This window comes from Micropterus dolomieu, linkage group LG20 (assembly GCF_021292245.1).
Source record: "Micropterus dolomieu isolate WLL.071019.BEF.003 ecotype Adirondacks linkage group LG20, ASM2129224v1, whole genome shotgun sequence".
NCBI classification, from domain to species: Eukaryota; Metazoa; Chordata; class Actinopteri; order Centrarchiformes; family Centrarchidae; genus Micropterus; species Micropterus dolomieu.
The window spans coordinates 31,852,436-31,924,524 of NC_060169.1; the positions used below are offsets into that span (position 1 = coordinate 31,852,436).

The 72,089-nt window shown below is 39.9% G+C and overlaps 3 protein-coding genes and 1 pseudogene across 6 annotated transcripts in view; 3 read left to right on the top strand and 1 right to left on the bottom strand.

Annotated features, from left to right (window-relative positions):
• Nucleotides 1-2,655: 2,655 nt before the first annotated feature.
• On the top strand, nucleotides 2,656-29,725 carry LOC123959347 (solute carrier organic anion transporter family member 3A1-like). Its single transcript, XM_046033322.1, has 10 exons — nucleotides 2,656-3,185; nucleotides 7,018-7,477; nucleotides 20,504-20,602; nucleotides 20,829-21,098; nucleotides 21,282-21,446; nucleotides 21,661-21,859; nucleotides 22,542-22,677; nucleotides 23,434-23,606; nucleotides 24,716-24,780; nucleotides 25,078-29,725. Exons 1-10 carry the CDS (start codon nucleotides 3,027-3,029, stop codon nucleotides 25,452-25,454), a joined length of 2,103 nt encoding a protein of 700 aa, XP_045889278.1. The 5' UTR covers nucleotides 2,656-3,026; the 3' UTR covers nucleotides 25,455-29,725.
• A 9,115-nt stretch (nucleotides 29,726-38,840) lies between these two features.
• LOC123959553 (COUP transcription factor 2-like) lies at nucleotides 38,841-45,481 on the top strand. Its single transcript, XM_046033679.1, has 3 exons — nucleotides 38,841-39,694; nucleotides 40,919-41,443; nucleotides 43,663-45,481. Exons 1-3 carry the CDS (start codon nucleotides 39,205-39,207, stop codon nucleotides 43,935-43,937), a joined length of 1,290 nt encoding a protein of 429 aa, XP_045889635.1. The 5' UTR covers nucleotides 38,841-39,204; the 3' UTR covers nucleotides 43,938-45,481.
• Nucleotides 45,482-64,828: 19,347 nt separating this feature from the next.
• Nucleotides 64,829-66,577, top strand: LOC123958591 (annotated as a pseudogene).
• A 5,309-nt stretch (nucleotides 66,578-71,886) lies between these two features.
• The window catches only part of LOC123958476 (multiple C2 and transmembrane domain-containing protein 2-like), a 38,038-nt gene continuing 37,835 nt past the window's right edge, over nucleotides 71,887-72,089 (bottom strand). For all 4 annotated transcript variants that reach the window (XM_046031812.1, XM_046031814.1, XM_046031811.1 and 1 more), the window contains one exon: nucleotides 71,887-72,089. This exon is cut by the window's right edge and continues 820 nt beyond it. The gene's annotated coding sequence lies outside the window, so the exon portion shown is untranslated.

A 72,089-nucleotide genomic window follows, 5' to 3' on the forward strand; every position in this document is an offset into this window, starting at 1 on the left:
GTGGCACTCTGTCCTGCCACTCACTGTCATTTTCATTTCCTCTGCATGAAAAACTTCAGTGCGGATTAACTCACCGATACAAACCATACAAACACTTTGATATCTTTTTATTTTGTAATGCCCCATCCTTAAGGTGGCTGTATGGGGCAAACAATAATCCAACACTGACCCAACCCAACCACTGAAAAACACCTTTAAAACAAGGCTGAGCGGCAGCAAAATCAGCAGTCCCAATTTAAAAAGCCTCTCCATTCTGATGCTGGCACAGGAGCTTTTAAAGACCTCTTTCCTAGGCCAGGTGGACTTCATTCAGCAATCAGTTGAAGCACACCAAGGGCAGAACTAGAAGATCGAACAGGGGAACACATATAGCTGTATCAATTTAAATGAATGAGAATTGGTGGAAGGACTCAAAGTGAATATTTGCATTTTATACCAGGTAAAATGGGATTAAATAAATCAAAAAACAACCAGCAAAGTATTTACTTTTTTAGCATGAAACTCATATCAAACTCTCATCAAATCATAGTACAGCTGATGGAAGTATTACAGACGAGGGCCCTTTGGGGGTGCTGCTGGTCTGATTCAACCATCACATCCAGATATCCAGGAGGCAGTAACTTTACAAAGCACAGTGGCGTGTTACATGACATCCACTTGATTGGTAGCTCGATAGCCTACACTGCACTAGCAATACAAGTAATTTTGTAATTTTTATTTTTCACATTGCCAAAGATAAGGAAGCACAATCAATGCATACTGTTTGGGCTGGCATGATGTGGTAATAGTTACAGAGGCCACAATTTCAGTTCTTATGACAGCTATTAAGAACATTGTACAAATATTACCTTTAACAAGATGCACACCACTGTCTCATCGTTTAGTCACTCTAAGGAAGGGAATGACCACTGTAAGTGTCAAAATACTGAAGCGTAAAGTAAGTGAAAATCATAAAATAAATATGGTGTAGATTGTAATGGTCCCTGAGCATTTGTCCACAATGATACCACAGTACTTTACCTTGTTTTCATGTAGAACAGCTACAGCAGTACAATACAGTGGGCTGCTGATGTGTGTAATAGAGTTCTTGTGTGGCAAGTGTTCAATTTTTAACCATCCTGAAGCTAACTGAGTACACTTCAGTCAAGCATGAAGATATTATTATATTATTATATATTATTATTACATGCAATAACATAACGCCACATAACATATAACAAGATAATGCATGCTGCATAAATATACGGGGCAATGGCCATCATCTCTGGAAGTTAAAGACAGTGTTGATGATGAGTGGCAAAGGTTCAGTGTGACTTTGTTTCATTGCACCCCACTAAGAAATAAAATAAATCTTTCAAACGGATTTGCAATGGGATGAGAATTCTACATAAACATTACACAAACAAGACAGAGGTGAACATGGAGACAGATTTAAATATTGAGCCAGAAAATTAAGCTTTCACCTTCAGATTATTCCAGATATTTAGGAATGAGACATTTGAAAATTACATTTTAAAAACAATCCAAAATGTTGGAATTAAAAGAATACAGCAGCATTTGGTGTAACCACGGATTAATTACAAGCAGTAATAAAACCATAATAGGCACTTAGTGTTAATAAAGGGGAAATTCAATGGTATCACAATGGAACGGTAATAAAGCAGCCATCCATCCATCCACTGTTGCTCTTCCCAACCCTCTGCCTGACTTTTCTCTGTGTCGATCTTCTCGGTCATACTGAAAACATTCTACTGTCTGCTGCTTTTATGTTGCAGAAATGTTGCCAAAGCGTTTCAGCAAGACAGACTGAACAGCAAATCCAGTCTCTTCTGACTTCTTACTTCTGGATATCATGAGCATGGTGATGACTGAGCATCCTCACCAACATCTTTTAGCTTCAAAGCTTTGTTCTGTACATTTACACTATAAAGCTGCTTAACACACACACACCTCAGTCTACTACACCTCCAGCACTTGGCAGCTCCATTAGAGAAGCTGTGGAATTTCATGTCTCGCTGCACCTCACCAGACACTGATGAAGAATCGGAGAGGACAGTGGTGACCTTCTTCTATGACTAGGATATCTCATGGTGAATTACATTATAGTGAAAATAAAATAGACAAGTGTCAAAACACAGAATGATATGAATTTTGTGGCGTGGTGGCTCGAAACACACTAAAAGCTAGATCCAAACACATAATGCCTCCTTGGACTAGTGGACAAGTCCGACAAAGATGGTATCTGATGTAGGGACACTGTTAAATGTGAACCGATCTCACAAAGATATTGGTTTATTGTTGCAGTATTAATCTGCAAAGTAATGTACAGAACACAACATTTGTTCTTGACAAGGAGGCTAAAGATGTGCTGTGTCATGTTGATCCAGTTGATTTGTCACTGTGAGTGTGTGTGTTATAGGGATCTTTCAGAGAGTGCCCTGATGAAATGTTGCATTTTTTTTGTGGCTATGATTAAGCTGCAAAGGTAAAGTGATGATGTAGGGAAACACATTGAGGGAGAAGGGTTTAGAACAGAGAGAAACACAGAGAGATTACACCTCCCTCACTGTGATTTGGTCTAGGCCTATAGATGGGAGGAGGGGGAGGAGGAGCATCAATAACACCCGCCTGAAGGACGCAGAACTGCGGCTCGGAACCGGGCTGAGAAACCAAATCCAGTCGGTACCGGTCGTGAGTGGAGATGTCACATCCCGGATGTGGGAAAACAGAGTCTTGTAGTTCCACGTCGGATTTCAGAAGCCGTCATATATAGGCTACATGCGTAGCCTACGTATTAGCCGATACGCACTGGCTGGACAGGCAGTGAAGAGAGGTCGCTGACGGACTGTGCGTAACGCTGAGTGGACAGCAGTATTTCTCGCTGTATATTCTAGCCTAGACGGGCTCCTGACAAGAGATTCGCACTTCTTCTGCAGTGCACTTCGTCATTATAACCAGATGCCCTCCGCCGGACCGGACCCCTTCAGTTTCATGCCGTCCAACCCGACCGGAGCCTGAGCCGAAGGATGCAGGTTAAAAACCAGATCTGCACAGAGCGGAGCAGCACCGACGACCCGGAGCAGGATGACAACCAGAAGAAGACCTCGTGTTTTTCCAACATTAAGATTTTCCTGGTGTCGGAATGTGCGCTCATGTTGGCACAGGGCACAGTGGGCGCCTATCTGGTGAGTTTCTACAGAACAGACAGCACAGACACAAGGTTGGTCTGAAGGAACGTCGTATCTCAGTAGGCTTTATCTCAGGTAACATCGGGTTAACGCAGCGCCCTTCAAACCGGCACAGACAGACAGTGAGTAACGATACGGTTAATAATCATATTATTCTGATCACATCAGAATAATCACACCCTCCAGTAACCACGGGACGCGGTGCTTTCACTGATTGATGACTTGCTGCGTATTATCCATCAGGCCTATGCACCATCTGCATGACACAAAGCGCGTCACAGCGGCCGCAGACTCCACGTTGTTGTTGGTGAATTTTATATGCGTATATGGATGGTCTGTTGGAGAGCAGGTTACGAAACACTGGTCAGGAGCTCCATCCCACCTGCCGGTTCTTCTTCATAATGCATCAGTAATGCAGGGGGCCTTTGACACTGGAGGATATAGCCTAGGCCTAGGAGATGACGTGATCGCCACAACAGAAGCGACATAGCGTAAATTTCATTATCGGAAAAGCTTCCATTCACTTTTAACGAATTTACACTTCAATGTCACTTAAAAATAAGGTGTTATTTTATGCATTGATATCCTTTATATGGATGTCAAAGTGCTACGCTCTATTCAGTAGATGAACACATAACGGTAAAGGTAAAATGATTTTAGGAGCCAAAAGAAAATGCAACTTTTCTCTTAAATAGCAAAGATTTCAGGCACCATCACTGATGCAGAGGTGAAAGTGAAGTATCTTCCCTAACACCAAACGTATTCAAAAACTGTTTATGGTGTGTCTAAAGCCAACCACAGCAGTTTCTAATGTATTTGTGTGGTGATGTCTACCTACATTAGTCAGTGGCTCAACCACTTACTGTAAATCAGTATAAATATGATGCCACTTTAATCAGGTCTATTATTTGCCTAATTAAAGCCAATTCCCCTGATAGGTGTCAGCACAGTCTTGATACTATAAATAACTGCACATGCAGGTTGGGGGGAGAACAATTAACTGTCCAAGTCATCTTCATTCACAGTCATAATGTCAGTGGCTTGACTCTCATTACATGTGGCTTTTCTATTGGTGCAGCCTTGGCTTGCTGGTTCAGGTGAGAAAAACACCAAAAGGCCAACAATTATATGGAAATAATCTGTGTAAGGACCTGAGCTAATCTCCAGAATCTAACCTGTACGTTGTCACATAGAGATGTTGAAAAAGAGACCTTGTTCAGAAAAAGATGCTTGAACTTGCCTTAAAAAAAAGGTCTTCCACATGTGTGAAGACTGCAACTTGGCATAAAAACGAGTTGATTTTAATGGGTTTTGCACCAGTAACAAATATAAGTCCATTAGTATTTACCTTGAAGACTGCAGTGGAACGTCCTTTTAACCAGCATCCCAAACCATAAGTGCACGTTTAGCAAATTCCGCTGCAGACAAAAGCACTGTGGAAGCACTGCCTATCCTCTCCTGTATAAAATGTTGTTTTTCATCTTTCTTTGTTCTCTGTCTCTATAATTCAGCCACTTTCTTGGTTCACAGTGTGCCTTTATTTTCTCCTCTTTTTTTCAGTAGCACATTATTTTGTTTTACAAATAAATCACATTGAAACTTTTGAAGAAGACAAGCTATAATGACTGAAGATCTGTCAGTACAGCAGCACTTGCATAACTGCCTTCCATTGCTTAGTATACATTCATCAGACTGAAATGGGCAGGTTTTCTCTTTTCTCCATTTTCTAAACCTCTACAACAATTTGAACTGTCTGTAAACATTGAATTGGATTGGACTAAAATGTCTCAATACGGAATGTTAAACATGTACTATGTACATGTATGGCTCCATCAGTTCTCAGTGAATGAAGCCATACATAAATCTTCTGCGGCCACAAGAGTAAATCTTAACCCTGTTGTTTAGATTCTGTCACTTCTGAACTGTGTCCTCACAGCTTATAATGTCAGGGAACTGTGAATTACAACTTTGTAATAATTCTAGTAAACAGTGCACAAAGTTTTATGTAATTATTTTATTTAACCCATATTTAACCAGGTAAGACCCGTTGACATCAGTGATCTCTTTTACAAGGGAGACCTGGCCAAGACAGCAGCTTAAAAACGGTTACAGATGACAACCACAAGAAACATACAAGATTTTTACATGTCAATATTTAACTAATTTTAAATTCAGAATCAGCTTCATTTGCCAGGGATGTGTACACATATAAGGAATTTGACTCAGGATTGTACAGTGCTCACACTGTGCTTACTCAGACAATAATACAATAACACAATAATAAAATAGAGAAATAAAATAGAGAACACAAATATACACACTATTAACAAGCACGATATAGACAGATTGACAAATAGTGCAGTGACCAGAGTGCAAAGGATGCAGGAGTAAAATTATTACTATCATTATTATGTACATTTCGGAGGTGGATGAGATATACTGGTACATATACATCCATGTACTCATGTACGCAGTGTGATAGATCATAGTGCAAAGGATGCTGGAATAAATAAGCATTATGTGCAGTTGTTATGTACTTGAGGTAGCTGGATATGGTATATGGTATATACAATATGAAAATATAACTATATGAATAGTATAAAAAGCACTGAAATAGAGAATGATGAATAAATAATAAGTGGTAACCAGTGAACAGGTGGCTGATTAGAGACAGAGTTACTGGGTTATTGCACAGAAATTGTTCCTGACACTGAGTCAGAAATAAGCGGTTCATCAGAGTGATGACCTACACAAAGTAAAAAGTAACAACCGCACTTGCACGAGTGAAGAATTACAGATAGTTCATCCTCTTTTGGAGGACAAGAACATAAGATAGACAAACAAACTATTTGTTATCAACTGTTTTGATTCATTGTTTCAAGTATAAATGCTAAACATTGCTTAGTTCCAACCTCTCAATTGTTAGGATTTTAAGCTTTTGGTTGTTTTATGTGATAGTAAATTGAATATCCTCAGGGGGAATATTCAAGTTGTCATCTTTAGGATATTATGATTTTTCTCAACATTTTATACACTAAAAAATTCATCAATTAATGGGCAGATTAATCATTCATGAAAATGGTTGCTGGTTGCAGCCCTATTTGGTGATAAACAAGACAACCAGAAATTGTCTTATTTTGCAACAGAGTTTAGTGTGACAGGATAAATGGGATAAGGAATATAGAGAAAAGATGAATGGATATTATACATGATCCATCTCATTTCACTTGCATAGTCATGGCTACATTCTCCTTTTTATCTGGAATTGCTTCAAGAAGTCTCCAGGCTTATGCTGTTCCTTTTGCTGTGGATGAATTATTAATAAAAGTTTAAAATAACACCTGGCCAACCTTTTATCGTCAGTCCTGTTGATGATCCAGCATACATTTGATGGAGCCACTTCATACTTACACAGGTGCTACAATGTGTTTGTGTCAGTTTCATAATTAGAACAGCTGCATTAGGTTTATGCCTAAAGCCACACACATGCACCTTTTCCCAGGATGGCATCAGGCTAGCCTCAGGGTTGTTTTGGATAAAGGAGGAGGAGTGTGGTGATGAAGATGTTGGAAGCAGCTCAACTGCTGTGTGTCGTCAACAGGTTGCTGTTGTTGATTTCTTGTGGCAGATGGCTCTTTCATACCTGCTTTTACTGAATAACTGAAGAAATTAATCTCAGTGCCCTGCCTCATTATATTACACAATATTTTTTAAATGTATAAAATGTGTACTACTGACAGGTTGATACAGTCTTAAGTGGCTACTAGTTGTAAAAACACTGTATAAAACTTGCTTTCTCTTTCTCCCTAATTCTCTCTCTCTCTGTCAGGTAAGTGTTCTGACCACTCTGGAGAGACGCTTCAACCTCCAGAGTGCCGATGTGGGCGTCATTGCCAGCAGCTTCGAAATTGGCAACCTGGCCCTCATCCTGTTTGTCAGCTACTTTGGCGCCAAGGCCCACAGACCCCGCCTTATTGGCTGCGGCGGGATTGTCATGGCGTTGGGGGCATTACTGTCAGCCCTGCCAGAGTTCCTGACTCATCAGTACGAATACGAGGCCGGGGACTCGTGGCACGCTGAGGATGGCAGAGATGTCTGCTCTAACACCTCCAGGTCAGAAAACCGAGACTCTGGGTTTAAATGTGGCAACAGGGCCAACACCAACATGATGTACCTTCTGCTGATTGGAGCCCAGGTTCTGCTGGGCATTGGAGCCACACCTGTCCAGCCTCTGGGAGTGTCGTACATCGATGACCATGTTCACAGGAAGGACTCCTCGCTGTACATAGGTGAGTAGCACTGAGCACTGAGAACGAGTGAAACATATAAGCTGATAGTCAAGTCTGAATCACCAGCTCCTGCACATAACTCCCTGTAAATATAGAACTCACCCAGTGAGTGACAGGTGAGTGCCTTCTCAGGTGGCTAGCTGCTAGGTGGTTCAGCAACCAGGCTTCATTTGGCCCGCCTGAGCTCCACCTCTCATTTTTGGATTAGCCAGAGTCAGACACTGCCAAGATGGCGACAGCCAGAGCCGCTGGGATCTTCCCACATTGAGCTTCACTGAGCTTCTATGGCGTGGACATGAGAGTTGTATCAAATTTCTCTCTACTAACTCTTACCCAAAATGTCAAACTATTTCTTTAATCATGTGCATTTGAACAGCAAACACTTGGACTAGCTACAAAGTGACTACAAATCCTTGAACCTACCAGAAGGAATCAGCTAAAATCAAGAAAGTGATTAATAATGATAATTTCCACATATGCAATTAATTTAATGAAACCCCAAACCTGGCACTGGTAGTGGCCTGTTGTACATACCTTAGTGTTGTCCTTCCCATCTGGGTTCTTTGACAGGACAACGTGACGGTTGATGTACATATTTTTAGAAGGAACGGTCTCTTTAGTTTTATGCCTGAGCCACTCATATGGTTCTAATATACTGTTACTGAAATTAGATTTGGCATGTTATCAACGGCTGTTGATGGCACTGGGTGCAAATGCCAGTGCACTCGATGACGCCAGATGTCTGTTCTTCTACACCAGAAGATGGAGTCTATGGATGGAGTGAAAGAAATGATAGATGAAAATAATATTTACAACCACAACACTGGCTCTGGCTAAGCTAAAATTTACAGCTAATAATTAATGAAGCAGATGATTTAGAACCAGTCCCGCTGTAGCAATAAAAAGCATAAAAAACATTTCCTTGATTCCTGAACTAAACAACAACTAGCAACAGCTTGATTCTTCATGCTCTTGCATTTGGTTGTTGCAGTTAACTGGAAGTAATAAAAAACAAAGGCTTATGGCATAATAAAATCTGAACAATCATAATATCTATATCAGTATACGTAAATGGGGTGATTATGTTGGTGCAAGTGAAACATGACCTATGACATTAATCATTCACGTGTGCACTAAATGATCAGCTCTACTATCTATGAACACAGAGGCTCATTTTAGAATGATAAGATTACCATATCACAGTAAACAAAATCTTATTACTAATATAATCTCCTCTGAATCATATTTAGTCATGATTAGTTAGACAAATGGTTAATGACAGGTGCACATGCAGCAAAGTAGGTTAAAGAAAGCAGTTGTTGGGAGGTAAGGCGGGTTTTAGGCTTTAGTTAATGCGCAGTGCAATGTATAGATACAGAAGGCGTCACAATCAAATCACAACAAATGGAAATAGACACCAGAGTATACAAAAGATCATTAGAGAAATTGAATAAATCAAAAGTGTACAACAATAAAACAACTTCAGTTCCTATGTCAGTGTGCAGGAATGCCCAGAAGGTGAAAAAAATATAAAGTAAGAATTTCTTTTGAAAATAAGGCATCTAACATTTTAGACATATATACCTCTTAATGTAATAATATTGACACTGACTTCATGCCAGCAAGCATCTCTGCCTATGAATCTGAATCTGAATTCTAAATGCCTACCAGCTCTGAAGGTGTTGCAGTATCCTCGCAGGATCAGTGTGGATTATCATCTTAATCCCAAGTAGTATAATTGATAAATCTGTACTCTCTAAGCTAACTGCTGGTCTTACCACAGTCGACTTCTCATAGATCACCTGTCAACTAATTTATTTCCCGTTTAATTCTAAACAAACTGAACGTTGTTTAAAAGAGGAAGGGTGACTGAAATGATGCAAAGTAACCTCCTGCCCGGTCTCATCCGGATGATGAAGTGGCTATTGTGGTCAGTAGTTTTGGTACACTGGAACCAAATAATAGAAATCTACAACTTTCTGTTTAGCCTGTCCTCTCCTCTCCTCTAGCTCACATCAAGACCTACTGTATGTCATGCCGTGTCAGTGTGTGTGTGTTTGTGTGTGTGTGTGTCCTTTTGCCATTGTCATGTTTAGTCAGTCTAAGTCACAGACTGAGGTTTGTTGACCCTGTAGTTTGTTCATTGTTTTCTATCCAGATGAAGGGTGTCACTTAGTGTTGAAAAGTGTTTGGGGACATAGGGGGATCTGGTTGGACCTCTCACAGGAAAGTTTGATCTTTAAACACTTCTTTACCTGCATTCAGGTGAACGTTTCTGTACCGAATTTATGGTGGAAATGTGAATTGTTAATGTTAATGAAATTTTATTTATGAAACACAAAATTCAGTTGACAGGTGACATTTCAAAATACATAAATATAATATAATATAATGCAGTGCAGCTCTCAGGCATTCTGTGTTGCTTTCAGATCTGTTTCTCCTGTAGATCAACTTTTCTCATGTAATTTCATCCCTGCTGAGGCAACACATATGTAGACATGATTTAGTCTTCCCTCCTCTTTTGGCATGTTCAAAGGGAGAGAACAGAAAACTTGGCAACAAAGAAGTTTTTTTGGACAATGCACATTTGTTTCTGCCATATTTTAATTGCATTGCATGTTTTCTTAATGTGCAAATAAACCTTTCTATAGGCATTTTCATTTGATATTTATCTGCAAGCTATATTTCAATTGAAGTATAACAAATTATACTTTAAAAAAGTGGTGAGGACAAATCAGCCATTTCAAAAAGTGGTGGGGACATGTCCCCAGCGTCCCCAGTGTAAATGACACCTATGATCAAGATAAAAATAAGAATATATTTAATAGCTAGAATAAATAAACAGGGCCCCATGGTATCACTGCAATTAACATGTTTTGCTGACAGAAAATAAATACATTGTAACTTCAACTTCCAGTGCACACAATTGTATTTCTTGTTATTAAAAAATAGATAAATACTCTATGCAATTTTAGGACATGAGACAGGTCCAGAAACATGTTTCTGTGATACTGCACTATGCAGTATAGACTTAGTTTTGTCCTACCCAGATAATGAGTTTGGTCAGTGGATGGAAATATCCCTGACTATTAAACATGTTAGTTATGTGGAGGGGGATGCACAAGTCCATCAATACTTGTATGCTCTTCTTTTTTGAATGGTGTCATTCACTACTATGTTGCTGTATGTAGTAGCTAATGTATGCCATATCTTATCTATTACGCAATAATAAATGAGAACCTTAATACTACATTCCTTGATTTTGTTGTAGCACCCAAATTATCTTCCATCTCACAAGTGATGTTTTGAAACAGCTAATTTGTAGAAAAGGTGCAGATTTTTGGGTCACTGTTAGATGTGAGACGTTAGAAAAGCAGTCTAGTGAACAGAAGATTGTTTTCTAACAATTTAATATCCTATATTCCCTGTATTGTCATTGACAGGGGAATGGCAGGTCTGATCCTGCCTTCTCTCACATACGTGCCCTTGAGCAACGCACTTTATTCCACACTTCAGGAAATGTTCAGTGGCCAGCAGCAGAGGACTGCAGTTATACTTGCAGCAGAAACCAAGAGATCGACATAACACACATTACAGCTTGTCTGCCAAAGTTGCCTAGGCAACAGTACAGAGACAGGCACTGAGGCTACAGTATGTGCCATTCCTGCTCTCACCGCTCAGCGACCTGCTAGCAGCAGAACTCCATCTGGGGAGATGGAGAGAATGAAACAAAGGACAAATGAAAAAAACACCCCATTATTAATAAAATAAGGAATGTATATGTAAACATTTAATTGTTGTAATTGTTTTGAGAATAGGATTTCAGACAATAATTAAATCTGATATGTGTATTTCTTACAAAAGCTGTAACAGCAAGTAATACCATGTCACAGACTGATAGATGCTTGTCAGCATGTCAGACTGCCAAACTTTGCAAGTAACATGCAACTGTGGTGGGTTGGCTGCAGTTTATTTAGAAAGATTGCACTGACAGTGAGAAAATACACAGGTCAATCTAAAAATGTATCCTATATTGTGCTATTCACATTTTTGCTAATGCAAGAATAATGGTAATGGTATTGAATCAATAATTATCAGTTCATGTTATCGACCCAGAAATTGCATATCCCTGCATCTCTACTTATTGGGATTCGCACTCAATAACAAATTTTACAGCTGGATATGACATTCAGTTATTATATGGTAATGTATACTAGTAAAATCACCATCACATTAAACCTTACAGAGCTTATGTAGCAATAAGCCAAACTGTTGTTTATGTTATTCTGTAAAAGTTCTTGTGCTGAAGTTCCTCTTCTTGTGGATTCATCAGTTTGCCCTTATGGGATAAATAAAAGGCACTAAAGGAAAATAAAAATACAGTATTGTTGGCTATGATGTGGCTAGTTGCTCCTCTTTACAGGCTTCTCTTCTTGTCTTTGGCTAGTTGCGTTGTCCCTGCTTGCGTTTCAGTGCAGACCTGCAGGGTGAGAAGGCCTGCGGTTTGTTCTGAGCATGCTTTGATCTGTACAGTCTCTACCAGCAGTACTCAGAGTGGAGGAGGTGGGAGGCGGGGGCAAACAAGGCTAGCACAGCACCCAACAACCCACCCTACCCCTGCTTGGCTAGAGGCCAAGTCATGCCAGATGTCTGATGTTAGACACTACACTTTATATTTTTTTGCTATAATTTTAGAAGATTTTAAAGTGTTCTCTGCACTTTACTGAATGTAATGCGCTAATCCATCATTGCCCCGTTATAATGTGTGATATGTGTTAAACCATCAGCACAACAACATCAGCATACTAATATGCTCACAGTGATAATGCTAACATGCTGGTGTTTAGCACGTATATTGTTTAGCCTACCATGTTCACCATCTTAGTTTAGTATGTAAGCATGCTCATATTTGTGAACTAGCATCAACCAACAACAATGCAGGTATTCAGTCAGTTAGTACTGGACTAATTGAAAATTAAAGTAAGTGGATCTCCAAAGTTACTAAAATTCATCCCGAGGGGAACATGTAGGCCTGAACAAATTTTAATGGCAACCCATTGCCAACAGTTGTCACCCTCATAGAGATAAATCGATCCCCAAACTCTGGAGGATTCGTCATGCCAATTCATCAAATTGTGACTGACCGACGTTGCCAAATATTTACAATTTTAAAGTACTGTGGCATGATTTTCACAACAAAAGAGCATGACTAATTGTGATTTCAGTCAGACTTCTAAGAGTCAGAACTGCCTGTAAGCAAGAATCTGATTGTGTTTGTCTGTTCATGTTAGCCCTGTGACAGAGTGGATCTGACAGTCCAGACAGGCAACCAAGGACGTCTCTTAACAGCAATCCAGCAATTATTTGTTGCTCTTTTCCCATTCTTCATTTGTCAGTTAGTTTAGAAATTTCTATACATTGTGTTTTGGTCACAAATATTGACTCTGATTTATCATGGTCACTGTTCTATGTCTTAGTCTATAAGGAACAGTGTTCTTTGTAACATCCCCCAAGCTTCTTCCTTTGACACGCAAAAGAACGCAAGAGAAAAGAATAATGGATCTATTAACAATCTCGCATTTTTTGATAATCCAGGCATAGTGATTGCATTGGTTACCTCCAACAGTGTGACTGCTGCGTTGTCTGTTGTGGCTCAGTAATTGCATTTAGCCCGCTCTTTTATACAGCGCATATGTGTTGTGTGCTGCTTATCTGCTGCTTCCTTTTTAAGGCGGTGGCGTTGTTCGACAAGCTTGACGTGTGAAGACACAGTAACATTGTAAGAAAACCCCTGAATAATGGATCGTGACAGAGAAGCAGTTAGGAGTTGTTTAGCAAACATCTAACCAAGTGATTAAATATTAAAGCAGCAGCTCTCCACAGGCTCGCAAACAAACCTGATGATGGAAGGAGAGGCTGCTCTGTTGTGGCCACATCTTCACCCCATATGGATCAATACTTCCTGAAAAAGAGTTTAGTACACTGGGGAAACTCAAGACAAAACCAGGAAACACTTCCCAGTTGTCATGGCACAACTCCCCCAGCATGCACCTCTCCTGTAGTTACTGTTTTTCCACTTAGCTGGCCTTCAGATCATTGTGCCTTCTGGCAGATGAGAGGAGAACAAAAACAGATTCAAAATTTGGAGTAATGCAGCAGTGATACACTGCAGCACAAGCAATAAAGAGTGGGATCTGTGTGATGAAAAGTGTCCAGAGTCCAGACATCTAGGCTGGAGTCTCTTTGTGAGGCTTTAACCAGGCACAGCAGCGGTTTCTCCTTTGAGCAAAAATGCTAAAGTCAGCATGTTAACATAAGCACAATGACAATGTTACCTTGCAGATGTTCAGCAGATATTGTGTTTATGCTGTTAAACATCTTAGTTTAGCATGATAGCATGCACATAGTGTATGTGTGTGTGTGTGTGTGTGTGTGCGCGCGCGTGTGTGTCTGCATACAGTAGCCTATATATCCACATTAAAGTTACAGTATGTCTACGTCTATTTAATATTTCTTGACCCGTGTCTTATATTATCAGCTGTGATACATTCCTGATCGGATAAGAAGATGGTTTCCGACAGAAAGACTAACCCGCTCCTGTGCTCTGTTGACTACAGTATGATGTCCGAGCTGGATTGTAATTGGATTATTGATTGCTGTCTGCTGCTTGACTGATACCCTAGGGCGAAGGCAACTAACCCTCATATCTACTGTATTGCTCACAGACCCTCTAACAGAAAAGCTGCTATTCAATTAGAGTATTCATGCTCTGGGCTTTTTTTACAATAATGTAGCCCCAAATAGTTTCTGCTTTACGTCCTAATGAGGTTCAGTATGTGGTGCTGTGTAAATGTTTGTATCTCGCTAATGGAATATGTGAATCTTATTTTGAAATATAGTATGAGGTAAGGTCAATGTGAGCACCACTACAGTGTATGGAGTCAGTAAGGTACTCAGATGACTCCAGTTTCCATGCATTCCCATTTTTCTGCGTATCAGAAAAATTAAGTTTAAAATCAGTCTTTACAAAAAAACACTAATGTTTAGCAGCATGTCGCAAGGGATGGCCTGTCAGTCAGTCCACCTCTTTGGTCCCGATTGCCATGACAGAATCCTATTGTTTATGGCAATCCTGACTTTTCCTCTTGCACCACAATGAGCTTTACATTTGTGGTTTTGAGTCAAGAGTTCAACAACTGTTAGACTGCTTTGACATTTGGTGGACACATTCAAGTTCCCTTCGGGATAAACTGTTGATAACTTTGGTGATGTCTTTGGAGGTCATCTTCAGGTTTATTTTGTGCAATGCTTTATTTTAAGACCAACACCAACAGGAATGTTTAAGGTCTGTAGCAGAGTGCTAAATGGCAGCAACAATACAGCATAGTACGGTACAGGAGAGTAAGTAAGTACAGTAACCGATAGAACAGAACAGTGCAGTAAAGTAAAAGAGCCATCAGAGCCCGAGTGATCCAGCTCTGCAGCCGCTGGCTCAGCTTCTCTCTTCCTGCCTCATATCTTAGCTTCTATTCATTGCTGTAATGCGTGTAATGAAGCGCTGTGATGCTGCAAGTTGAGAGTCCACTGCAGCAAAATGTTTTTACTCCAGTAGAGTTATTACTCTTCCACTGTAGGACAGAAGAGGAAGGAATGGATGCTGACTTAGCACACACTGTCTGCTCAGACGGGCCCAGGTTGTTTTATATGTGCACCTTTCAGGGGTACCTTTGCCAAGTTACAAAGTGCCAGTGATTGAACTGTGCCATAATGTGAGTCTGAGTGAGAAATTATTCATGCGCTGGCAGTGTGACCAGGTATAGGATCCCCGTCTCATACAGTGTGACCTTGCCTCTGCTACATTCATTACAGCTGGGTGCAGGACACCGGTGATTACCTGCATGTTTGGCTGATTTTTATCACTTTTGTTTTTATTAGACCAAATGTAACAATTTTAACAATAAAAATGACCAGGTGACCACTGATAATTTATATTCTCATTTCAAATGAACACTATACAAACCAGTTTGGTACTGCTTGTTGTGGTAAAAGTGGGTAACTGAACTTCCCTTTATTACATTCCTGGTTTTAAATCTATGCGAGTCTTCAGTAGAGTAGAACTCTATAATAATTTGCAATCAGGGCTGTAGGTACCAACTGATGACACAGATGTCATGTCCTCAGTATTTCTCCAATGAATTTGAGGGTTTTAGCTCCCTGGGGAGAGATTACTGTACGTTCTATAATTTAAAACATATACATGGTTGTGTTTTATAGGCCGTATTTATAGACTCTTGTATATTTAAATCTAGTACTTTTAGGTCAATGAATAAATTAGGTAAGAAAAGATGAAACTTCATTGATCCCGAGGGGGAAAATTTTACAAATTAGAAAATAAGTAAATGAAGAATTGGCATGATTATCTTTCAGACAGCGAGAAGAAGGTTCCTTCATGCTTCATTTCAACAACTATAACATTAAACGCTTCTGAAATACATTACCTACCCTAACTTAAATGTCCCTGACAACATTTATAGTCTCATTTAGCCACTTGTTTGCAACTAAATGCTCCAAAATTCATAAGGTTTTTACTGACACATTTTATGTTGTAGCATACAACGTGAACATCTCTTAACCTCGTGCCACAGACCTTATTTCAGGCATCTAACCAAAAATCCATTCAAAAAACCCATTGACATCGAGACGAGGGAACCGGAAAATAATATTTATTATATTATTTATATTACTGTTATTTCTAATCTTATTAGATGTTTGTGTGTATCGTATGATGTGACCTGTCACAGTGGACTCCCCACAAAGCTGACCCACCATTTTAAACCGTGTTAAAAGTTCTCCCTGGCATTATTCACATCTCATTAACTCCATAAAAGACTATCCAATGAGTCAGCATAGTTTGATATCTAGCAAGCAGTTGGCTTGACATATTTTTTTACTTTAAAAGTAATACATTCAGTACATTTAATGTTTAACAGTAATACTAGTGTTATAGAAAAAAAAGTTGCAGACCTAATGCATGTATGTAGTAAAATCCTCTAAAAGCTCTAAGCTTAAGTGGAGTGTCTCTACCTGCCATTTCCAGTTGGCTGGGTCAGATAAGCTACCAGAGTTTTACAAGAATATCTAAGTAATCTATAAATCTCTTACATGTCCTAAAGTGTCTGTACTTTAATAAATAAACCTGTGAAATATATATTTCTCTTACAGTTAGTTTCAGTCATCTAGGTTCATGTGACACAAAGTTGTAAGTGTGAAAGTGTATATGGAAATATTTTATAGTGCAAAGCATCCCCTGGGCAAAGCACTTACTGCTACAACAGCCTACAGTGTGTTTTTGAGGTGGGTGAATTAATTCCCCATCATTAACCAACAGTTTTCTCTCCCCATTTTTCTTGTATTATGTTGGCTATGATGATTTTAGCTAAAAATCATTGTGGGAAAAAAAATGTACAGGTTTTAAAAAACTAAAATTAATCAAAATCTATTTAATTTGCAACAGCACAAACATTCAAATTCCACACATGCTAAAAATAAGATCACAACTGTTTGCAGAAACAATTCATTTTGAAACTGACTGATAGCACTATGTTTTAACTGATGGAGGTAGTTTAGAAACATATGGGAGTCAATTCCTTGAATAAGTTTTACAGACTAAACAAGACTGAGTTATTTAATGATGACCTTAATGTAATCATGTTTATTTTTTCCAAAATGCACACTGTAGTTTATACTGTTTTAGAAATATTCAGGCATTCTATTCCCAACTTTCTGCATGCGTGTTGCTGTTTTTCTACCTAAGTGGGAGCAAATAAGCTTTTTCAGGATCTCACACAAAGGCTAGTTTTAAAGTTGCGACCATTTCCCTGTGCCTTATTCTGCTGATTGCATGTTCCGAAGATATGTGCTGCTGCGCTGTAACTCAACTGAAGACACCACTGAAAGCATCTGCAGCTTTCGTCCCCATACGCTGAGGCAGAACTGGAATCATTGCAAAGTCAATAACTCCAGAAGGATTTACATTCTGCCTCTAATGAGCAATCAAAAAGGATTAAACCAATCCTTTGAAAATTAACCTCAGACGCATTGATTTTTATAATTAATGTATTTAGAAATGCGTGCACATCATAATTCCGAAATTGTTGCAGTGGTTTTCTGCTTTGTCAAACTACAATGCAGCAACTTTTATTTCAACAGTCCCCCCCCCAAATCAATCTTTCTTTCAGCAAAAATACATTTTACAAGATTCAGATACTGTATATTGTTGTTACTATGCAGTAGCCAAAGGTTGTACCATATGGTTAAAGCACCAGTACCTCCCTACATACATTCCTTTACTGCTATGAGCCTCTAAAGCCCTCTCCAAGGAATGGGCTTTAGATCTACTGTAGATCTACTGTTGAGTCCAAACAACAGACTGGCATCAGTCTTGAATGCTTCTCCTGATGGGAGTCTAGCAGCTGTTGCTATAGGATTATGAGCTCACTGTCTTTTCTCATGGTATAGCAAAGCTTTACAGTAATGCTCCGTCATCGTGCTTATTGCTGCTGTTCTCATCAGCTGTTTCACTTTGAAGGCCACTCCAGGCTCTTATCTTTTTGTTATGTATACTGGACACAGTAAAGCTGCGTGTTCCCACAGTGGTGTTTAGAGAATGTGGAGCTTTTATGTATTGTGGAAAGACTGGCTGGGATCCAACATTTTCCGCAGGTTCACTGCCGTTTTCATTTGTGTGTGTATATTTGCCAGCCTCCCTGCATCACATACATTATAGATTAGTTGTGTTGTCCTGTGTTTGATCCTAGTGGAAGGCAGAGTTGGAGATGGGAGGTTGTTCATTGGTTGGAGATGGCCCTGGTGTAACCCCAGACCTCCTCTATCACCTGAATTCAGCCCAGCTGGCATCAGTGACTGTGCTGAAATGAACATAATGCATCTAGCTGACAGAGAAAGTCAGACAAAGGCAGAGAGATAGGTCCGAGTGTACCACATTCATTTGTCACAGTTAGTGTATGTTAGTACAGCAAAGCTTAATGGGAATGAAATGTTTTTTTAAATAATAATACTTTTTTAAAGATTTGTATTTTTGCCCTGCTCTGTATGGTTTGTGTTTGTATCTACTACTGATATTCTGTGAGAACACCATTGTCCTGAACTCAGTACCAATGATTAAAGTACTCTGTTTTAAATTATATTACGTTCACGCTAAACAACAAAAAACACTGAGTCACACTCTTACCTTACACTTGCCAAGGTTTTTAATTGTGGTCTTTTTCAGATTTAGTCATATTAGGCTACTCAATTACGAGATGTACATACTATACCTTTTTAGCCATGCCAAGTAGCGGTGGGGCTTTGGTGGTAGTATCTCAACAACCATTGGATAAATATCCAAATTTAGTAAAGATCATTAATTTTCCCCCAGAGGATAAATTGCGATAACAATCACCATTATCATGTCAGTTTTTTTTATTTGTCTCATTCTTTGTTTTATGGCCAAATACCTGCAAAACGAGATCAATGTCATTCCCATCAGCTTCAGCTGTACTTTGTGTTAAGTGCTAATTGGCCGCTAGCGTGTCTCTGTTTTATTGAAAAACACCAGTGAAAACTAGACAATATGGTATCTGGTTTTGTACTAGTGATTTTTAGTCCTAATTGATGATGTGAAATCTTTACAAAACTGTAATTCACCTTTCCAACATTTACCTTTGAAAATGAATATAAACTGTGTACCCACTAAATTAGAATTTAAAAATACCCCAGAGTGCTTTAAACATGATCCTTAATAAAACATTTGTGCTGAAACAAGTTTTCAAATGGCGACCAGAAATCAAAAAGGCTGGCTGAAATAAGTTTTCTTTCTGCCATTCTGCTCTCAGATTTATCACAGGCAATAACCACAGCACTAATCATTACTTACATCACAGAAAAATTGACTGGCCATCTCGTTCTATCTGTAGGGAGCAGCCTCCTCTGCTCTGGGCTCTGCTCTTAGCAGTCAGGCTACTGGAGCTCACGCCTATTGTTCCACTTGCCACCAGCATGGATAACTGTGTTCCACTGCCACACACAGTCTGCCGCTGCTTACTGGAAACCTCTCAACCAAAGCAGCAGGCAGGGCAGCTGTGGTTCTAAGAGCAAATCAACCAGTGCTAATGCATCAGTGGTTCCCCACTGGTTAAACATTAAGAACCCATTTCCTGCTTGATTATTTATGACCCCCCTGGATAGACTAGATTTAGTCTTGGTTTAATTATGCTGTGCAACCTATGAGCTGCATATCACAGTGACAGTGAATAAATCTGTCATTGGGAGACACCTGAAGAAATTTAAAGTCCCTTGGCATTAATTCAATATTTAATCTCTCCTTGAATAGAATACAGTTTGCTCTCAGTATTACAGTTGGTTTAACAACAGGAGGGTTCTCTGCGGTAGGAAGCTCCATGTTACCACATAATTAATAAAAGGGGCAGCCACTTTACAGTCTTGATACAATGCTGCCCTCTGCTGAAAGATGAATTGAAATTCACTTACTGTATTCATTCTTTAGCTTATTTGTTTCTAGATTGTATTTGATTGACAGTGGGTGGATTTTTCATTTTGTTTTTTTAAATGATCTTATCACAGTATCGGCTAAGCTAACCTAAAATTAACTCAGTACTGTCAAAATGTGCTTATATTGGGTTCTTTGCTTTAGTATATTTATTATTTATATGTATTATTCACACCATTGATGTTTTCTGTATTACATTCCATGTCACTGCGTGAATATAAATGTATGTACATTTTTAATGCATATGTGATAACCTTAGTGAACAGATGTACATGTGTTTTGCAGCATCAACACATTATTTCAGTTATTTGCTTTTCATGTGTGATGGCTCCTCCATAATAAATGTAAAAAGGGGAAAAAAGGCAATCCAATAAAAATTTGGTCACAAAAAAACATACTACATTATTACTGGCTGGCTCTTTAATGCTGTCTATTCTCTCTTTCTCTCTGTCTTGCAGGTATTTTATTTTCAACGTTAGTGTTTGGCCCAGCCTGTGGCTTCATCTTAGGTTCTGTCTGTACCAAAGTCTATGTTGATGCTGTTTTCATTGACACCAGTGAGTTGGCATTTGCATTTCTTCAGATTCTGCCTTGAATATTGTTCATTTGTTCAATGCAATAGTTACATTTATATTTACCTTACTGCACAATAGAGGAATACCACAATACTATACTACACTATGCTATAATTATATAAAAATTATTAACAGGTGCAATTTACTTTTACTAAAATCCAATTCATGTGGCAACATCAATTCAACATCCACCCTACCTCCTGTCCAGGTAAGCTGGACATCACCCCAGATGACCCTCGCTGGATCGGGGCGTGGTGGGGCGGCTTCCTCCTCTGCAGTGCCTTACTCTTCGTGTCGTCCCTCTTCATGTTTGGCTTCCCCCAGGCGCTGGACGAGCAGGACATGGACAGTGGGGGGGAGAGTGAGCAGGCCATGCTGCCTTCTTCCCTGAACCTGGAGTACCAGGGCTCTAAACCCAACGGGGCCATTCACGGGTTTGATATAAATAGCGGACTCACAGTTTGTGAGCATCTGAGAGGTAAGGAGGAGCAAAAAAGAGTTGAAGAGAAAAAAGATTTGGTAAATGCTAAAGCTCAGAAATGATCATGATTTTCTTTTTCTCTGTCCTTCCTAACCCTTCTCTTTGTTCTTTTCTCTCTCTCTACCTGTTCTACCACTAATCATATCCTCTTTGTCTCCATTTTCTTCTCCATTGACCCAGTAATCCCCCGGGTAACCAGGCACCTTCTCTCTAATCCGGTGTTCAGCTGCATCACGCTGGCAGCCTGCATGGAGATCGCTGTGGTTGCTGGCTTTGCTGCCTTCCTGGGAAAATACCTGGAGCAGCAGTTCAACCTTACCACCTCCTCAGCTAATCAGCTGCTAGGTAGGTGTCCCATAATCTTGTCTGAGTGGAGGGCAAACCTTTTTTGTTCCCAAAGTGTTTTACCATTAAACCATCAGGGCAGGCTGTTAAAGTTATAACAAACCAAAATAAGTAAGAAGCATAATGACAACATTTGTGCAGTGCAAACCTCTACTAAGAAAAAGGCCCGTAGATTTTTGGGAAACATTGTGCATCCTTGTGTTTTCCTCCCCAGGTATGACGGCAATCCCCTGTGCCTGTCTGGGTATCTTCCTTGGCGGGCTGCTGGTGAAGAAGCTGAACCTGTCAGCCCTGGGCGCTGTCCGCATGGCCATGCTTGTCAACCTGGTGTCCACCGCCTGCTACGTCTCTTTTCTCTTCTTGGGCTGTGACACCGGACCTGTCGCCGGGGTTACAGTCGCCTACAGCAACGAGTAAGCAGAGAAACCTATTGATGAGGAGTCTTTTCAAGGATTTCAAGGACCAAAGTACTATACGGGTCTTGTTGATAGTTATGCATGGCTTACACTTCATACCTGCTAAATAGAAAAAATATGCAACAAAAAAAAGCAACTGCTCTCACGTGGTTAAAAAAGAAAATGCACAAACAATACAATGTATTGCAAGTGTGTTGTTTTGTTTGCATTAATATTTCATTCAGCATTCAAGTTAGCCAAAAAAGACCACTCTTGTCACTATGGAAGACAAGATGGTCAAGCAGGGAGGTTTTTGTTGCTGATTTATTGAGCTTCACCATAATTGTGCATTAACAGTAAAATATCAGCAATTCTTCATATCTTTAATATGATGTCTCAAATTACAGATAACAAGCCCACAGGGGAGAAAATTGCTTAAGTGCTGCACTCTATGGGTTGAAACTTTACATAATAATTTACTGATTACATTGTGCCATTAGCGTACAACGGTTAAATATTCTGCCCATAGAGTTCCATATGTAATCAATTGCTGATTTATTCTTTAAAAATGTATGTATAAATTAATGTCCATGCAGCATCAAAATTATACAAAAGTGAGACAATTGTTGTTGTGTTTATTTCCATTTGATGTGAACACCATACATATACTACCTAACATGACTTTTGACCTCCTCCATAGGACGTTGCTGTCCTGGCAGCGACCTGAGTCAGCGTGCATCAATAACTGTAACTGCTACACAGCATCAGTGAGCCCTGTCTGTGGTTCCAATGGAGTCACCTACCTCTCAGCCTGCTTTGCGGGCTGCACCAAACCAGTGAGTGAAGAAGTTAACAAGCACTGAAACAAGCTGTATCATGACTAACCTTGGACACTGGAGAAAACTAAATGACAGGGACAAAAAACATACTTAAACATACATACATAATTTTTTACTTGTTTGAATAAGAAGAGGCTTTACCGTCTCCAGTCTGTTTAGAACTCTTCTAATTCACATTAGCAAAAGAGTGCACACTACACCTGTTGTAGCGTCACTTCACTGGTTTCCAGTCCAGTTTACAATTCATTTTAAAATACTGCTCCTTACTTTCAGAGCCTTGCACAGACAAGCTCCTCTTTACATCTCTGACTTGATACAGCTTCATACTCCCATCCGTAACCTTAGGTCATCAGGTCAGAGGCTATTAGTGGTTCCCGACACTCATTTTAAGACCAAAGGCAATTGATCATTTCAAGCAGTGGCACCTTGGCTGTGAAATGCATTGCCTCCCTTTCTGTGTGTTTAAATTCTGTTGATTCTATAATAAAAAGCAACTGAAGACTATATGTTATTCAAACAGGCTTCTAGTTAGACAAGAGATTTATGGCTATCTAATTTATGTTTTTACTATTTTTTTCAGATTTTATTAAATTGTATCTCACCTTATTGTGAAGTTATTACCTGTGAAAGGTGCTATATAAATACATCTTACTGACTTACTTACTTACTTACATACAGTGCAGTCATGCTTTAGATCTACATATTCAAAGTGGGATAACAACATTTTGATGTCATTTCTCGTCTTTGTGTCAGAACCTGACCAGCTGTACGTGTATATCCAGCACCAGTGAAGATGCGGTGGCTTTACCAGGAAAGTGTCCCAGTCCAGGCTGTCAGCAGGCCTTTCTCACCTTTCTGTGTGTTATCTGCGTGTGCAGTATGATCGGAGCTATGGCCCAGACACCCTCTGTCATCATCCTTATCAGGTAAGGAGACCTGCTGCTATACGTAGACTGCCCACAAGAGGGAGCCCTTGACACTTATGGCTGATCAAAGGCAAAATGATGAAATCAGAGTCACTTCAGTCATCTGTGGTACAGAGAAAGATAATACTGACACACAGGGTAACATTATGTTGCGTACCCTGTCAAAGAACATTGTAGGGTACAGAACTGCAGGTGATCACATGAATATGAATACCACTCTACACAGATATAGTAAATGATGCCTATTTTTCTACATATTAAAGAATGCTTCAGGTTTATTACAACTTATTTTAATATTAGTGGCCACATTTAAATCTAGTACTTCTACATTGTTATTACAGATTGAAAAGCATTGCACTAACCAAGTTAACTGCTGTGATATGGGAACATGGCAACATTGCTAAAAAGAAGGCAGCAGGGAAAGGAACACGGGCAGTCAGAGGATTATTCAGATTTTTAGAAAAACATTTTGGGAAATACGCTTAATTGCTTCCTTGCCAAGAGTTAGATTTGAAGGTCAGTACTGTCATGTCTGTCCAATAAATACAAGCTCCAGTCAGCTGCTGGTTAGTTTAGCTTAGCATAAGACTGGAAACAGGTTGAAACAGCTAGCCTGGCTCTGTCCAAAAATAACTAAATCCACCTACCAGGACCTCTAAAACTTAACAATTAACACTTTATATTTTGTTTGTGAAATTTGAGCAAACAAAGAAGTGTAAAAACGACATGTTTACGTGGGAGTTATGTGCAAGAGTATTTGTTGGCAGGGCACCAAGTCTCGTCGTCACTCTAGCTTTGTATTAATTGTGCAGATATGAAAGTGATGTCTATAATAATGATGGTTTCATCCACTGTAACTCTCGTTGTGTCTGATTTCAACCTTGTTTGGTGCATTGTCGACATGTTCTCAGATAACAGCAACTACTTGTGGTGTGAACAATGTTAATCATAACTGAAAGAAATGTAGGCCAAAGCTGCAGAAATCAGACATAGGTTTTGATAAATCTGAATTATCCTTTAACCACAGGGTCTACCACTTGTTTGACCTCACTAGGAATGAAACTCAGTATTGAGCTCACCAGTACACACCACTTCTGTCTTTTTTTCAGAACTGTAAGTCCAGAGCTTAAATCCTATGCCCTTGGAGTCCTGTTCCTGCTCCTGAGACTGATAGGTAAGGAATTGAACATATTCACTTTTATACTTTACTGTCATGCAAGTGCGTAAGTTTCATTTCAATATTGGAGGGGACACAGGTCCTGGGGGTTAAGGTCATTTCCTGCATTCTGGTGAGTTGTTCTGGAGAAATTTATAGTAGAAGTGTCTTCATTTATGTAAAGGGAAACAGACAATTCAAGAGGCAGGTGACTCTTTATTGGTCTGTCTGTGTGTATATAAAGGAAACCTAAACTCAAAGTGGGATGCTTTTTGACCTGACCTGCTGTCTGTCCACATTCCCCTCCTGCTCCAGGCTTCATCCCTCCCCCTCTAATCTTCGGCATGGGTATCGACTCCACGTGTCTGTTCTGGAGCACTGTCTGCGGTGAGAAGGGAGCCTGTATGCTGTACGACAATGTGGCCTACAGGCATCTGTACGTCAGCATCGCCATTGTCCTCAAGTCTTCAGCCTTCATCCTGTACACCACCACGTGGCAGTGTTTGAGAAAGAACTACAAGAAATACATCAAGAACAGCGAGGGTTATCTCACACCCACCGAACTCTTTGCCTCTAATGTGACTCTAGACAATCTGGGCAAGGAGATCACCCAGAACCCTGCCAACAGGACAAAGTTCATATACAACCTGGAGGACCACGAGCTGTGTGACAACATGGAGTCTGTATTATAGTGGTGGTCTGCACTGGGACTATAGACTGGAGCTGAGGCTGTTAAATTCCAACTGATTTGATGTGCGATGTTCCGTTGGTGTCATATCAGTTTAGAAGAACGTTCTCAGTAAAGGTCTTATCTTCTTGGCAAACAAAACATCAGATATAATGAAAAAAACAAAGAGTTTCCCAAAAACTCTATATCCACATTGCACTCATTTTTGTACATTTCTTTCAGTTGTTTTGGGGCAGTTTTTCCTAAATTTGACAGCAGAATATAAATTGACAGCAAACACGGGGAAAGAAAGGAGGAATGACATGCAACAAATGTCCCTTGCCACCGCAGATAATGCATCATACCACTAATCCACCAGAATGCCCCTGAAAGGATCTTTTTTAGTTCAACATTTCAATTAAAATTGCATATTTAGATTTGTTACGAGACCAGAACTCATTGACAAGCAGAAATTTTTGTTATTCATAAGCTTTATTAGACAGTTTATTTTCCTTTAGAAGGAAGTACTTCTCAGGTCCGGATGTCAGATAGAAAGAATGACAGCATGGTTGTTCATCATTAGATGATGCATATATTGGCTCATGGTTGGAGCACTTTTCCAGACATACAGAACATACAGTCATAACTACTACGCAACCCTACAGACTTACAAACTGACTGATGTGTTCCCTCAAGTTTAATATAACAAACAGGGGAAACGATACATTGGAGAGAGATGCATTGACAACAGGGGCCCTAGTAGGCACATCACACAAGGAAAACCAACAAATCAGCAACAGCAAGAAATAAGAGTACAGCCCCTTGAATAGGTGTAATCCCTCTATTTGAGAATAATAGAAGGGTTAGACAAGACACACATGAGGTAATTCAGTGTCTGAACGTGTAACATTTCAGTTACACAAATCTCTCTAACCAGTGATTTGACCGAACCACCATTATAACTCTGCCAGGTAGACTCATGTCAATGGCAAATGGAGACAGAAATACAGTTTGACTTGGTGGTGTAATTCTACTCTTGGGGACGCCCCCTGCAGCAGTAATGCATGGAATACATAGCAACATGATAAATAACAAGCTGGGAACATCGCAAATAAAACTCTCCAGAGTACATGTATGTAGTAGTGCCAAAGCAGGCTGAGGCTGTGGGGGAGGAGGCCTTCACTAATAGAATCAGTAACAGCAGCAAAGCTCACAGGAGTGTACATGCTGAGAGTGTGAAGGCATTTAAGTAGAACGCCAAGTCAAGGCAGTGAGACATGATGATCGTGGTGGGCTAGCTGTCAGGAGACACAGCATAGCATGACGCACAGTGTCCAGCCAGAATTAGTTCATTTAAAAGCATGTTGGTAATGCATGCAGTAATTAAAAAAGAAATATTCAGTATGTCACTAAGATGCACAGACTCCGTGGTTTTGTGGCCATGATAATGGTTAAATACATATTTAACTCGAATGGCTTCCAAATTATATTTTAGACCACGGAAAAGCTTTATAATGCATACTGCATTGTGATGTTGACCACTTTTAGCAAACCTCAGCTGACTCATAATCACTCACACTGCAGTGATTGTCTAAACATAGTTTTTTTCAAATTGGTTTTTATTTTTTTAGGAATTCTATGGGATTCTGATTTTTGACATATCCAGTTGATATAGAGAATATATTCTTTTTTTCGGGCTTACTTTGTAAGTATTTAATATGTTTTGCATCAAAAATGTGGACCTTTATTGAGCTACTTATCTTTACCATAGATTTTATTTCCAAAATGTATAATCCCTTTGATGTTGGGTGTTAAAGGAGTAGTTGTACATTTTGTGAAATATGTGTATTCTCTTTCTTGTCGAGCCATCTAGCTTAGCTTAGCGTAAAGACTGGAAATAGGGGGAAACAGCTGCCATGGATCTGTCCAAAACAATCTGTTAAACAATCCACCTATCAACACCTGTAAAGCTCAGTTAATAACATGTTTTATTTCGTTTGTGTAATCCACACAAAAACCAAAGTGTAAAAAGCAACAGGTGGGGGGTTACTCCAGGAAGTCACTGTGCACCGCCAAGATATGGTCCTGTGCACGCCCCCCCCCCCCCAAAAAAAACAAGATATATAAGTTGTTAATATGTTACCTTTAGAGGTGCTCGTAAGTGGATTTTGTTACCGGATAGCTGTTTTTGTTTTCCATCTTTGTGCTAAATTAAGCTAACCAGCTGCTGATTGTAGCGTCATATATCCAAACATGAGCATATTGTCAATCTTCTTATCTAACGCTTGGCAAGAAAGCAAGTAAGTATATTTCCTAAAATGTTCTTTTAAGTTAGTTAAAGCCACTTAAAACCCTTCCATGACTCAGTTTCTTTTAATGCTGCCACTCATGTTTTATGAGTACTTTTTTGTGGTGGACATGGTTTTGGATCCACACTTAATGTATAATGATGATTTATTTAGTTTAGCACTTCAATGTATTAGATTTAAACTATACATTGATGGTGCTTCGGCATCATAAATAATAAAGAGAATATTATATCAAATGGGGAGAACAGACGAGTTGTTAGAGGATGTTGGAGATCTACTATGGACCTACATTCAACACAGAGCCATGCCAAACCGAGTTTAAGCACTGCGGTGTGACTTAAATTCTTAAAATGGTAGAATTTTTGGGACACTGATTAGGACGTGTTTGAAACTGTTTCCCTCCTTGATGGGAGGACTGGCTTCTGGCAGGACATTCAGGACAGCCAGACATTATGCTAAGATGTACGAACAATTAAAAAAGGAAGCTTCTATCAGAGAGGAGGGTGTTCACTAAGATTACCAGCTGGCCGGCATCTCCTCCTCAGCAACCCCCAATAGGCGGTGCTGTCTTTGATAACTGTAACGTCCCGTGTGTCATAGTGCTGACTCCTGTGTATATACTAGTGCCATACAAGTGCCAAAGTGACACCATAGAAGTGTTTTGTAATGTCCTGCAGAGAACTTTGTCTCAACACGCTGGAGCTCAGAGCAGATCCTCCAGCTGTATGTAGCCTTTCTGTGATATCCCTCCACTTACTTTCACCATATCATACAAAAGTGTCCCAAAAACATATTGCCTATAAAATATTGTATATGGGTCTAGAAAACAGTATTATTTAGGATGTAATAACTGTTAATATGTAGGACTTTTCTACTAGTGAAGGTATTGTCTAATTTAGATTAATCTCTCTTTCCATCAATGGCAAAGCTGATAACTGTTTGTTGCTTTGGTCCAAATAAAAACAATACTTTGCTTGAAATAAGTGGCACCAATGTTAAGCTATTGCCTGACATTGTACAGTAGATAAGGTTGACTGTAGAAAATGTCACTGATAGCAGTCCTGCACCTGTGCCTGGATATTAAGCTCTACTCTAAGACTTTCTGATGGGAGCCTATGTTGTGCCATATCAACCTGTGCACTGTAAAATTCAACACTCGCGAAGAAGAAGCCAACTTATTCTAGGTCTGTCTAACGTGCTGGCAAGTGTGACAGCGCTTGCTTGACCTTGTATTCACCTGCGGCGACAGGACTGTTTTGCCTTGTGATGAGAAAATAACTTTGGAGCATAAATGTTTTTTTACATCCTATTTTTCTCATTATTCTCTTTTGAAGACCTTGCCTTGTGGTAACAGCAGGTTGACTTTTATAGCGGATTTTTAGTGACAGACATATTGCCATATGAAGAGTTTACTGCCGAAATACAACATTTCTGGGCAAAATAGTCCTAATGTTTATCATTCAAGAGACATTTTGGCATCAGTGGAGATTTGTCCTGTAAATAGGCCCATAATTTGTTTTTGTTGCTGTTAAGTATTTGTTACAGATAGTCATGTTTTGTAAATGATGGATGTTATTTTGGAAGCAAACTCTTCGTATGCAGATAGTTAATCCTTTGGTTTGAGCCTTTAGGCAGCATGTTGCCTTTGATTAAAGTGAAACCATGTGCTAACCATGTTAGTGACGGTTTTAGAGTGATGCGTTATGTGCTTATGTTGTGGGTGGTATTCAATGTGTGAATTTCATGGCTCTTTGCAGGGGTACCTTTGAAAAGAAAAGGGCATTGAAATAAGAAAATATCACCTATATTTTCAAAGCATCACTAAAGATTTTTGGATATGCTCAATTGCTTCTTTGGGTTTGTTTTATTTTTCTTTAAATTATATGAATTTATATTTAAAAGCTTTATGTTCTGTATATTTCTTGGAAAGGATTACATGATTGTATGTTTATTGTAAATACATTAAATATACTATTTTTGTTTTTAATATGACCTTTTCTGCCTGACTATTATCAACAAACCTATGATGATTTCCTGGTTAATCAGATCTCATTGTCATTGTAAGATGTTTTTCACACCACTGAAATATCAGTTTTCATATTCAGTATGCCAGAATCACATCAACTCATCAATCAAATACCTCAATACCACAGCCAGAAATATTTTTCACCAAATGTCAAAATGATTAGTTCTGCAGAACAAGACTATGGCTGTTCAAAATCACATACTAACATACTGTTTACTACTTAATCAATCAGTATGTACTGCATATTGTCTACTAAATGAACCATTAAGTATGCTATTACCAGCATACTATCGTGTGACTGCATCACATGTTAATTATTGCACAGTCTGAAGAGACGTAATGCATTTTGGGGCAGTTGAGTATGTCCGGTAAGCTCACACAAAATCTACATACTAAGCAGTTGGAACACAGTACATACTCAATTTGATGTCATAATTAGTATAAATAGTATTTTAATATACAGTTCTGAATGCAGCCTAAGAGTCTGCAGCCATGCTAGCAGCTCTTTCAGGCTTTCAGCCAAACCCTAACATCTGCATGCTAACATGCTCACAGTGACATGCTGATGTTAAGCAGGTAGTTTTTACCATGTTCACCACCATAGTTTAGTGTGTTAGCATGGTAACATTTGCTAATTAGCGTTAAGCACAAAGTAGGCCTCAGCTGAGGCTGATGGTAATGTCATTAGTTTACAAAATAGTAGACAAATTCAAATGTGCACCAAATGATGGTACCAGATGGAAAGCTAAGGGTTTACCAAAATTATTGCAATTCATCCTGCATGAATGTTTGAGCATAATTTCATGACAATCCATTCAATATTTGTTGAGAAATTTGGCTGAAAACCTCAAATGTCAACTTCATCTGCACTAGGAAAAAAAAGGGATCGCCAAAAGTCAGTAGGATTCATCTTCTGGTAAATGTACAAATGTTCAAAATTAAATGGCTATCCCAAAAGATTGCATTACTTACATTAGATTAATGCATCCACTGCATTAGATGATGATATGAAGAATACAAGATCCTTAATTTTATTAGTTTAGACATTGTCATGCACAGACAATATGATGTGGTTTGCTGTATGACATTGAGCCAGGCTTGTGATAAAGGACTGTATTTGGTCTCTGCTTGATCAGATAGGGTGAAAGGTCACATTTCTTTTCCCGCCTAAACGCACTGACAGAAGAAGATAAATCCTGACATCAGTTTAATCGAAATGTGCTTGTGCTTTGCCATGATCTAATTTCCTGTCATCCAAGCCCTCTGGTTATCCCCAGGCCTCCCTGCCGCGCTACAACAGACAGTGGAGATAATAGCCGGGGTTATGGATTGACCGGTGGATCACCTTGTACTGCTGCTTCGAGGGAGCGATGTACGTGTTCGGGGCCAGGTTGCGGCGTTGCTTTTATGCGAGAGCTGGGGCTGGGACCTCTCCTGTTTCTCGAGTGCAGACGGGGTCTTGCCGGGGCCATGGTGCAGTGAAATGGAAAGCATGCCATTCCCTGTTCCGCTTGATGCCGAGTGACTGTGAGAGGTTGTGTCATGTTCCTTGGCTATTGACTCAATGACTTGGGACTTCACGACAAAAGCCTGAGCCCGTGCGGCCTCTCTGCGTGCTGACAGAGAAATGTGTCTTCCACTTGTCTTCACATTGACCCGAGGACTCTGCTGGACTGACGTGTCCACATCCCCAAAGTCTCACCTCCTGGACCCAGGAATAACCTTTCCACGACCTTGCCTGTCTTTCACGCTCTGTTAGCTGTGGGTCTGGCTGCTATCGAAACAATTCACTGAACTTGTGATGTTTTTTTTTTACCTTTATAGCTATGGATTACCTGTCTGTGGCAGCCAACCTATTCAGCTTCTGCTACATGGATGACATGGCTGAGGATTCATCCTTATGTGCCGCATATTATTCACTGTCACAGCGGGTTGAAAAGTCAAGGCATAGAGTAAGCACGGGCCATTAGCTAGTACTGAAATGACAACACAAAAAGCCAGACCTTCATGGCTGCCTCTGCCCTGAGGTTCATCTAGCAGACAATATCACCATATGCCCTTCATTTGTTGGAAAAATTTAGAAATCTGGGCTTTCCTCACTTCAAATAAATGATGATGTACTCCTCTTTACATTGTATGCAAAATGATTATTTTGCATATTTGACAAATGCCTTGTCTTGTGACGTGGCTCTGACAGCTGATTTATTGCAAGGTTCCCCGCATTGTTAAAAAAAACAATCTCTGACTCAGTGACAACGGCCCAATTATCCCTTTCATGCAGAAAAGGTCCATATACAGAAGAGGCTGTGAATTGCAATTCGAGTTGCTGGCTGTCCTTGCTCTCCTCTAATCTAATAATGTGATCCATCATTTCAGCAGTGGCGGCTCCCTACCCCAGGCATGGAAAAGTATCCCATAGAGGATTAGTAAGAAGTTGTTTGCATATCCATATATGCAGTCCTGTGAGGCTGTGTATAAAAAAAACATATTTATAATGATTTGTCACGTCATTCCAATACCTTTCCATTGTTCAGACCTTAAAAAAGACCTTCTTGATTACATTTTTCCAGAATAAACTGTTATTGGTTGTCAGTAACCTTCCAAACATGCACTTCTTGACATCCATAACCAGCATAGATGCCTTCAGGAACGTAAGAAGTACTGTTTCAGACAGAAAAGAAACTGTAAAGCTCAGTAGTGGTGCTTTGGTTGAGGGATGGTCCAGTTGCAGAATCATCCATTACCCTGATGAGCTCGCAGCCCCTGAGCTACGACAGCACAGCCACACGATGAGCAAGACAGGCGACTGCCACTATTTGTTCCGCTAAAGCATTCATCACACTAATTACCCATGGTGCCAAGCAGCTCCTGTAGCACAGTTAAGCTTTGGCTGCTCGTTTGGAGCTGAGGTGAGGTAGGGAAACCTCAGATGAGTCTTAACAGGTTGTCTCTGTTGTGGCTCTCCCGCACATAATTAACTCAGCACCCCAGCAACTTGACAAATTGGAATGATGAATCTGGCCTCTATGAATAGATACAAATACATGATCAATCAAAATACCGTACAGTGTTCTCAGTCTGAGGAAATGTGCTGCTGTGAAGGACAAAAGAAGGGCCTTTGCTTTGAATGACATTTGGTCCTGTGGTAGAAAACTGAGAAGGTTTGGGTTTGTTTTTGCCTTCGAAAATGTAGAACCAAGTTAATGCTAAGAGGATGGTCCAGAGATCAGTGGCTGTAAAATCTCACCATTTCATCACTTAAACACCAAAATAAAACCATTTATGCTGTCTCCAATTGTCCATGCATAATTTCTTATGCTTTAAAAGGACTACACATGCAACCTGCCTCCCATCCTCTTAGAAAACTACAACAGTTACCCAAAAGCAGACAGATGCAAAGGGACAGTCTCTCTGAATTAGAGTCTTTCATGCCACTTGACCTTGAAAAGCACCAAGACGGACTGTATGTTTTTGAGTTTCTGTGTCATTCAGACAAGCCTCCAACTGTCCATGTCCCTTCTGGCCTTCACACAGCCGTCTGAACCAATGTAACATCCAGTACATCACAACTTCCCAGCATCACCTCCCTGCAGTGGCCACAGATCAAGGACATGGAAACTTCCTTGAAACACCAGATCCTGCCCTCTTTACAGTCATGCTTTAACCGAACAAGAAAAAACACTTGACATAGCAGATGTTGAAACACACCATTAACCCTAAATACATAGATCATTGGAATCTCCATTCTTCAGTAGGTGGGTCAAAAATGACTCGTATTAGAAAATTAGTTTGTGTTAAAAAATACTTCAAATAACTTCATAATCTTGCTCTAAATAATTATTCCACACCAGCATTATTTAACACCAGCATTATTTAACGTTTGTAATGTTTACCTAATTTTATCTTCAAATTATCAATCAAATATCAGAGCTCTGAGTCTCTCTAAGTGACACGTCTTAGCTACAAAGCTAGCTAAACTAAGCTACTAAACCACTTAGTTATGGCAACAGTTTATCCAAGTCTGGAGTAATATACGTTGGCAAGTTAATATTAGCTAGCTGTAAAGCAAGGTAATTTGAATTTACTGTATATAAAAGTAAAAAGTAAAAAAGGTGTGTTTTCCTTCTTCTTTTTTTTAAAGCTGCTTTCCCCACGTTATAGTGGCAATTATACACACACACACAAACTGTCTTATTCCACTGTAAAGATTGTGTCTCCAGTCAAGGCTGAGCTGTATGCATTTTGATCATTTACTCAGCTATGTTAATCTTGGGCCAGATAATGAGTTCTAGTCTGTCAGGTCAAAGGCTAAGAAGGGCTCTGCACAAGTCCTAATGAGGATCCCTATACTCTGCCAGGTTGGCTCTGTTCACAACTGGAAAGATCATTGGTGGTGCGTTATCACTGTGCAATGATCTGTAGCACAATGTGTCTCTCAAGCATGACATTTTTCTCATGGTGAATGCCACAGCAGCCCTGAAGGAGTCAAAGGTCAGCGGTCTTGGGTTAATTAAAGGTGAGAGGTGGTCCAGCAGTCACAAGTGAAGCAGGGGCTGAAGTACACTAACCTAACTGATGAGTTATTGTTGCCCTCTGCTCAGGATTTGGCCATGCTTAGCAGCCTAAGAGATTCCAGCTTTGTTTGAATTGCTACCAAGGTTAACGTTCATTTAAAAACGTGATTCAAAACATGATCTTCGTAGCAGTATCTTTACCTTTACTTAATCATAGTTTAACTTTGAATATAAAACATAACATTTTTTAACATAAAACTACAACTTTCAGAATTACTTGTAGTCTTAAAGGCCCTAGTCAGCCAAAGTGGACGCAAACAGGTGTTTTCACTTACAATGAACAAAATGATAAACGCAGCACTTTTGTTTTTGACCCAATTCATCATGAGCTCAAAGATCGAAGACTTTCTCTATGTAAACAAAGGTCAATTTCTCTCAAATATTATTCACAAATCTGTCAAAATCTGTGTTAGTGAGCACTTCTCCTTTTCCGAGATAATCCATCCACCTCACAGGTGTGGCATATCAAGATGCTGATCAGACAGCATGGGTATTGCACAGGTGTGTCTTAGGCTGGCCACAATAAAAGGCCACTCAATTTTGTGTAGTTTCACTGTGTTGGGGATGTTCGGGGGGTCCAGAAACCAGTCAGTATCTGATGTGACAATCGAGTCGAGACCCCGAGGGGGACAACGAGCATGCAGATGAGACGATTCCTGACAGTTTGTGCAGAAATTCTTTGCAGCAGCTGTCCTGGTGGCTGGTCTCAGACGTTCTTGGAGGTGAAGATGCTGGGTGTGGAGGTCCTGGGCTGGTGTGGTTACACGTGGTCTGCACTTGTGAGGCCGGTTGGAAGTACTGCCAAATTCTCTGAAATGCCTTTGGAGACGGCTTATGGTAGAGAATTGAACATTCAATTCACAGGCAACAGCTCTGGCATTCCAAATGCACGCTCCTTCAAAACTTGCAACATCTGTGGCATTGTGCTGTGTGATGGAACTGCACATTTTCGAGTGGCCTTTTATTATGGCCAGCCTAAGGCACACCTGTGCAATACCCATGCTGTTTGATCAGCATCTTGATATGCAACACCTGCGATGTGGATGGATTATCTCGGCAAAGGAGAAGTGCTCACTAACAGGTTTTTACAGATTTGTGAACAATATTTGAGAGAAATATGCCTTTTGTGTACATAAAGAAAGTCTTCGATCTTTTAGTTCAGCTTATGATAAATGGGGGCAAAAACAAAAGTGTTGCGTTTATAATTTTGTTCATTGTATGCTGCCTGGTTAGGCCTCCCTCAGGACTGCGTGGGCATGTACCAATGGCAGCTGATTGACGTCTTCCTCACTCTCGTGTTAGTTTTAGAACATTTGCATGCCAGTAATGTAATGTAACCATACATTTATCATTCTTATTAGGTCATAGAGTTTGGTGACATAAAGTAATTTCCAGCATAGCTCCATCCAACATCCACCTGACTAGAGGTGTAGTCAGCTTGCGTGGGTGTCACATTTATATCCTCTTAGCCCATAATAATAATAATAATAATAATAATAATAATAATTATGTACTGCATGTAGTGTAAATCACAATTACTTAATCTGGGTTGTAAAGCATTTTGATGTGAATGTGGATTCCGGTGTTGCACCTGCATGCTGCAATTTAACATGGCCAATTATTATTTGATCTTATTTCATGAGCTTAACCTACATAGGTTATGTGGTTTCCCCTCCTTCTTTCAAGGTGGATGACAGCCCCCTGGTTCTGCTCAGCCTGTTGGTAGTGTAGTGCTCAGGTTGTGTGCTTGTGTGTTTGTCTTCCCTTTAGGTCCTGTTAGGCAAAGTGTGTGATTGTGCTACTGGCTGCACCTGGTCTCCCAGCATGCATTTAAGATCAGCCATCCCCGAGCTTTCTCTCTCTCTCACATGCGCTACACCTTTGTTCTGCTGGGTTTGGTTTGATTCTGGTTATTTGTTTTACACCACATGACACAATGCATTCACACATGCACTAACAAACACTACAATAAATAACCATTAGAGTAGTAAATGCTGTTGTTTGATTTTCCGGTACAACCATGTGTTTCCTTTACCTAGTTGTGGCCTACAGGTCAGGGTTGTGGCATTCCTGGATCTGCAGGCGCACTGAGGCTTTGCCAAACCACTAGAAGGACATTGCAGTGTACTTTTACAACCAATAATCTCATTAGCATAATGAGCTTACACCACGCCCATTAACTCTAAATTCCAAGAATAGTGGTGCATTTTCCTAGAAGACCATAAAATACACAATTCTAAAAGCACACTCTCTAATACTTTCATTCTGAAGTGTTTTTTTCTCCTGTATGTGTGTTTCCTCTTTAAGTTTCCTCCAGTGAATGAGCACAGAGGCTGTCATTGCCCCATCTCTCTCACCTTGAGCAGACCTGTGGTATTTTTACGGTATCTGTCCAAATATTAAACACTTGGTGGATTTAACAGATAACCATATGGTACCACTGGTTGGTTAGAGGGGATAAAGAGCTTAGCGAGGAGCTGTAATTCAACGATATATGCTTATGGAGCCACCTTGAAGCCTAAAAAAATGCTGCAGATCTCTGAGCAGCAAGCCAGCGCTGCCTCTCACTGTGCTGTAAACAGTCACATCCTGGTGGTCTTGCACACACAGCAGGTCTCTGCTGGCCATACTCTGCCACACTTTGTCTCCAGCTAGCTTTTAGCTCCTCATATGTGATAAGTCTTAAAGGGCACCAGATCGCCAAAATCAGGGGGGATTTATTATCTTTAAACTCCCAAATCTGTGATTAATGTTAACTGGACTTGTCATTGGATGAATTAAACTGTGGAGGAATGCATAATCGCCATCCAGTGTGGTAAACACTTTAGCCTTGACCTTCCACTGTTGATTGGTCTTGGACGTCAGCCATGTGTTTTGTTAGCAGGCAGAGCAGAGCTCGTTTTGTGTGTAAGCAGTCATTGGATGACTGCAAAGCTGGCCGTCTGGAAGAACATGACGGTACACTCAGCCTCAGGACTCATGGAGCATGAGTCAACAGTGAAATGGCCATGCAGACATTTTCATGTGCTGATGACTTTCTACCAAGAGTCTCCATGAACATCAAGATAATTTCATCACTGAATTAAAAAAAATGGACAGGAATTAGAGTCATTGACGCCGGTGCAGAAACACATCAGGAGCTAAAACTAAAACTGTATTTGGAGGGACAGGGACAAGAGGACAACACAGTGCATGCGATCTTATAAGTGCAAAGAAGTGTTTAATTTCTACAGATCTACAATCAGAGCAACTAGTAGCACAAATACACACATTAGATCTTAAACAGGAAAAATACAAAGTGTGCACTGAATCATTCCAGTATATCTCTGTGTCACTGTAGGAATGGCAGTGCCTTTAATTTTAGCTACTAATATATTTTAGTAGTGGTGGTAGATAAGATTAGCCTAATACATTTCATATTGATTTTAAACACATGACACCTGGCTGTGCAAAAATTGTTTTTCTTTGTATTTGACCTGACTTATTATTTTTAAAATATTCAATTAAAGCAAGGGAAATTTTGAACTATAGTAGGGTTAGAGATGAAAAGCAGTAACACAGTATCCTAGAAGTTTTAAGTAGATATAAAAACGTATTAACAAATATTATGGAAACCCCATAAAATTATTGACATATGAAAAACATGGAGAAAAGTCCATTCATGCAAACTTACAGTCAGGCTTCTGCCACAGAGGTATGAGGGGAGAATTTAATCAAACATACTTCCATGTATGTCTGATGAACACTTTAAATAACATGCAGGTTGAGGACAATTCATTACAAATGTAGTAGGCTACATGTATCTCCTCAAGCCAGTTTTCCTAAGTCTATGCTATAAGGTAATTTTCTGTGTAATTTACTGATGACACTAGGTGGCATCAAATTACTGCAGTTGGACCCGCTTCATGCACTCCTCATGTGTGACTAATAAAGTGTGAGCCGAAGTATGTCTTCTCCTTAAATGTAGGCTATATTTGACACAGACAATAGCCTGACAGAATCACTGTGCAATACACACACACACACACACACACACACACACACACACACACACACACACAAACAGAGAGAGAAGGCAAACGGAAACGATCAGGGGAAGATACGTGCGGTCTCCACACTCAGCAATGTGTATCAGTAGAAATCCAACTGGAGCCCCACGCTGCTGCTCCGGGAGCTTGTAAACCCCGCCCCAAACGCAGACGTCACCGAGTCACAGCCCGTGACGTGTGGACGCACCACTCTCCTCCTCCGTCCCGGAGCAAAGCATCATCAAAATCACCATCCATTACTCTCTCTCTCTCCCTCTCTCTCCCTCTCTCTCGCTCTCTCTCTCTCTCTCTTCTGTTGTCTTTAATGTAACTTCTGACTGATCGGGAGAACAGGGAGCGTCTGGAAAGCCTGGTCCGGTGACAACATCTCTGATGAAGGATCTGCTCGCATGGTATTCTGTTTAAAGCTGGACATACAGGACAGAAAGGATCAGATTGTATATTTTGGGATAACGTTGCTTTCCTCAGTGGATTTTGGCTCCGGGTTATGTGTCTTTATTTCCCCCTCCTGTGGATGTTAAAGTGCATATTCTCGGCCTGACTGACGCTTTCTTTTTGGATTTCCACCGCGCCGAAGCTGTTTGTGGGTGACAGACTGGGGGACATTCCTTACTTGTGAAGTGGAGCGTTAGAATTATTTTGCCGTTATCTTACCGGCTCTATTTGAGTCGTAACCTGTAGGCTATTTAATTTTGTAGTCAAACAATGCAGCGCTTTCCTTGAACGTGTATTGGTAATTCATGCAGAAAAATCGTGTGGGTTAATTAAAGCTTAAAAAGAGGAAAGTTGGGCGCGCAAAGTTTTGGAGACGGTCGATATGGCTATGGTGGCGTGGAGAAACGCCGAGGGGGTCGGGGACACTCAGGGGACCCTCTCCTCCTCGGTGTCCCAGGTTGCACCTCTGTCTCTGCCCGGGGAGCTGGCGGGACACATGAACCCGGCATCATCTCTGGAAATACCCCCAGCAGCACCCCAGGGCGCACCGCCGCCCAATCCATCCAGCACCACCACCGCGACAACCACCAACAATAACAACAACACGTCCTCTTCCTCCTCCTCCTCCTCCTCCATGGACAAACACCAGAGCCAGCAAATCGAGTGCATCGTGTGCGGGGATAAATCCAGCGGGAAGCACTACGGACAATTCACGTGTGAGGGATGTAAGAGCTTCTTTAAACGCAGCGTCAGGAGGAACCTGTCCTACACCTGCAGGGCCAACAGGAACTGTCCCGTAGACCAGCACCACCGCAACCAGTGCCAGTACTGTCGCCTCAAGAAATGCCTCAAAGTCGGGATGAGGAGGGAAGGTACGGGCTGGCGTCCTCCTGTTGTTGCTATCGGTATTATCACATCATATTATCCAGTACTACAAGGTTCAGGACACGGTTTAGTTTCACATAGGCAAATGCTCCCAAATTACCGACATTATTTTCTTTGAACACATGTCTGTCCAGTAAACTGCTATATATATTCAGTGCGTGCGACATTTGTATTGCTAATGTCTACAAAATTTCTTCATGGACACGGCCATTTGTGTTGCCTTTGTCTAGTCCGTGATATTGAAGAGATGTGTTTTTCCGCCTATTCATATATTCATATTGGACAATTTGTCTCGGATAGTCTCTATTCCTGTCTAGCCTGTGATCTCACAGAGATTAGTGTGTTCCAGCTAGCATCTCGTAGCATGTTTAGTTACTGTTGCTATTCGCCCGATTTATGTCCGTCGTGGCTATTGTGTGACTGAAGAAGCATGCAGCTGCTTTAAATGTCACATGTCCAAAGTCGAATGTCATTTTGCTACATTTTAGTCTAATGCCGATGCTTTTTTTTTCCCTTTAAATTGAAGCTTTCAAAAGAGTGACGTTTTTGGTAGATAATGTGTTTGCGCATGTGGAGTGTGAGTGTGTCTGCTCGAAGGCAATTCATCACGCATGCTGGTCTTACAGGCCCAACGTAACCTACTGTAGCCTACGATTACCTCTTCGGGAATAACTGCTATTTAAGAACAGTTCTATAGGCTAGAAAAATGTGAATGAAGTTGGATAGCCTACAGATTCCAACACCAAAACATAAAAACTGAGTAGGCTACAAATGAAGTTACTCGCCATAAATAGCTAGGTTAGAAGCAATGACTCAAGGGTACAAACGCGACAGTTTTGGCCTCGACTTTAAACAATTTGAAATAATATAAGACCCTTAAAAGACCCACAAAAAATCTCGTGCGCCATTATCTGCAGGTCGTGGCCTAGAAACAGATTCCCGAGCAATCGAGCTTATTTCCGTGAGCTGTCTAAAACAGTTAGGCCTTTTCGTGTCCATTTCTGAAGAACTAGTCCACCATATGCCACAATTAGCCTTAGAAATGAACTCTAATGTAAGTGTGTGTGTGTTTTAGATGTTCTATTGTTTTAAATGACATCTCTGTTACTTTACAAGACATCTCCTGCGTTTAACTGCTTTTCTTTAAATGTCATCTGGGCTGTATTAATCCCCTTGTAGCTCTATGTGACATTTCTGCTGTTTCGTTGCAGCTGTCCAGAGAGGCAGACTTCCTACCCAGTCTTATCACGGCCAGTTTGCACTGACAAACGGAGACCCTCTACAGTGCCATTCCTATCTATCGGGATACATCTCTCTCCTGCTGCGGGCCGAGCCCTACCCGACCTCCAGGTTCGGCTCTCAGTGCCTGCAGGGCAACAACATTATGGGGATAGAGAACATCTGTGAGCTAGCGGCTCGGATGCTCTTCAGCGCCGTGGAGTGGGCCCGCAACATCCCTTTCTTCCCGGACCTGCAGGTGACGGACCAGGTGGCCCTGCTCCGCCTCACCTGGAGCGAACTGTTCGTCCTGAACGCCGCCCAGTGCTCCATGCCCGTCCACGTCGCCCCGCTGCTGGCCGCCGCCGGCCTGCATGCGTCCCCGATGTCCGCGGACCGGGTGGTGGCCTTCATGGACCACATCCGGGTATTCCAGGACCAGGTGGAGAAGCTCAAGGTGCTGCACGTGGATTCAGCAGAGTACAGCTGCATCAAAGCCATCGTGCTGTTCACCACAGGTAAACTGTCTTTCGCTTGTCCAAACATGGACGCCGGGGTGGCTTTTTCGCAAATGCTTCTCTCCGTACACTGACGTGTGGACAGTGGTGTGATAGTGAAGAAAACGATCCAGTCAAACCACCACCAGGCATACGAACTAAATAAGGATATTTTAAATAAAACATCACTATGAAAATAAAACGTCAACTATGACCATTTTTTATTGTCAAGAAAAGCGTTTAAAAAGACCGTAACGGAAAAACAATAAATTATGCTTTAAATAATAAATATTTTCAGAAAACGACTGTTTAATGATGACGGTCTGAATATTGGTGGGAAATAAAAAGCTGGTTTAAACCCCAAAAAATCTTTTCACAGAAATGTGTCCCTTTCTAGGAAAACCACAAATGCGTTTCAGAACTTATGTAGGCATAACATATGTATTTAAGCCTACTTAAATGTGTATTTCCGCGAAATGCGCATATTTGGTGTTATGGGTCCGTAAAAAAAAATAGTAAAAAGCATTATTTGATGCAAAACGTATTTTCCTGCAAATTTCAATTTGACCAAAACTCTGACTTCCAAATCATTATGAAGCCATTTTAAAAGCCTAAAAAGAAAGAGACGAAAAAAAACATTTTCACAGAACATTTTTTCTAGGCTCCACCGTGCATGTAAATGACTTCATACAGTTTGCCAGCCCTTAAAGAAGTATTATGAAGTTTATTATTATAACATATAAGAGGCTGTGAGTGAGTTTGGTGGGTTTACAAACTGCATCAAACTCCTGCTGCCCCCAAATATGAAACACTGCATGAATCATGCAGTAGCCCTCGAAAAAAAACAAACAGGGCTGGATATCTAACGTTTAAGGCCATCTAATATTTTATAAAATTTTTGCTTCACATAAAAGACACATCAGTGAAGTACTTTACTGTTTTATCAGTTTATTTGAACAGAAAGCAGTTTAATTAACTGAAGTTAATTTGCAGGCTTTAAATTTTGCATCTATTTATTTATTAAATAATTAAATAGGAGAAATGTAAATTTTTTATATCAAATTCTTACCATTGCTTTAAACACAAATTACCAAAGATATAAATACAAATAGATATATTTATTTTTGTGATATCTTTAAATTGTTAGACCTTTGAATTTGGCTTACAACTAATTATTTCAAAAAGACCTTTACTGAAGTGAAATTGTGGATTGCAAAATGCATTAGTTATTTCAGAGCCTTTGAATAAGTGTCAGAATGATGCTTGACGGCTGTATCATGAACAGGACCAAAAGGATGAGTAGCAGCATAGTAAAAAAAAAAAAGGTCTCTTATGTAGGTCTATTTTAGTCCCCATGAGCACATCAGAGCACGTGTCTTTAAACTGGGACACGGAGACCGTTCTTTAACCCTGCTGCCATCCAGCCTGCAGCATTACAGTACAAACTGAGGGGTCTCCTAGAAATACTGCACATACAGTAGGTAAAGGTCTTATACAGTAAAGCACTTGACACTCTGAGTGTGCTCTGACACATTGATACTGTTTCTTTATTTCTTGTTCTGAACACCATTTTTTAGATTTGATGGTAAAATAGCACCATCTTTGATACCTGATGCCATGAGATTGATGAGATATCATTTTATCTCAACAACAGGGCAACTATAGTGATTATTTTTCCATCATGCAGAGGTTTGTCTGATTTATGTATTGCATTTTGACACCTTTGTGCTTATCCATTGTTGCCTGACCATGTCTCGCTGACATATATTAATTTATTGTTAAAAATTGGTGACGGTGGGTGTTATATGTACCTGCTTTATGTTACTATATCACCCAGACTTACTCAGATCAGCTTATTATAAATGATAAACTTTTTGAAGCCAGTCATAAATGCTTTAATGCCTTAATCAGTGATATAGGCTAGTAAGTAAATTATTTCAAGTTTAAAAAATACATTCAAATCTGCTATAATGCACTTTGGGTTCTTAGGCCTGATGTTTTTTTGCCTTGTGATGATCATAGTTGACTTACAACACTTCATCAACCACTGACCGGTCCTGTCCTCCCTACGTTGCTGTGTATTGTAGTCACTCTGTGTTAACCTAGTTAATGAAATAACTGCAACATTAAACTATCCCTCATTTAGCTGACCGTCCTTCCGATGCTTGGTTGACCCACTGGTCTTGACTGCTTTTTCTCCTGGTTCTTTTTTGTCTCGCTGTCGTTCTCTCTGTCTGTAGATGCTTGTGGTCTGTCGGACATGGCCCATGTCGAGGGTCTGCAGGAGAAATCCCAGTGTGCTTTAGAGGAGTATGTGAGGAGCCAGTATCCCAACCAGCCTAACAGGTTTGGGAAGCTGCTGCTCCGCTTGCCTTCCCTCCGCACCGTCTCTTCCTCTGTCATAGAGCAGCTTTTCTTCGTTCGTCTGGTGGGGAAAACTCCCATAGAAACTCTGATAAGGGACATGTTGCTGTCCGGAAGCAGCTTCAACTGGCCTTACATGCCGATTCAATAGAGGAAAAAGCTACAGTGATGCTACCAAGGTCAGCACAGGTCCCACACCTCAAATGGAGTCATTTCAGTGCGGCATAAAATCTGTTGTTTTGAACAAGAAAAAACACTGCCAGCATAATGAGATAATTACAGGCATATGCAATGTAAAAACAATTATGTCTTTTCATCATTTTTCTTAATGTCAACAACCATTTTCTTGATACCAGAGGAGCGAGCTGCCTTACTCTGCATGTGTCTAGAAAGGTTACTGAAATAAATTTACCATTTGGCCAATGCTCAATGATTTGATCCTACTGGCAGATTTTTTTACCTGTTCAAAGAGAAACAATGTTTCATGAGATGAAATGACTGGTCATGATGGACAATTTTTGCAGTGGGGCGACCACTCACAGATTTTTGGGATAAAAAACAATATTTATTGGACCCCGTGTGTATATTTATCGTGCTTGTAAATTATGTTTTGGCTCCTTTTTTAAATGTTTTACGTATTTTTGCCCCGGCCAGTGAGAAAACTGCAGGGATTGTCTTGTGTCGATATGTTTTTGTTTTTGTTTCATACCTTCCAGACATGGCACTTTGGTCTAAAGGAACATTTCAGTAAGATTTAACACAAAATTTGACCTATTTGCTCAATTGTGTACAGACAGAATGGTGAGATTAATGCTCTGTTTCAGTTACTTCAGATTCTTATTCTACTTGCATTATCGACATACAAAGAATGAGAAGAACAAGAGCAAAAAATGTTTGTAATGCACTTCATATGATCCGTGTATGTTGCGCCAAGTAAGGTATTACTCCTTTCATAGGTAAAATCATTACTTTCTATTACACTACATTAATATTACCTTAAATATGTTAGTTAATACAGATGTGATTTTTCCCTCTTGCCATAATTTAAAAACTTTTTTTCCATTTGAAAAATCAGAAACTTGTCAACATCATGTTTATTTCTTATCAAATTACTGAATTTTAGCACTCAGAGAAATTAAACTTTTCACATCTAAACTGAGAGATGACGACAAGGCTAATGGCAAAAACAGATAAGGGGAAGGAGGTTGAATGTTAGATAGCTGTACGTTAATCTGATATTTTTATATTTCGAATCAAAATTTTACTCTTTTGGTGGGTAACATGTTATGGGGAAAAGTAATGACATTAATGGAGTAATGATGAATGCATTATCAAACACTTCTAAATCATGTACGTTTCCAGGTTTTTACGCTGACCGTCTAAGAGAGATTTTAAGAGCACTGGGCCTGATGTATACTGTAAATACAGTTTCTCAATGGGATAAATTAACTGTACACAACCTCCCAGGTCAAGTAACAAATGTATTTCATTATAATTCATGCATATATGAGCCCAGGCCACATTAATGGCACAACAGGCCACTGCAGGGTATTGCTGAACTGAAAGCGTGTGTGTGTATGTATGTGTGTGTGTGTGTGTGTGTGTGTGTGTGTGTGTGTTTTGAGAGAGCATGTATTTGTGTTTACTTCTTTTTGACAACCTCTCTGATGTACTGTGAAAGCATATTGGTTAACATATTGGTACCGTATTAAATTATAACTCAAGATTTATAAATAAAGTGTATTTGTTTGTTTATTTTGCCATTTCAATTCTGTGTTGTTTATGACTGCCTCCACTTGCAAAAGAAGAAACAATGTGCGTGTGTGTGTGCCTGTGTGTGTGCTGTTTGTGTATGTGTGTGTGTGTGTGTGTGTGTGTGTGTGTGTGTGTGTGTGTGTGAGCGAGCACGAGTTGATGTACTGAAACTATGAAAGGAAGTGAAAGCAGAGCTGTCTGGTGTTCTCGAGCCAGTTTCTGACTATATACTATTGTTACTAATCAGATATTTTAACCACACTAATTGCTTCCCATTGACAGACCTTATGTGTGTGTCAAGATTTATTTGAATTTGCCTTATTTGAAGACCTGCTGCAGGGAAACATGTAGCTTTTCTCCCGCAGTTATGCTACGCTGGGCTTCATGAGACAGTTAACCAATGGAAACATATTTAAAGTGTTGACAAAACGCTCAACAACCAGCACACACACACTGTTGACCCTGCATGCCAGATGTGTTTATTTTAATTTTAAAGCAGATGCAGGTTTTGGATTTTGTGTGTGAATTTTACTCCTTAAACAATTATTGGACCAACTTAATTTTTTGTATATTAATCACCCTTGTAAAGACTGAAACAACAACCAAAACACAAAAATGGATTATTGTTCTACAGGGAATAGACCAGGGAGAAATACACAAATTGACCCCTAACTTAACACCTCTTTACAAACATGCTTTTTTGCTAATAAGGATTAATTCATAAAGGTAGTCTGAAAGTCTGCAAAAGACAAGAAAGCAGAATGGAATTATAATCGCATTTGTGTTGCCAGATTGAGGAGGACAGACAGGATTAAAGCACCTTCTTTGCTTCTTAGTGGACAGAGAGCTAATGAGAGGCCCCTGAGTGCTCTGTCACAACAGTTTACCCTGAGGAGGACGAAGCAGGGCGCTCGATGGCCCCTGGGTGTTCTGGCCAAAGGGCCAGCAAAAAACAATGGAGCACTTTCCCACACACACATACAGGTCCAACAGAAGAAAATGCCACGGAGTGTGAGGAGGAGATTCGTTGGAGGCTAAGATCTGCAAGCAAGAGAATTACCAGCACTCTTGCACAAATTGATTTCCATTTGCTTCCGTATTTACGTCCATTGTCTAAGATTGGTTCAAGTCACAAGCAATGTGCCTCTGCTGTTTGTGGGGAATACAGTCATTACAGCAGCACGGTTTGGACTTATAGCCAATCAGCTTTCAGGAATGAAAGCGTGTAGCCAATCAGATCACTCTTGAGTATTTTTTTTAAATATTTATATTCAGCATGTCATGTGAGGACTAACTATAACCTGGAGGCTCAGGCCCACAGGAAGCTTTAATATCACGATGTTTACAGATTTCAAGAAGGCTTAATAGAATACACTTAATAGCAAATAATATGCAGGCCTGGCTTATACAATTAAATATTTATCTGATAATGTTCCACCCAAATATTCTTCTTAAAGGTTTTTTGTGGGATGATGAAATGTACCTTGTTTATGATGCAAGTTAACCTTCTGAATCAATACAGTAGTCGCTAATATTGAATATAAAATCATTTGAACTTTTTTAGGATGTAGACGCTTCTGAAAAATACTGAGAACGATTGAACAGCATTGAACAAGAAATGATATAATGTCAAATGTAAAGCTATTGTTAGGCAACTGCCATTAGTTTTGTAAACACAGCCGCACGCTTCCCAGCTGTTCCGTGTTATTGTAGCCAGGGACTGAATAGGAGCCACGTACACAAGTCTGTGCAATATAGGCATATTTTAAGCTTTTTTTTCTACAGCAGAGTGGTAAAATAAATAAATCATTCAATGTAATTATGAGAATTACAACGGAATGTTAATAAATGAAATGGTTACTAGGACGTGGTCGTCCAACTCCAGTTTTATTTGTGATGTGAAATAACTGCTGACTGCAGCTTTTGAAGCCTTTCAATGACATGCTCTAAACCCATAATTATCACTCTCAAATCTATAATGATGTCGAACTGGTTCATAATCCCCGACAAATTTAATTTCAACCCCATTACGTTGCCTTGATATAGGCTACGTTTATAAATTACTTTACTGTATTTTAAAAATCCAGAAGATTTACAAAGAGGTTTGGGATCATTCTTGGGTTGAAATGAAATCGGGCAACATAAAGCGACTTCGTTTTCCGCCTGTTTCCAGTCCAGTCCATCCTTAGAGAGAGAAAAAGAAACAGAACAAAAACGTCACTTTCATCATCTCCTTCTTTAGCACACAAAGATATCGTTGCCTCTCGTAGAGCGGAGATACAGCTTTAAAGTTATGAAAAGAGGAAAAGGGGGAAAAATATCCCGAATATCGCCTGTTGTTGCTGTTTGACTTTTCTTTGAAACGCACTCGATAGACGATGGAAATCTACATTGTCAGTTCTTCTTTTTCTCTTGTTTTCCTGTTATTTTTAAAACACTGGTTTGTTTGAGTTAAATGGTTTAATGGGGGTTTTATGTCTGTTAATGAATCTAACTGGAAACGTACAAATACAAAGTGCTGGCAATTATTTCAGAGAATCTCCCGCTCCTAAATAAACTGTTAAATCCTTGTGATGAGAGTTGTGGCTTGAAATATAGGCCTAGTCTAATATTTGGTATCTCAGAGCCATCGGATAGTTTATATATTAATTTTGCGCCATTGACTGAATCACGTCTTGATTATTACATTTGTTTTCAAGAATTCAGCGGAAAACATAATAAATATCCAGTTCTGACAGCCATATTTGAAACAGCTCTGTTGTAATTGTTTGTCATCCAAAAAGCCTACATTTCTCATTTCCTCCCCTCTTTTTCTTTAATTTAAAGATATTTTGTTAGGCAATTTTTTTTCTAGATTTTTTCTAGGCCTATAAATAATTTTGACATGCTTTTCTCACATTTCTACTGTGAAAAGCAAGTCTTGGGTGAAAAAAGTTATCTTATTTTCAAAATGAAACAAGCTAGTTGCAATAAAAAGAACAAAATAATTGAGGTTAGATTAACAGATGGAAAACAAGAAATAAAAGGTGTATTTGAGCGTTTGGGCCGAAAGAAGAAAGCACAATATTACTTTACGGTAGGCCTATTTTACCGCCATAAATCCTTTGACATAGGCAACATAGCCTATTAATTTTAATGTGTCCTATCAAGTCTAATTTTATTGTACACGATCCTGGATCTCTTCACATGAACGCATTTATTTACTGACAGACTTACTTAAGGCTATTTGTTTCTTATTTTGCGCTTTTATGTGATGAATGTAAAGACTGTAAAACTGTGTCCTATTCGGGAAATAGGTGTACACAGTGGTACCTACTGTACAGGGGCTTAACTTAACGCCTTTAATCAGATGTACCGACTGAAGCTAAAACGACCAGAATCCTCTTTCTCAAAAATACATCAGGTCACAGAGAGGTTTCCACTCGTCTTACAGCCGCACACACGCATACAGAACAACCACATTAATCATCTATAAAAGTTTACATATGCAGTTGCTCTGGTGTCCCTGTGGGGCTTCATTGATTTGGAAGTGGTGTTATTTGTGAGATAACTAATTAAAATCACTTTCATTACTGAATTGAAGCTCCATCTGTCTGGAAGCTGGCAATACATGGACCTGCAGGCTAAAGCATCTGAGAACCAATTTCATATTTTGTGTGGAAAGCCTGTTTGAAGAGCATTAAATCTACATTCAACATGGGCAACAACATAATGTCAGATCAAAGATAAATCATCTTTAAGTCTTTACAGGCAATTAATAGTTCCACTTGACAATTACTAAATTCACTTTTGTCATTTAATTGTTGGAAATGCGTTGCACCGTGTCAATTACAATTATCCAGACTTCATCCATCATGTGTTTTCCAGTCCAGTCTGTGAACATCCTTCTATCCACCTCCATATCTATCTCTCTATCTATGGGCAAATCCAAGCTGCTGGGGAAAGAGAACAAGGTCTTTCCTTCTTCCTTTAGTTCTCTTCCTTGTCCCTGAATTGCCCTTTTAATCCTGTTCTGTGTCTGACTGACATCAAGCCACTCTGGCTCCCTGCTCTGATGTCTTCAAGCTGACGTTGTGAATCAAGAGGTTCCCCTAGCTCCTTGCAGTGACCTTTGACCCCGGGCTGCCCTTTCCCTGACACTGGCTCGGATAGAGGTGAGATGCTCAGGGGATGATGAGCTGGAGCATCAAACCACCAAACTCTGACACAGTCACTTGATTTAATGTCATTTCTCAAAACTTCCAAACAGTAGGACTGAAAATGTGATTATTAATTAAAGAACAATCATCTTTAAAGAAACACTGATCTGAAATGCTCACTGAAAAGATTGCGTTTTTGTTTTGTTTCAAATGTGTCATTTTCTCCTCACTTGAATAATGCACATTTACACTTAGAGAAGGCGAAGCTACGGCGAGTGCCACGCCTCAGCGAGCCCATCTGATGCTCATGGAAACAAATTCTTAAAAGCAGTGAATATGGGAGGAATCCTGTCTGCCGAGGTGCCCCCTCGCAAAACACTTCAGAGACCAAGAAGGGAAAAAAATATGCACCAATCAACTCAAGGACTGTACAAAGAGTGGTCTGCCGTTGCTAAGAGACAGATGCAGAATAACCTCCATGAGAAACCTGACCATGACCCTTCCTCCTCCTCTTTCCCCTCCCAAACAGTCTCTCCCTCTCGTACCCAATTACTACTGAACATTAAAGCCCACCTCTGTCACATTAAAGCTGAAAGGCAGGGAGGTGGAGGGGACAGGGTTTGTCCCAGAGTGGCAAGAGGCTGCACAGAAGATTTAGAATTATTCCTTAAAGCAAAAACAAATCAATTTTCATATTTTTTTCACATGACAGAATGAATCTTGTTTGGAGGGTTGATGTTGGTGCGTTTTATGCAAGCTGGTGGATGGGCGGAGTTTGGGATGGATGGAAAGCGGGCGGGGGGTGGGTAGAGGAAATCTGTCAGTGGAATGAGAAGATGAAGATTTGACAGAGAGGTGACAGAGAGTTCAGCTTATATGAGGCCTGTCGATTAGTGCATTTGTGGCTGACAGGTGGAATCCCAGGGGCTCGTCTGTCACCGCGTCTGCTGCCAGGCTGGGCTGCACCACCACAGGAGACACCCATGGGCGTGGATATGATACCGACACAGAGGCACCTCATTGGCCGGGCCCGACAGCCCGTCCTCCCAGTCAGAGCCGAGATTAAAGCTTTGTTGTGCACAGAAATTCATGTTAATCCCCCACTAATACATCACTATCAGTGATCTGTTTCAGCAACACAATCGAAACAAGCTTCCTGGAATGGGTAGTAATCTGACATGTGAAATAGTATTTTTTGTTTGTTTGTTTGTTAATGCATACTGTCGCATGTGTTTATGAAAAGCACAGTGCTGAGAGGGCCTCTGCTGTTGCTAAGATCTATTAAGATGCAAATCTTCCTTTTTGAAAAGTTTGGGGGGGGGTTGTTTTGTTTTTTACTGAAAAGGCAACTGGGGCAAAAGGAAAAATCATACTGGGATGATGAAAATCATGCCAACACTTAAATCACACATTATGGCAAAGTCAGATCAGACCGGAGACAAAAGTAGGCCACAGTAAATTATCTGTGGATGTAGTAAATATCAAAGTATAAAATTATATGTCAGTTTCTCATAATGTCCAAGATGCAGTCAGATTGTCAAATTGTAACATTTAAAGTGATCAATGTTGTTTCATACAGGAAGCTCGCTGATTAGAAACAAATTGACAGGAATATTAGTATCACTGGATGGCTTTGTTGCTGATACTTTCTTACAGTGGTGAAAAGTAACTAAGTGCATGTATTCAAGTACCATACTTCAGTACAAGGTAAGTTTCAGGTACTTGTATTTTAGTTCTATGTTATTTCACAGACACTTCAGAGGGAAATATTGTATTTTTACTCCACTACATTGTCCTGACAGCTATGGTCCTTAGTTGCTTTTCAAATAAAGATTTTACATAAAAATATATATAATAAGCTTCTTCTTTCTTGCAATACTCATCTCACTCAGATTTATCTTGGGACCCAATGGAAGGGACCTAAAAGGAACCACCGGACTAAACTGCCTAACTGTATACGCATATTAAAGCTGGATTCAGTGTTAAAATCATTTTAATTTTCTGCAGAATGGAGATTGCGACTGGGCTGAGAGGTTTGGGGTTGGAGAAATGATCTGTATTACAGCATGATACAATAGTCACTCAGCATATACCTGTGTGGTACCTGTATATTTAAGTTGTCACCCACGGACTAAAACCTAACTCTTACACTTAAACTTAACTTAAAACTGCCTTATCAAAAAATACATATACAGCCAGGTCATGTTACTTTGCACAGAAGTCTAATCTAAAGTGAGGTTGGTCTCATAGTGGCTACTATTTCTAATGGCACTATATTAAAAGCTCAAAAAGTCTCTACATTTCTGAGAGGACGTTGGCGACATGAGGTTTGCTAACTGCTACCCAGTGGCAGTAAATTTTGAAGTGATAAGACAATCGCTTCAAAATTACCTGTAGATCCTCAGTGTTACTGTTTATAACGTTCACCAAAGATCGTCACAGAGAAGTTGAAATTAAGAACAGCAACCCATTAAGTCTTCAACAAGTTATAGTGAACATTAAAAAAAAACTGAGACCCAGCTGGCTGTACAAGTTTTTAACCTTTGCTGGTGACAAAGTTATTTATAAGTATACCCAGCTAAAACCAACAGAGTCTAATACAACAGCCCTGCAATAAATCCTCTCTTCATGAACATTTGTATTACTGAGGGCTGTCTTTATTTTATATCTTTAATATCTTTCAGTATAACATTACAATTCAACAACAGCGTAAACGACATTCTCAAAAATGACCTATTGATTAAATAAATAAATGTTCTTTTTCTACTGCTTTACCCATCCATTGTGCTTTCTTGCAGCTTGAATGATTCTTCCTTTATGTCTCTTCTTTTTCTTCTTTTGTGTGCTTTAATTATAATATTATTTTAAACAGTCAAGAAAAACTAGGTGTTTTTATCTCAGGGGCCTGTGAAAACAGACAGAAGTCAATTGATGTTATGAAAAACTTAAACATTTTAGATGTCTGGGGGAATGTTGAACATGAAACTATGAAATTAACATCTTAGAGGGGACAGGGGACAATGACAGATGTAGACATTCGTTGGCAAATATATAAAGTAGCCCAAAGAGACGTGTCTGTGCACATAGAGGATTCCCAGTCTGGGTTTGCATTTGCCTCTAGCATAGCATTGTTCCTAACAAAGACAGAAGGACTTTTATTTCCTTCTTAGCACTTCTTAATCATTAGTGATCATTCATGGGTCAAAGGAATATTGTCTGTGTGCTGTGACCCTTGACCTCTTGAACTCCTGAATACTGGCTGTTTGTAATCTTGCTGATCCGGGATATTAGATGACAGTGGATCAGAGAATCATTGAAATTCCTCAAGCCTAACATGTTTTAACTCAAAAGTTGTCACTTCCCTTTCTTAAGGACTATAAGGCTATGGGTCTGAAATGTGTGGGGTGGGCGTTGGGGCTCTGGGTCCATACGGCCTCAAGCAGCAAGCTTAAAATGTGTTAGTGATAAAGAAAAAGGTAATATAGTGCTATATTCAGCTTTAACAGCCTAAAACCGCAGGAAAGAGATACAGCTTAAATCTTCTTAAATTTTACTAAGTTTGGAACAGTAAACTGCCGTAGCCTCGGCTGGTCGGACGCTTTATAAAAAACAAAAGAAGGAGCACTAATGAGTCCAAAGTTTTGATCATAAAGGATTCCAACGGTTCTGTTTTGAGTTTGAGTCAGTGGTTTAGATAGTCCTTCTGCTTTACATTTTTCCTGACAAGCAGTCAGCATCGTCAGGATATCAGCATATCACGACTCATTCCTCCATAAACAGGAAGACGGCTGCACCTATTCATTCTCATAGAGCGTGAATCTTTCAAAAAGGTCCATCACAGAGAATGAAGCCCTCATTTGGTTTAGTCAAACGTCCCAGTTTTTCTCATTATTTCAAGATCTCAAGACTCAGTTTGGTCTGGAAAATGTAGGCAAAACATTTTTTTTTTTTTATCAATCACAGACATTGTTTAACATCTAACTCCTCTGTCACATCCATGTCTTTTTATAAAGGCGTCAGCATGGACAGCAGTCAAATTTCAAACTAGGTCTGTCACCATATTTTTACATTTTGTGAATTATTTTTATTAAAAAAGCAGTGTGAAATGTAATGACATGCACATACCTTTTATAAACAATTTAGAACTTATTCACCAAATGTAATAAGAAGCAAATTAGCCAAAACAGCCTCTCTGATGCTGGTTCTCTCCTCTAAATCATCATTTGACATCAAGAGAGGTTTCACCACTAGTGTACACACTGATAGCGGACTGTTATTTGTTTTATTGGAGATTATCTCTTGCAGCTGCTTCTTCGTGGATTTGCACAGGAAAGAGCTAAATCTGCTCAAAACGCATCTCAATGTGTCAGAGTGCAAACTCAGGCATTACTCTATTGAGCTGAAGTGTAATTACATTGGTTTACATACATTGCATTAGATTTTATTTAGAGTGCTGTCAGGGTAACAGCATTAACAATATGTATTTTACAAAAGCTTTCCTTTTACATTTTAAAAAGCGGAAAAGCCAATAGAGGTCAGGACTATTTTCTGTCTGTCTTTCACCTGGATTTTGAGTTTCTGTGTGACCATGTCACACTTTCTATCTTTAGGTAATATCCTTTAACAGAATATTTGCAGTGTTTCTTTTGATAGTGTACAATATATATTCTTAATATTGTCAAAAAGTTCCACTTTTAAGTCCACGATGTCAAAGAAATGGAGGAAATAAAATCTTAATCCAAAAACTAGCATCAGTTTTGCTGTAAGAGAAACTCCCCATTTTGATGTGTTATATAACAGGAAGCTCTAATCTGTTATATAATAATAAGTGAAATGTCCTGTACTTACATTGGTGGGTTCCAGAGTTTGTTTTAATCTGACAGCCAAAATTGTTTGTCCTCTTAAGTAAGTAAGTTCCAAAAATTAAAATTAAAATTAATTATCTGTACGGGAATCTGTACGCAGGATAAGCGGTTGACAATGGATGGATGGATGGATGGATGGATGAATTATTGCTTACACAGTGTTTAATAAAACCTTTTAGCTGCCATAGCTATAGCAGAGTCATGCTGTGAGATATGGAACACAATGCTTGTACTTTGAACACAAGGAGTTCCTTTGGTTACAGGCATTTATTCGGACATTCACGTCGTCACACGCCTCATTGGCCGCGTTACCTTAAGGGGAGTAAAGGAACAGTCAAGCTTTATCTTCTTTACTGAATAAATCTTCATAACATCTCTAAACAGCCACGGAGATCCAGACATCATCCTCTGTCGGATCGGTCAGGCGTTCTCCCTCTAATGCTAACAGAGTGCCACCAAGAATGACCCGACCCCACTGTGTATAAGAATATTAGTTCCGCTATAAAATAAGTTGCATGTCTCTTTAGACATACTTTGTTGTCACGTGTATGTCCTCACATATATATATATATATAGCACATATATATATTCAGCTTACCAAATAAAATATGTGTTTTCAACAGAAATGATTCATATATTAAATTGACATTAAACTGTATAACCAGCTGATGACAGCTACACCCACCAAATCACTGGTGATTTCTCTAATTAACTTAAATGTAGGATTTAACTAAGAATATTTACAAGACCTGGTGCAAGGAAAGGTAAAGACAGCAAGGCTGTAATTACTCAGCTTCAAGCAGGGTCTTGTGGGTGAGTCGCTTTTCTTGGTTGTCTAAGTCACAGATCAACAATTACAGCCTCCTCACACATCCATCTTCACCAGGGTACACCTCCGTAACCTTGGCAAGCTTCCATTTATTTCATGGTGCAGTAACTCATTTTTGGGATAAACTAACATTAACTTTACTCTGATGGGGGCTGCAACCAAAGGCTATTTTCATTGTTAATTCATCATTCAAATTTTGATTAACCGTTTAGTCAATAAAATGTCAGGGAACAGTGAAAAATCAAAACCTGGAGTTCAAGGTGACATCTTCATGTTGATTTGTCTGACCAAAAGACCAAAACCAATTACATCAATTATATAAACATGTTACATTAATCACTTAAGAGTTATTCCAGCATATTTGCACTAAGAGCATTGCACTATTATTGTATTCTTGTTTACCGAAACAGTCTGACTTGTATATAGACACTGTATGTATGTTCTGCAGTCCTTGTTTTTAGCTGTATGTTAATTTCTGTTACACCGAGAGCAACAAAAACAACAGTTAAGTACATTGCACAGTCAAAGTCCTGTGTACATATACTTGGCCAATAAAGCTGATTCTGATAAGTTAATTAATGGATTCTCAAAATTGTTCATTAATTTTTCTTTGTATTCTGATACCACACACAACTTTTCAACCAAATAGAAAACATTTTTTTTGTATAACGTTTAGTTAGTTTGAAAAATGAAGATGAAGATGAGTCATGGTTTTGTGTCCACAACAGGAGAAAAAGGAGGTGAGAGGAGAAGGAAGGGAAGATCTCACACTGCAGATGGTCTGTCAGCTCCATTCAAACAACAAAATACAAACCTGTGCTTTTCTTTTACCTGCATGTTGCTCTGATGATGACTGACTTTATCTGATGATAAAGAGAAACTTTATGAATAAATATTTCTTCTCACACTGAGTCAGTGGGGAGAGGTCATTTCATCCTCCTCAGATTGAATCACATTCTGTCAGAAATGGTTTGAACTGCTCTGTGTACTAGCTATTTCTCTCTGCTGAGGATATTTTTGGCTCTCCAACATGGCAAACACAGAGATGCACAGAGAAAGGGAGAGAGAGAGAGAGAGAGAGGGAGAGAGAGTGATGGCTGTCAGAGGGAGAGAGAAAACTCCCCCGACAGGCAGTGTGTGAGATCTGGGGCCCTGGGGCCCTTTGGATGGCTCACTCTGAATGGGTGCCCTGGCGAGGTGACCAGGCTCATTGAGAACAGGTTATGAGGGGAAGGGAATGCTTTTGCTCTGCGTTTGGCCCCCTGACCCACTGTCCAACGTCTGCCTTGGCAGATTTGAAACCCAACATATTTATTTGCAACGCTCTGAAGAGAGAGGGCGGAGCGGCTGTCAGAATAAAGTCATCGTCCTGCTGACAGCTTCATCTGCTGTTGAAGGGCATCTATGACAGGCGCACAATGTCGCTGCAGCGGCCAGCCCTGGGCAAAGGACTGTCATATGTGGACATGCTGGGAATCTAGCAACCATCTCCCCTCCCTCCCGAATCCCAAGCTCCCTTGATACTCCAGGATCATTTAGTTGGCCCTGCTAGAAATGTTTTTCATCTCAGTGTACAAAGATTTCAACTGGGAAACATGTGGGAACTTTCCATTGCTTAGTAATGATGAGTCCATGTTTGCTTTTGCTGTTTTTACGATTGTGTGAGAAAGAACAGATTAAGCTGAAATGTATAACTAAGCCAAATCTAAAAATGCATACAAATATATATCAATAAATATAAAAGACATGTATACAATATATCCCTTGTTCCCCTTAGTCTTGTTTTCTTCCACTCTACCTACATTTAAGTAGTAGTAGAGAGTGCTAAGTATTCTATTGGTGCCAGAGTCATACAACAAAATTACACCGTCAATGTAATTTTGTATTTTAAAGGACTCCCCCAGAATAATCAGGCTACTTTGTGGCTTGACTAAACTAGCCAAACTACTGCATGGCAAGATTAAGATGTATAAACGAATATGAAATGACAGCAGCGCACCCTCTGTGTACAGGCCCCGTACATGTAATTGCATTAGCAATGCTCTGGGTGGAGAAGCAGCAGTACTGCGACAAGCTGGCGTCATGCTAATATTCACAGGGCACACAGCATCCTTTCCTATCAATAAGTCATTATATGAGCCATGCCACTGATGGGCATCCTGCAGCCCTCTCTGCAGCTCAGACAAAGAGGATGGAGCAAGTTTCAGCACTGGAATGTTGGAATGAAGGTATGAAGTGTTATTCACGCCACAGACAAGCAGGAACACCATTGCCACCATAAGATGGTGTTTTAACTAAAATTAGCTCTGTTTTATTTTATTTTTTAAAAAGTGTAATTACTACTTGGGATTAAATACTGATGCACTCATATAAGCTGCTGTCAATAATTACTGTGGCATCACCTCAAAAGCTTTACGAGTGTTTTGTGGATTGTCTTTTGCCCCAGATTTAGTCTCTCTGGCTTCCCTGTATTTTAAATTATAAAAATAATTTGTCAATATTTTAAACAGTTAATATTCTTCTCAATATTCACTGCAAGGTAGTGCAGTAAAGGACAATGCTCTGTGTTGTAAAGATAAAAATACAACATTATTTAGTTAGTATTATTAAGTGTAGCAACTTTATTTAAAAAATTCAATATTATTAATTTATTTTTGTTTAACAACCTCTGAATTCATTGCTTCCCTTCCCGTTTCTGAAACCAAACAGATGCCCTTGATCCATGAAGCCCAGTCTGTTTAATACATCCATGAGTTTGAAGGGTTATCAGACACTAAAACACCTTTTCAGTATTTTTATCCTCCCTCTGTACGATCACTAGGTAAACAATAAAATTGCCCTGTTGACTGGCCAATGCAGTGTGTTACTGGATGACACTGTATTGCTTTGTGCTAAGGGTTCCCACTCTTTTCCCAGATTATGTCAGGACTGTTGCGGGATGCTGTCAGTGATGATCTAGCTCGTGTGACAAACAGGCAATCATACACTAATATGTTCCTCTCTGTGCACAAGGTGTAGTCTATTTCTATAAGTTATCTATGAAATCATCTATTACATGGGTAGATATAATGACAAATTGATCTTGCCTTGTTTTAATGCTATGTTTTAATGTTGTTATTATTTTTTATAGTATTGCCATTGTATTTTTTTGTTTCTTTTGGAAGGCCTTTGTGTTGTGTACTAGGCAAGTGCTTTTCTTATGAATTATGTTTTAACCACTGCTGCCTGAACACCAATAACTGAACAAATAATAGCAGAATTTTGTGACTAACAAATCCCAGCATTCTGCTGAACCTTAGCTTAAAGTACTAACTTGTCAATTATACAAAAAAGTTTTCTGAAGCGCGTCAACCTTTTTTTAATGTCCCGCCTGATCAAGGCTGATTGGTCAGTTCACGAAAAGTGACTTTGACAAGCAACTTTATGCACACAGCTGCATAAAAGGCACTGAGCTTCTCCCTGCTCTGTCTCTGCAATATACAGAGATTAGCAAGCAGGCGAGAAAGGGAACAGGTGAGCATTGCGTAGTGCCCACAGAAGCTGATATGGAGAGGGCAGGGCAGGAAAGAGAACCGGCAGCTTGTGAAAAGTCCAGGTACGCAAGAAAATGTCCCACTATGCAAAAGAGTAAAATGTAGCACAAGCAAAAATGGCTTTTATATTGTGAGAAATTACAGGGAGTCATCTCTCCTATTAGCACTAGCTTCGTAGCGGAGCGTTTAAGTGCAGTCAAACCAACGCAGTTTCTAAAGCCGGCGCCAGTACATACAGTGGCTGTGCATGAGAGGAGAGGTGACTGCTGGAAGTCAAAGATGTCGTATTTAGGTTTATGTTCTGCTTGCTCAAAACTTGTATGATTAATTGTTAATAAAACACATTCAGGGAGGATTTGAAATGCTCAAACCTCTTTGGTGGGCGGCAAAAATTCCTTTATGCAGAAAAAAACCTGAACATGTGACGTGACTCAGGGGTGTGTTCACAACGTTGATGTTAAACAACATGATGTTAAAGTCATTTTCCGGGACAACACAAGATTTTCCAGGACATCTAACTATTTTTCTAATTTTCAATGTGTTTTCAATGATTATTGTAGAAAATCCTCCTTCCTGACAAGTTCCAGGGGGGCGGGGCTTAGCCACAACCTGTCAGGCCACACCTGAACTGATAAAAGGCCTGATGAGGCCCTGCTCAGCCCTTTCCATTTGTTTGCTGCAGCATGTGGGTTAGCATGAAGCCTCGCTAATCCTTCCCAGTTGACTGTGTACTGGATGCATTACTTGACTGTTTAATCATCTGTCAGTCAACTGTTGAAGTGGGAAACTAAGGACAATAAACTGTTGAACTGCTCTCATCTCTTGTCTTCATACTTTAACTGGTGCGCCAGTGCAGAAGCTCTATACATATTCCAGCTTCCACAACCGCAAGTTTCTACAACTATTGTCAACTGTTTTCCAGGACGTTTGGGAACTTCTTTGCAGGCCAACTCTGTGTATTGTCGACAGTGTCCGCTACACTCCTGTGCCAATGCGGTTGTGTCATTGAAATAAATAAGAAACTCCTATACTGACACATTGCTATCGGTCTGGTGTTAGAGAGGAAGAACATATATAGTGTTGCTGCACTCCACATGCTGCCACTAAAAAGCTGAATTAAAGAAGAATTTTTAAAAACTGACATAAAGACTCAGAGTCAACAGTGTCCAACTTCTTTGTGGCATTAATCGCCCCACATATACCCCACAACATCACCACTAAATCTCTCAGCTCCCTTTCCACCATCAGCTCAAATTACCGTCCACCTCTAATTGATATGAACAATAAAAGAAGAAAGCTTGTTAATGGTGAACATAATTGTCCCAGACAAAAGGCCAAACACAGCAAATCACACTTTACAGCAGGAGTGAGCAGAAGGCGACGTCTGGGCTGCAGCCACTGAGCAGGGAGAGATATTTCACTGCAGATATCCATCTACCACCTGAATCACATTTCATTACAGGGTCACCCATTAAACAGAACGGCAGACACTCAAAGCTCCACTTTTACAGCCTAATACAGAACATGACATTGTTTCTGTTGGTAGAATTAATGTTTATGAAAGCACATGACATAGGCAATGTAGTGACTGTGTGTGTGTGTGTGTGTGTGTGTGTGTGTGTGTGTGTGTGTGTGTGTATTAGGAAAGCAAGGCATTGTGTATAAGCATCTGTAGAGTGATGCTGTATAAAAACTATTAATTTAATGAAATATTTTCAAATTCGTGGTATAGATATTAAGCAAGTCAAAAGTCAGAAAGGCAGTATCCAAGAAAGGTCAAAGCCATTTTTAATAATTTTTAAGGATCTCCAGTGGAGTCCCTATCAATGTGTGTACTAGTGTTTTTCATTAGGTACATTGCATTTGGCACAACAAGAAACAACTCCAGCCTGCTGGAGATGTTAAATGAGGTAGACAAGGCTTAAATCCTCCACTGCGCAGATAACTGGCTCACCACTCACTCTCTTTCTAACACACTGCTGAGAGGAGGGGGGTTAACTATCAGCTATAATGTGTAACTGAAGATCAGCTTCCCCCTCCGGCTTCGCTCCTCACACCCCTCCACCCCCACCCCACCCCTCCCAACGCACCCTCCAACCCCATCCCAGCCCTCCCTCACCTCTCAGCACCCCCTGCTGCTGTTGTTGGGGTGGTCTTTGCTTCTGCTGTCACCAAGCCGCTGGTCTTTCAGCCGTCCTGTTCCCTCCCTTTTTTCCCCCTGCCGCTCTCTTAGGCGTCACAAGATTACTGAAGCAGTGCTGACATCTCTATCAGCCTGACCTAATACTCTGCCCTTTTCCTCCCTCCCTCCATCTCCTCTCCTCCTCCCACACTCCAGGATCCATCACACTCAGGCCTGAGCTGCTCACCACTATACATAAAAAATTAAATGGAGAAAACTACAGCAGCAACTATAACAACAACAAGTACAGAAAGAAAAATACAACTGTTTTTCCTCTCCAGCAGGCAGCACATGAAATAAACTCTTACTGCCTTCAGCACTTGACAGTAAATTAGATAAGACTGCTCTAAGTTTCTCTTTCTCAACTCAGAGAGACATTTCCAAGAGGTATTTCCAGGGTGTCCCAATGGTTTGGTTTTTGTTTATGATCATCTACTATGTAGCTGTGATGTTTTGTAAATCTAGACCTGTAACTCCAACGTGGCATCACGGGATTGTGTTTAAATAGCACGCCGGACATTCACGTGTCATGTATATGCATTTCAAGCTTTTCGTCGATAGCTCATTTAATGAGTTTTGGACACGCAGGAAAGGATGAAGTGAGCTGACCTTTGTCAGGTCTTTGTCATCATGGTAGGTTTGGTTAGGTTTAGGCACCAAACTACTCGGTTAGGATTGGGAAAAGATCTTGGTTTGGTTTAAAGTAAGTATGCTGACTTACGTCCGTAGGTTGGCTTCACACCCCTCATGGGTGAAAGTCCTGCAATGTTCTTAACACATTCATGGTCCCCAGAGGATGAATCCTACTGACTTTGGTGATACCCTGATTTTTCCTCCAGTGTCATAGGTTGATGTATGTGATTTTTGTTTAAAATCTCTCATTAATTATTTAATGGATTGCAATGAAATATGGGCAAACACACATTCCCCACACATGCCCCATTCAGGATTAATTGTTATAACTTGCTGATCCACTGACTTTTCATCTTGCGCCATTATCAAGTTTAGTAAAAATGAGCAAACGTAAGCATGCTAACACGTTAAACTCTGATGGTCAACGTGATAAAGGTTACACTTGCTGAACACCAGCAGCCTGTTGCACAAACTTAGTCTAATTATAACGCAATTTTTTACGCATTACTGAAATAAAAGCCTTTGCACCACGGAGATAAGTCACATCATAAAGTGTCACAGATTTATCGGCTACTCACTAATGGTCATTTTCTGCCCACAGCATCATATTTTCATTAATTGCATGTCATTTTGCACCATAGTAATCCCGTAGAGACCTAATTTATTGATATGATGATGAACCTCTATCTTTGATTGTTGATTGGCCACTTGCCTCAGCTATGACTCTATGTCTAAATGAGTTAGGTTATGCCCCAAGTAATCATGGTGCGACCAATTTTAGTAACCCACTGCAGAACATTAAGATAGTCATTGCGAGCATGTTAGCATGCTGCATTTGCATTTTGCTCAGAGCACGTCTGTGCCAAAATACAGATTCTGTACACTCCGGCTGTACACTCAAAGCAAAGTTTTGTGCACATGTGCTTTGTACCATATAATTTCTTGCAGGATAAAATGAACACTTTGACATCATACCGGTACCAGTGTTAGCTGGTGCAGTAATGTGGCAAGCCATACAACTCTAGTATTTTGCAACAGATAAACTTTTTTGTTGTTTTTTATCCTTATATGGAGTTTGAGTTGGAGGCTGTGTTGTCCCGTGAGCCGGTTGTTTTTTGGTGTTAGCAGGCTCCATTTCATTAGCTGCGGTCGCTGTGTGTAAAGTTGAGAATCAGAAGGCAAGAGTATCAAAGCACTAATAAATAACACAGAATATGTAAACCTATGGATTTTGCGGAAAATCTGATCTGATATTTTTCACATAGGAATCCGAGCAACCCAAAAAACAGGCATGTGGTTCATTGTTATGTGAAGTTACAGCCCAATTAGGCAATAAGAAAGTGATTCATTTCAATAAAATCTACATTTAGCCCCTTTAAAAAACTTTGATCATTTTGACCAGTTTGATCCCAGTAAAGTAGTTCAGGTAAGTAGTTTCCATTTTTGTCTTTTAGAGTGCTTTACAATCCACTAGTGGCTTACTTTTCCAAGGCAACTGGACTTGCTTGAGGATACATGGATCTCATCCATCAGTTCAGAAACCGGAACTGGAACCAGTTCCAGAACTGAAGAACCCTCTTGAATGCAAGTCCAGTTGCCCTTCACAGACATGGCTTACTTTTAGACCACCGGTGTGACTAAGTGAAATAGATACAGGAACAAATGTATAAATGTTTGGAAAAGATTTTCTGCTCAGAGTAAAGACATGGAGGACAATCAAAGAGCACGTCTTGTAATTTACAAACCAAGTAAATGTTTCTGTAAAAGACAGAAACATTCATATAGCTTTATTACTGATGAGTATCCACAAACATTACATATTGGTGATGCTGATTGCAAAACCTTAAAGTATGGCTGTTTTCTGCTTCATTGAGATTTAGGCTATACAGAAATGATGCCACATATTGAACCTGCCCTCATCTGTGAAGAGATTTGGGCACCGGTGGCAGAACAATCTTGCTGTTGCCACTCCAGTGCACCTGTTGTCACTTTCATTTGCACCAAAACAAGTGATAATGATTCATAATTGCTTATTCTTCCTAACTGCAGTTTAGTTGACATGATGTTATACTGTGATAATTACGTGTTCCCTTTTTTATAGCAATGCGTATAGTATACACTGGGACAGCTTGTACGTCATCCCTATGGAAACCTAGAGCATCTGCCAAAGAGATGATGGCTATGTCTGCATACAACTGCTATATGGAATGAACATGCAATTGAGTAGTAGCTGTAGTATGAAGAGTCTTTTCTTCATGATGTCTTACATTGTCCTGCACCTTGTATGTCAGCATTTATGGCGCTATTATTAACTGTCAGTATGTCTCTGCTCTGGTTTAAGAAAAACAAATGCCTGTGATTTTATTGTTCCAGCTGAATTAAGTGATTCTAATTCTGGTCTTTTCAGACACATGACCAGTTTCTCTTTATATAAGTTATATTGAATTTCCCTCTCTGAATGCTGTCTTTGCTCGCCGCCTGCATTCATACAATCACCCCCCAGTGTTAGCTTTTGAGATTTGTGAGGGGAATGATTTTCATCTGCAAACAAACTGCTGTTCTTGATAGAATTCCTCAGCTGGTCCAGTCCGAGTGTTGTTATTAAGCAACCCTAAAATGACACAGTCTGCAGGGGGGCCTGCCAGTGGAAAGATGCTGTCCATTAGCTGTCAACAATGACCACTGGGTCTACCCTCCCATGGGACTGGCAAGCAAGGCATCGTCTCATCCTGAATCTGGCTGAGAGATCACACAGGCTCCATTGTTTCAAGCAGCCTGGGGTCTTATTGTAGCTGCATCTCTGGGAAAGGACGAGCCTTCACGTCTGTGGTCCATTAAAGAATGGGCTTTCTCCAAGCTAATGCCATGAAAACTGTAAGGGATGAATCTAGGGGAACACAGAGAGGCTACGGAGTAGATTTGGAATAGGGGCACCCCTCCTTAGACGAGTTTGGAGTCCCCATCCAGACCTCCCTCTCCCAGTGCTGACCTCCCTTCTCCACCTCTGTTTAATAATGCCTGGGCCTTGGTCATTATTTTGGGCAGATGGAGACGGGGGCAGGCAGTGAAAGGAGCTGGTGTCACTCCTGAGGAGAGGATGGTAGGGATGACAGAGAAGAAAAAGCGAATCAGAGAAAAGATCAAAAGCAGAAGCTCGCCTTTCACTCGCCTGAAAGCGCTAAAGAGGATAAGGAACGATCGGGCCTGGGGTCTCCTGTCCTCTCTGGCAATTAGACTCAGCTGATGGAGAGAAAGGCATGAATGGCAGGGTTCAAGGCCCTCTCTAGGACTCACACAACGGGAAGGAGTTTTTTCCCTGACGCCTCCTTTATCTTCCTCTCCTTTCAGAGTGTCAGAAATGCAGCTGAAATATCTCTCCAAAAAGACAGCACAATCGCCAATGCCAAACCTTAATCACGGTGCCTGATGAGATTGGGGGGCGGCGGGGGGGTTGAGAGAAAACACACATTCTTTTCACAATTCATCTTTACACTTTATATGAGTCCAGGATTCAAGAGAGGTGTAGTAGGTTTATGTGTTATAATTAAATTGAACAAATTGGAGTCCATATTTTCATGAGACAAGAGAACACACATCACATATTGGGTACACAGTTAAACCAATATACGACAATGTCTCATTGTTTTAAACTATATTATAGAATGAGCTGTTTTCAAGAGCTGGGCGTATTGCCCATTCATTTTTTAAATGAAGAAAACATAAAGGAAAAAAAGTACACTTGAAAGAAATTAAGGTGCTAAAGTTGCATCAAACTAATAGAATACAAATTCAATGAAAATACATAATATATTAGCATGCATCAGTAAACAAATGTTACTGGCATACCCTCTGAGTGTCCCTGATGGACAGGCAGCCATGATGGTTGTACAATAGCTTGGACTGTTTCATAAAATTTAGTATTCATTTTTTGACTAGAGAGCTGTCTTGGGCACAGCCAAAGCAACATGTCCCACAGGAACCTATTAACATCCTCTACATATGCAAGAGTTTCAATAGGCCGTCTATCATCCTCACAGAGGGACACGCTGCTTTGCCACAACTTTAACAGCTTGTCATAAAAGACACACAGGGGATTTCAATTACGCAGGTCATCAGAGAGTGAAGAAACTGTATTTGGGTCACATGTAATTTTAACATATATACTTTGGTAAAGGTTGCATAAAAAACATTTGTAACAGAAAGAAAAAAATAAATAAAACCATCTAAGCTTAGTATAGCTAAGAAGCAACGTGGCACATGTGCATAAAGAAGACAAAATGGATAAAGAAACGTTTGGGGGATTAGATTCTACGTCTAAAAACTAGGTTTGTCTGTGTCTTCACAGCAGCTCTTCACAGAACCTCCACAGCCTCCAGACCAACCCTGAAGATAACTCCAAGGCAAAACCTGCGTTTGCTTTGTCCCCATCAGAATGAGACTGTCTACATCAGCATCGAGAACCAAGCTTCATGTTTGTTCTCTTTTGGCAGAGTGGGAGGTGCACAGGTGCTATTTCTCAACTGCCAAGGCTGCCTCTACTATTTCGTCATCCAGCACGAGACACGCTCTGGGTTTCCTGCACAAACATACCAGGACCGACCGCGACTCCTACGTCAGGATCAACTGGGAGAATATCGACCCACAGATGGCCTACAACTTCACCATGCAGGCCACCAACAACCTGAACACTCTCTACGACTATCCTCCTTTAAGCATTATGGAAAAACAGCCTTCTCCATGAATGGGAAAGACCACCATCACCAACATCCTCAACCCCAACTTCCCAAATGGCCAGATTAATGGCCTGTCTAACTGGGACATCATCAGGATCAACATGTTTTACAGCTGCTTATAACAATGCAGATCAAAGTTATCATTAAGTAAACAAGTTTCTGTTATGACATACCTATTTAATAAGTAGACAGAAGAAACTCGGATTAAGTCAATTTCATCTGTGAAACCTTTAAAACTGTGTGTAATAAAAATAAGTTTCTCATTTATCTATTTCTACGTATAAAACACACCTGTAGGAGATGTAATACAATAATTGTAATGCATGAATAACATGTGGTATAATTATTATTGGTTATGGTATTTTAGTAATTTTTATTTATGGTTTCTGTTTTGCAGGCCCACACTATAGGCTACAAACACTATTTCCTATAATGTTCATTAGAAGTAGGTAGTGAATGGTTGAAACAGTTAGCTAAAGTGGTTAAATAGTTAAACATAATGGATAAAATGGTTAAATGGTTAACTAAATGTAATGGATAAGTGGTTAAATAGTTAGGTAAATATAATGGATAAATGGTTAAATAGTTAACTAAACATAGTGGATAAATGTTAAATAGTTAACTCAAAGTAATGGCTAAATGCCTAATAGCTAAACATAATATAAAATGGTAAAATTGTTAGCTAAAAGTAATGGATAAATGGTTAAGTAGTGAACTAAAAGCATTGGCTGAATGGTAGTTAGCTAAAAGTAATGGGTACATGGTTAAATAGTTAGCTAAATGTAAAGCAAGCTAAACATAATGGATAAATGGTTAAATTGTTAGCTAAAAGTAATGGACAAATGGTTAAGTAGTTAGCTAAATATAATTGATAAATTGTTAGTTAAAAGTAATGTGATCATATTTTGATTTTGAAAATAGAGGACTGTGGGGGCAGGAGGCAGACGGACACCTGCAGTTGGTGGAAGGTTGGGACTGATGGGGATTCAAGTCATTTGTGGTACAGTGGAAATGTGTATGTGGTTAATGGGGTGGGAGTGACCATGCAACTACAGTATGTTATTGAACTTTAATAGGGCCTACATGTGGGGTCATTTATTTGACACTGACAGGTACGTACCAATTTTGCAGGTCATGAATTCTGCTTCACACAGATTCATTAAATGGTCTACATGGTGGTCTAATTTGTTAATGCTAAGTGCTAACTTGTCAATAATCAAAACCATTCATGCAGAACGAGTTCAACATTTCAAAAGCTTGCTGTAGCAGGCCAACCTTTTTATAATTTCCCTCATATGCAGGCTGTGATTGGTCGGTTCACAAGAAGTGACACTGATGAGCAACTTTATGCCCACGTTTGGATAAAAAAGCACCTGATCACCCCACTCTGTCTCTGGCGTGGGAGAGGGCAGAGAAGAGTAGCAGGAGTTTAGGAGAAGTGTCAGTATATAAGGATTGATAATGATTGAGATGCAGTTTGACCAATGTATGTGAAGGATGTGCAGGACTACATGACTGACAAACAGTGGCATGCGAGAATGCACACAATGAATGCCGATTGTAGAAAGCAAAAGCTGTATCTCGGATATCTTGGGTGATTTAGAAATTTAGAAAAAACACATTTTTTAGGTCCCAAAGAGAGGACAGTTCTGGTAAAAAGAGTACAAATGGTCACCCTAGCTAAAAGTAATAGATAAGTGGTTAAATAGTTCAACGTTATGGATAAATGGTTAAGTATTTAGGTAAAAGCACCCAATCTTCTCCATATTCCATCTCCACTGGTGGAGCAGTTAGGAAAGAGTAATGGCAGCTTGTGAGAAGTGCCGGTATGCAAGAAAAAGTCCTGGTGTGCCAAGGAGTAAAATGTAGAAGTGCTGGTACTGCATACTGGTGCATATTGGTCCACTGCAAGCACTGTGTTTTAGTATTTTTCACTGATGAGGCGCAATATGGCGGGACCTAAAGAGAAAGGTCAAAGCACTGCAAAAATGCATGCAATGAATGCTGACTGAGGACACATGGTTACCCTAGCTAAACATAATGGATAAGTGGTTAAATAGTCAGCTAAATGTAATAGTAGATAAATGGTTAAACAGCTAAATGTTATGGATAAATGGGTAAGTAGTTTACTAAAAGTACATGGATACATGTTAGCTAAACATGGATAAATGGTTAAATAGTATCTCACAGAAGTGAGTACACCCATCACATTTTTGTAAATATATGATTATATCTTTTCATGTGACAACACTGAAAGAAATGACACTTTGCTACAATGTAAAGTAGTGAGTGTACAGCTTGTATAACAGTTTAAATTGGCTGTCCACTCAAAATAACACATCACACAGCCATTAATATCTAGACTGCTGCCAACAAAAGTGAGTACAACCCTAAATGAAAACGTCCACATTGGGCCCAACATGTCAATATTTTGTGGGGCCACCATTATTTTCCAGCACTGACTTAACCCTCTTGGGCATGGAGTTCACCAGAGCTTCATAGGTTGCCACTGGAGTCCTCTTCCACTCCTCCATGACAGTGTCAACAGTGTCCATTTTAGATATCCAGTTTATATTTAAATGAACACCTTTGGAACACGGTAGGTAGCGTCTGGTAGCATAGATAAAGGCGTACTTGAGTTCATCTGATAGGACTACATTAGGATCAAATGCGTATTTATCCACAGCTAAAAATACTCCCCAACAAATGTGTTATATACTCCTGTTTGTATAATTTTTACTACAAACTACAGTGCCCAGCTCTTTTAGGATTTTTTTAAAACTGAAAGTGTGCTTTTAAGATTTTGCTAAATGTACATCTTCAGTAGGAACAAATGTGTTTGAGACTGAGAGCCAATGACAATACAAAAGTATTGTGAGTGGGCTTTGATATTTTCAGGGATTTGTGGATAATAACCAAAATATATATTTTTGCCAGTCTTGTCCTTAAAGATAAAACAATAAAACATTTTATTTAGCTTTTCTATAAGTCCTACAACATTCTAATGCAGATACAGAAAGTAAAACAAAACACCAACAAAACCCAGCTTATCTTATATCAGTGTGATGGTGTCTCTCAGAAAATCATTCGGTATCTCCTCTGTCAGTCAGGGCTGTTTCGCAGCCTCAGGCTCTTCTGGATCAAGGGCTTTGATGTTGGCCTGCGCCGGGACAACACAGTCGCCCCACAGCCTCTGGGCAGCAGCCCAGCTAGTACACACTGTGTCTGTGATTTACCTGGACCCAGACTCCCTGAAGGATTGTTAACACTATGGGGAGTGGTGGTGGTGGGGCATGTGAGCTGTCCACATGGTCAAAATCAAGCTCATTACTTAAAGTAATGATTGTTGAACGAGGATAAAACAATTGTGGTAAGTGTTCAAAAATCTAAAATATTTTAATTAAGTTTGATTTTTAAAAGCCTACATAGTTAGTTAAATTAGCTCGGAGGGGTGTCTGCCTTCTGGTGTGATTATTTCTAGTACAGAGTAATGTTCCTGTCGTGATTTGGTTACAAAACCTTCCATTTTGTATTCATGTAGGTAAATGTTTAGTTGAAATGAATCCAGTGCTGTAGGGATGTAGACAATAAATTTAGTTGACTAAGTTAGAAGTCTACAGACATAGTCAGACACCTTGGGAAATTATTCACTTTTTTGCCATGGGTTAGAGGAGAAGATCATTCTCATTCCAACCCTGCAGTTATTAAAACCCATTAGCAGCTTTACAGTTGCTAATGAGAGGTCAAAAGCATGATAATGATTCTCATTATCAGTACAATTTCATAATAATTATACATCTCTTATGAGTGATAGTTTGGAAACAGAAAGACATAACAACAGATGATCCTGACATTCTGCAAGCAAGTGAATATCTTCCTTTACTGCACCCTGATCTGAACTGCGTTTTGATTGGAATCAATCAGCTTTCAGTGTGAAGGTTAACCATATCTGTGCTTTTATGCCATGCTCTATACCTTTCTTTCATGAACATTTGTATATAATCATACTTAGAATCCAGTGCTCATACAGTTTCCACCAGCAGCCAGAGTTTGAAGGTGAACTGTTATAGAAACAGAGAGACAAAGTGAGCCACCAGCTTCCTGCTGATTTATGTTGGGAACCAGTTGAACACTATATGTTGCCCATTAGACCCCTCCATCCCATCTCCATACACACACACAATGGTCCATGCTGCATGTAGTTATTAATGTGTTAATAAAGACTGTTAATGGAGAATAATGGACATTCACACCCTCTACAGAGCTTTACATGCAGTGCCTCTGACTGCACACACACACTGGGACACAGCTGAGCATTGTCAGGTCCAATATTGAGTTATAACAAGTCTTTTGAGACCGATCAGCCGCTGTATTTGTGGCTCATCTGAATGCATGTGCCACATCACATTAGTCCCCACGTGTGAACTGGATTTTACTTGGTAATTCTGAAGCATCTCCCTGCCTATACATATTCATGCTGAGCCTATAAGTGTCAAATTGAGATGTCCTTCCAGTGTCCTTGACAGCGGGTTATTAATATTGAATACCTAAGTCAACATTATAACTAGATGAGGAGATATACAGGTCGTCGCCTGCCACATTCTCCACATCCACTGTCCTCAAGACAATTGGACAAATCACCAAATTATTTTATTTGGCATAGCATTGTGCAGGATAGTATGTGAATAATGCACTGAGCTATGAAAGGACATTTAGTTTATTTCTCCAAAGGAGGTGTTACTTCATGTATTTCCCAGACAATCCAGTGTTAATATAAATCAATTATACTCTGACAGTGATGATTTAATTTGTTACAGTTCAACAAATTAAATCATGAAATACATCCATATTTAATACATTTGTATAGCATTTGATACAGAAATTATGGAATTCTTAGCGTATTTCATGAGATCAGATTTTCTCTAATTTTACTCATTTCTCATTGAAGAGGCTTTTGACTGAGAGCCCACGCGCTCTGACTTAAAAGCCATAAATCCAAGGGTATTACTCTGAACGCCAACATCTTAACTATTCCAATTCTCCAATCCCTAAATTGCTACTGCTGTTGTTGTTGCTTGTGGCTGGTTTTAAAATCCTCCTCCTGCTCCTGAGCGGTGTGCAGCCTGGTACCGGAGGTTTGTCTGGCTCCTGTGCTTGATAGGATGCTGGCTGCAGGCATCTCATTGCAGCAGCTGAGAGGAGGTCGCCAAGGTCCTCCTGCTTGTGGCGACGCCCAAGGGCCATCAACACAGCGGGGAGCCCGGGTGCCGGCGAGGTCTTGCACAGCCTCGCTTCATGAAAGCCTAATGAAGAGAGGGGGCTCACAGATTGTGCTGTTAGACGCCCACAATCCTGCAGCACAGGAGCACGGAGAGGATGAATATGGCGTGCAGGAGATGTCAAGAGCTGAGGCAGAAAATTTACTCAACTGTGTGATTGTGTGCATTTATTGCTGTGAGAAATGAGACACAAGGTCTTCATCAGTGAATGTCATTAATAAATAAAGCTAGGTGTGTACAGATCTGGCCCCATCCCACTCACAAGCAAAGAGTAAAATGCAACATAGAGTACAGAAAATTGTCTATGTAGGATGAGTGAAAATCTAAAACTAAATGTAGGCACTTTTCATGTAAA

What these genes read in the sequence shown, in the direction of transcription:
- LOC123959347 (XM_046033322.1), top strand. Translation starts at nt 3,027, where the DNA reads ATGCAGGTTAAAAACCAGATCTGCACAGAGCGGAGCAGCACCGACGAC. An exon ending in ACAGTCGCCTACAGCAACGA is followed by an intron (nt 21,860 to 22,541) that starts GTAAGCAGAGAA and finishes CCTCCTCCATAG; the next exon opens with GACGTTGCTGTCCTGGCAGC. An exon ending in TCTGTCATCATCCTTATCAG is followed by an intron (nt 23,607 to 24,715) that starts GTAAGGAGACCT and finishes TCTTTTTTTCAG; the next exon opens with AACTGTAAGTCCAGAGCTTA.
- LOC123959553 (XM_046033679.1), top strand. Translation starts at nt 39,205, where the DNA reads ATGGCTATGGTGGCGTGGAGAAACGCCGAGGGGGTCGGGGACACTCAG. An exon ending in AGTCGGGATGAGGAGGGAAG is followed by an intron (nt 39,695 to 40,918) that starts GTACGGGCTGGC and finishes GTTTCGTTGCAG; the next exon opens with CTGTCCAGAGAGGCAGACTT. An exon ending in CATCGTGCTGTTCACCACAG is followed by an intron (nt 41,444 to 43,662) that starts GTAAACTGTCTT and finishes CTCTGTCTGTAG; the next exon opens with ATGCTTGTGGTCTGTCGGAC.